Source organism: Mus musculus, chromosome X, assembly GCF_000001635.26.
Source record: "Mus musculus strain C57BL/6J chromosome X, GRCm38.p6 C57BL/6J".
NCBI classification, from domain to species: Eukaryota; Metazoa; Chordata; class Mammalia; order Rodentia; family Muridae; genus Mus; species Mus musculus.
The window spans coordinates 47,273,222-47,345,310 of record NC_000086.7 but is presented as its reverse complement, the minus strand read 5'-3'; positions in this window follow the sequence as shown (position 1 = coordinate 47,345,310).

Below are 72,089 nucleotides of genomic sequence, written 5' to 3'. Positions count from 1 at the left end.
TTGAGGACCCTGGCTGCTTTCTGTGGGATTCTGAAACTCATGAAAGGCCTTTTGATTTTGTAGTCTGAGTCTTTCCAGTCCATCTTCTGACTCTATCACTCTCTGACTTCTGCTCAACACTAGCTCTATGTAAGGTGTGTACCACTCAAATAAAGCTCTTCATTTGCTAATTGTGCACTATGCTCAAACATAAGAATTTCAGATAAAGCCAAATTGAAGATCACCAAAACCTTTGAGCCATTATACCAGTTCTTTGCTAGTGAGGCTAATCAAAACTTTGGTGTCTTCTTCGAGTGTACTGGTCCTCAAATGTCACTCTGTGTTCAGTTCCTAAATTTACTGGGCTAGCTTGGAGATTTGTAAGGCTAATTTGTCTGCCATGTCTTTCCTTTTTGCCTCTAGCCAATTGAGATATGTAATTCTTCACTGCCTCCGGAGGACTGATTACATCTCTAGTGGTTTAGGACCGTCCTTTCTATGCTGTCTCTGCTCTACCCCAGTTTCAATCTTTACCTGATCTGGCTCTGAGTAAGAGGAATTTTTTGTTTTAACAGGCAGGCAAGTCTGGACCTCAAGAATCATGTGAGAAAAGAGCTACTCCTAAATGAAAAGCACCACAAAATCCTCATGGTATGGCTAACTACACTTTCCTGTGACAACCCCATAAGGCACAGGCTTGACTGTATCTAGCTAAGATACAGAAATATCCTGTCTTGGTCCATTTCTGTGATGCTTTAACAGGATGCCCCCAATCTAGCAACTGATAAAGTTTTTTTTTTCTTCATAGTTCTAGAGGTTGAATGTCCAATATTGCATTGTTGATACCCTCTGAGGGCTTCTTTGCTCTGTCATATCATGAAGGGAGGCAAAGGGCAAGGTAGCATATATGCATGGGAGGAAGCAGAGGAAAGGGTGAAGATTAGACCCATTCTTAATCAACTCATGGTAGCAGAGCCAACTTACTCCTTAAAGGTTCCAACTTAGGAATGTTGTGGGACTGGACTTTAAGTTTCAAACTCATGGACTTTGGAGGGTCACATTCAAACTGTAGCAGGCCACTGGCATAGCAGCTATCTTAGAAGCAATCATGAGAATTAACATGTGCTTTGTGAGATATCAGAATAACAGAAACTTTTGGTGTCTGAAAGGGAATTTGGAAGTAGCTCAGTTGGAGATCTGGGATTGTTCCCACTTCTCTAACTTGTTTTAAAGGACAAAAATTATGTGCGGTGGCTTTGAGTCCTTAGAAAGATGGTCTCTAGTACAGTGTGGCATTTCCCAGGATCCACACGAATTCCTTATGCATCTCTACAATTTCACTTTCCCATATTCTATCCACAAAACTGCCTTTTAGTTGTTCAAAGTGTCCACTTCTATTTGTACTATGATTTCTCTTTCATGACATATTTTGAAAGATAAAAAAAAAATACTAAGTGGGAAACACTCTCTTTCACACACATTAGAAAATCATTCCAAGAATGAAGCACTACAAGTTCTTAAGTCTAGATTTATGTAAATATGGTCATTAAAAAAATAATTTTCGGGCTGGCGAGATGGCTCAGTGGTTAAGAGCACCGACTGCTCTTCCGAAGGTCCTGAGTTCAAGTCCCAGCAACCACATGGTGGCTCACAACCATCTGTAACGAAATCTGATGTCCTCTTCTGGAGTATCTGAGGACAGCTACAGTGTACTTACATATAATAAATAAATAAATCTTTAAAAAAATAATAATAATTTTCCAGAGATTTCTAAGTAGTTCACCTTCTTCTCTTTACCTTGAAATGATAAGTGTCCTGGTTGTTGAATAAGTTGACTTCGCCAGCATGTATTTATAACTTCACTTCTTCTGTGAACTGGGCTATTGGGACCCAGTCCGTAGAGGCTGGAGAAATTGAAACAACCCAGGTTCATAAAGTAGAGTTCCAGGCCTTGGATTGCAAGACCACACTGAGGTGCAGACACATGTAGCAGGCCTAGCTGCAAAACAAGCTTCTGGCCCCCCTCAAGGCTGAATTAACTGCAAGATCACTCAAGTGTTTCCACTTTGTTTTCAAGCTGCTTAAAAAATGGCAAACAACTCCAGTGGCCCAGCCAGTTAGCCAGGTGGAGAGCAGTATGGCATGTGGCGGTGATTAAAATGAGGTGGCACTTTCAAAACCCGGAGCCAATTGACCTTAACTGTGTTTCTTCCTGCTTTTATATGTCATTTTTGAAGCCGCAGGTAAGTGATTTGCTGGCCTTGGCTCTGGAGAGATTTTATATATTGTTCCTGTGGTCATAATTCTCACCATTTTCCTTTCATGCTTCTCGGGTAGGGGAATAATTACTGCTTAGGGCTCTTGCTTTTGGAGGTATGATTATGTGATTCACTGAAAAGCCTGGTTTGTCTGTCTTTTCTACTTCCTTCCTCCCTTTCTCCTTTTAACGTCTCTTTGTTTAGAAGAAAAATCAATTTTTGAATTGATTTCAAATTGCATTTGAATTTGGAAAATTAAAACAGATGAACAGCAAAATACCATTATTTTTAGAGCTCATAAGACAAAGCCTGGCTGACTTAGGGTTTTGACTATTGGTTTGTATAACAAATGGCTCCTTTAAGATGGCACCAAAGTCAATACTAATGGTTATTATGATTAAGTACAGCTCCCTTGGCGTCTGTTTCCTGCTCTTTGGCTTCCCTCCCCTCTCCAATGCACACACATGGTTTCTGTAAAGTCAAGTGTCCCTGAGATACAAACAGGCCAAGGAGAGAAAGTTTCTAGCTGTAATTCCTTTCTCCTTTTCCCTATTTTCTCAGTATCTAAGAACACAATACTCTGGCTTCATTGTGGCCCCTCTGAACATAGTTTGTGTTCACTCTGAAAATGTCTTTCTAGCTTAACAATACTACTTCCATTATTTCTTTCTCAACCACCACCTGACCTGGGCACACCACTCTACTAGGTTACAGCTATCTCTGGTCATTGACAAAAAAATCAAATGCCCACGCAAAAGGGTTACATTTGTTTCAATGAATTATATATCCTGTATATGATATTCTTGGAGTAGAATAAAGATAGGGCTTGGGAGTACTTAGGTTATTATCCCAGAGAAAGCGCATTGGTGCTATTTGGGGATGTCTCAAGTCATTAATCTATACCTCATAGTTGCACAGGATTCTTGACATTCATTACTTACTCATTGCTAAGACAAACCACTTGACAAGAGCAACTTAAGGGAGAAAAGGTTTGAGAAACAGTTCATCATGGTCAGAATGCTAGCGGTGGGAGCATGAGATGGCTGGTCATATTTCATCTTTTGTCAGAATGCAGAGCGATGAGTGATGTTGCTCCACCCTTTTCTCCAAGTTTTCTTTTTTTATTCAGTCTGAGTCCCCAGCTCAAAGGGCTCCCACCCACACTCAGGGCAAGTTTTTCCTCTGCAGTTAAACCTCTTTGTGTATACCATTATACACACAACCAGAGGTTGTGACATATACCTCACCCTGGGTAATTCCAGTACAGTCAAGTTGTCAGTGAGGATTACCATTGCAACTGTTTATATTGCCATGTAATTTTGCATCTAACATTTTACATTTTTCTTGGAACCAAATGGCATTACAAGTTAGGGAATACAAATTAATATGAGCAAATGAAGTAGCTTAGGCCAAGAAATGTTAACAGTTTGTCTGGCATCACATAGCTAGTAAATGACTTATCTGACTGACTTGAAATTCTCTGCGTTTTCTGTTAGGGTAATGTAACATAATTAGTCATCTGTCAAATTATTGGAGTAGCACATGCGCCAGGACCTGTGGTGAATACAGCAATGGATGAAATAAATGGATCTCTATTTTTTACTGGAGATTGTTACACACTGAAGTGTGGCAAAATGAGTGGACACCTATGTTAGCAATTACAGATTATGGGAAATTCTATGACAGTAAGATGAAATTCTATGACAGCACCTTCTTGTAGGTGCTGATGTTTAGACTCAGGTAGAGAAACTGAGAAGGAAACCAGAAGGCTTGTGATGAGGAGACCAGATCATCTAGCGATTTGCAAAATCCTTTTGATACACATTCACAGAACACACATAGTGGTCTGGCCCTTTCCAAACTATGTCCTTGGAATCCAGTTTCTGTTTGCACAGATAATTTTAGGACTCGGTGAAAACCTCAACAGTAATTGCTACAGTATCATGAAAGCCATGTATGCAGACTCCCTTACATGATGAGAAGATTTTCTGATTATAATAAGGCCCTTAGAAGGTCAACTGATTCTTCAGGAGAACTCATAAAGTTTCACTGTTGAAGGAGGATTTCACTGTCACCAAGCTATGCTTTCAGATTCATTGGTTATTTTCACAAATATGGTGTCTCACATAGAAGTCTATGTATGCTGAAGCAAACACATTCCTATTTCTGGACACACCATTCGTAGGGGACATACACAGGGCATCAGGTTGTGATCAAAGGGAACTTTTAATGTGAAGATTACTATAATGAACAGCTTTGGTTAACTTGCTTTCATCACAGTAAGATGAGGAGACTTTGACTTTAATAAATGCTTAAACAATGTCATGATAATGAAAAAAAAACATTAGGATAAACTGTATACCTCACTCACTATTAATCTTCCTTTCTTGATCTTTATAAATCACATACTTATTTACTTGACCCCTTAGCTGTGTGCTCCTTGTGGTAAAACAGAAGGACTTCTACCATAGTCCTGCTCTCTGTGGAGGTTGTAATCTTCATGAGCAGTATGTCTCAGAATTGGAGAAGAAATAATATCTGGGATTTCTTCAGATGTGTCAATGGTGATATGGAGAAGGGTCATAAGCTATAAGCATTCAGGCAAAGGGCATTTTTACATGGTCAGATTGGGCAAAGGGCTAGAAAGGTGGGAGGATTTGTAGCTAACGAGAATGAACATAAGAGAACATTTCATGAGGGTAGCATTGTAGTGGCCCAGATACAGTTTATTGGCCTTTCCTGTGTAGGCTCTATGTTGCTGCATCTGCAGACAAACTCACAGATTCCAGTGGTTGGAGAGACTGGTACACAGCTGCAGCAGCTTTTGTGCTGATAATGCCCTGAGGCAAGGAGTGGGAAATGCTCTTGCTTCCTTTTTCACTGAGTCTCTTAAGGCTGTCTGCTGCATTTTTAGATTTGTATTTTCCATTACAAGGATGCTCTTAAAATCCAGTTGCAGTTATATTCACTTACATTCAATACCTGGTGATGGTGCAGATGGTGGTGGGGCAAAATTGGAAGAATGATATGGTTGGTGTCAAGCAGATCACTTTCATTATTATGAACATTTCTTAAGAATGACACAAACTTTCAATAATAGATTTTGTATGAGCAGAAGAGAGGAGTTGGAATTTAGGTATGAGGAGGGGAGTTTGAGATGACATGGTGACTACAAGTGAAGCAATTTAAAGACTATAACTACAAACAGTACACAGTAGGTTTAGGGCTGCCCATCAAAGCTATGGAGGTATATTAGAAGCAGAAGACATGTGTATGCCCTTATAAACCACTTGGCACAGTTACAAAGGCATAGCACACAATGCAAATGTTATCACAGGAAATCTCAGAATGTCCTGTGATACAGTGTCTGGATCCTTTGTGTCTTGAGCATATATTATAGTGAAGTGAGGGTTCTTATTGCAGGTCCTTAGCCTTATTGATGAAAGAATTTTGAAACAGACTCCAAAGGGAGCTCAACAACCATTTTATTAGTGTTTGAGAAAAAAATACACAGGGAAGGCAAGCTGTAAATCATGGCAACTTCTGGGAGAGGACACAGAAAGACAGTGCTTTTTGAATGAGATCAATAATGGGTCTCTGAAAAGAGGTGTAGACGCTGTGGTGGTCTTCCACAGAAACAGGAAGAACATCCAGAACGTCCAATCAAGCATGCTTAGAATGTTGACTTGGAAAAGAGATAGAAAGTAGAAAAGGGAAAGTTATGCTTCTGAGTCAGAACTAAGAAAAGCTGACATGCTTAATAGTGAAGATCTATAAGCAGTTGCCTAGAAGGACTCATGGGATGTATAAATGCATTTATCCCATTAAGGGAAAAATTATTCCTCCCATCTCCTTAACATGCCTTCTGGTGGATTAGTTTCCCTGAGAGGTGTTCTTTTGGACAAATGGTTAATTCTTAAGAGAGGGGAAATTATATTTAAGGTTCTAATATTTGGGGCAGATTAGCATTCCATGTCTCTATCCAAGGGGAGAATAGAATGCATATTCTATTTCTATGACCAAGAGGAGGTATTCCTTAATGTATCTCAATAAAGTCCTGACATGTCCAGCTTTTTATGGCTAATGGAAGTTGAGGTTCAGAGCTGATATTGAGGGAGATCTCCATCTTCAGTTGTCTCCAAAGCAGCAGGCAGCAGGGTTAGGACACCTGCAGAAACTATTAGAAGGCTTCAGGAATTAGGTAAAAGGATGGGCTTTTCACCATTAGAGCAGTTCAGGAGCAGATTCAGGGACTGTATTATGAGGCACTGAGCTTCTTTCTAGTAGAAATGTTTCAAAGTAGAATGCCTTCCCATTTGGGGTGCCACCACAGATACAGAGTAGGCTTTGCATGCCCTGATCTCTCTCTTCTAGAGTCTAGGAGTTTGCAGCTTCAGGCTTTCTAACTGATTTTACACTTTGACAGACATGTAACCCACCCAAGGTCCCAGCACATGCTTGAATAGCACATTGGAAGTGCTTACCAGACTAAGGACCCCCACAGTTAGGCATGTAGAAAGATCTGTGCCTAGCTAAGAGAGACTGCTAAAGACTTCACAGACATAACTGCTTGAGGGCTGCTCTGGGTAAGTGATTTCAGACATCTTTCTTCATAGACAGGTGTCAGCCAAATGTGTGGCAAGTCACTGCACCCTGGGAGGTGCTTTTATGCATAAATCTCAGGGAAAAGTAGAACTAAAACATTGCCTGAGGGAGTGTGCATGAGGTTTGCCTCTGCAAACCTTCCCATTCAGCTAATGAGGAAGGTCTGATTGAAAGCGGCAGAGGAAAATTAAAAAAATAATGTTAAAGAAGGAAGCAGCTTTAACCATTGCAAGCTTCCATGCACTTCATTAAGGCAACAGCCTGGCCCCAACCCTCTAGTGGGGAATATGAAGCTCAAAGAACCTCTGTGACACTTGCCTCAGGGCTTCTAAATTGAATTTGGGGACCCTTCTCTGGTACCAGCACTGAGTTCCTGGGCTTGGAAAGATTCTTCTTAATGGTCTCAGAGGACTAGAGCTCTACTGAAAGCAAAATTCACTTCCAAGCCCTTCACAAATCAGGAATGAAATTCATGGAACTAGACTGAGCTCCATTAGAAGATGATAAGCTATTACTTAAAGTTCACAGAGGTCTCAGGGGCCATGATGAAGAGGGCAGAGAAGCCAAAGAGCTCTGCTTCCTGATGATATAGTTCATGGCCTAGGTCTAGCTCTCAGTAGATATAAAGGAATTATCACAATGATTCATATTCATGGCAGATCCAATTTAGCTTTCCATTGCAAAATTGCCAACAGGAACCTCCGGGGACTCACTTGGTGGCTAAAATAGGGAATTAGACTCTGAAATCAAGGTCCAAGCTAGGCATGTGACATTTATCAAGAGCCTGACATCCATCTAATTTAAGGATTAGGTATAACCTGGCTCATCCCAATAGCAATTTGTACCTTTATGGCTCTACCCTTATTTGTACATTTGGTTTTCTTCATGTCCCTCCTCTTTGGAAGATGGAATTTACTATGTGGCTAACTTTATGAGATATGGTAGTCTTTTGTTTGCCTTTGAAAATTTATTTCCATCAATAATGTCCTTCGTGGTCCTCAGCTCAGGGCTTGAACCAGCAATGAAATCTGCTTTGACCCCAGTTTCCCCTGACAGGGGATCTTAACAAATTTTTCATGGGTTTGTTCTACACCAATGATACCTTCTGGCTTCAGTTTCATTAACCTTTTAGTTTACTCCAAAATAAAGGCACTTGACATGGTAACTGCTTAGAACTTAGGTGTGGCTTGCATGGCTCTCTTAGCAGATTATTTCAAGGTTTCCTATGCTTGGGAGAAAAACTTGAGTGTAGCGGTGATTTTGTTACCTTTTCCTAGGAGTTCAAAATCAGAGGCTCCTATGGCCCTAAAATGTGCTCCCACCCCCAGAATACTCCCCGTTTTCTCTTCTCTTTTCTCCCTGTTGAAATATGTTTCTAATCTTCCAGGCTTCTCAAAGGCATCGGTGTTTCCTGCTTCAGTGGTCCCAGTGGAGTCACTCATTCTGTATTTAATGTATTCCCCACTTTAAATGGGCCTGTTAATTACTCCCTCCTCACACTGAATTTACTAATTTATTGATCAAATTTCTTTTTGTGCATGTGGATTTTATTTTGTATGTGCAAAGAATTTATTTGGATCAATTTTATTGACCCCCCACTCCTACCCCCGCCTCCTGGGATACTTTTCCAAACTTTAATTAAGTCTCTGGGAAGTCTCTTTGCTTAAAGAGAAGCAAGCCTTTAGCTTCCTTCTTTTGGGAGCATTGATAGCGTATGAGTACTCTGGTCCAAGGTGAGTCTAAGTACTTTCACGGAGAACAGGCCATTTTGCAGGGTTATTTGAGTGGAGAATTGGAGAAGGGGCTGTCAGAAGTGTGCTTCAGGATTGAAGATGTAGCTCAGTTAGTAAACTGTTTAAAGAGATCTCAGAATGACAAAGATGCTGAGGGGCAAGGGTATGTATCAGAGCTGTTGGAGCCTTCTATTCCTTTACTATATCAAGAAAAGACTGCCCTTCATCTGCATACCTGAATGATCTATTGTCTCTACTTCTTAGACAGCACTACTAAGAAAGTAAATGGAGGATGCGGATTTAGGGAAGTTCTGCGCAAATGGCAATGTCACCATCAACACTGGTACATGATCCACTGAGCCTGCTGGATGTTCTAAGATACCCTAGCACCACTTAGATACACAGGAGACCATATATCCAAAGAAGAAAACTGTGTTCTCAAAATCAGTGGCTTCAGCATCCCCTAGGACCTTGTTAGGAAAAGAAAATCTTAAATCTGCCCAGTTCTACTGTATCAGGAAGTCTGAAGTGGGACCCAAAACTCTGCATTTTGCCAAACCCTCAAGGGGATTTTAATGCTTACTCAAGTGTGAGAACCACAGCTCCATTTTCAGAGCTAGACTAAATTTGTGCTCTGGTAGGAGCCACACTGTGTTTTGTATGGCATGTAATAGTTTACTAGCCTCTACTGACTGGATGCCAAAGGCACCTTCTGAGATGGAGCAGCCAAAATTATCTCCAGACATTGTCAGATGTCTTAAGGAGGGATAAAATCATCCCTAATGAAGCATTATGGCACTACAACTCCCACTTTTAGAATCACATTCTTGTTTCCCTTGGAGACTGTACATGTTAAATAAATATAAGACTTAGCACCATGGTTTCTTTCTTTCTTTTACTTTTTTATTGGATATTTTCTTTATTTACATTTCAAATGTTATCATTATCCCATTTCCCGCCCCCCTGCTTCTATGAGGGTGTTGCCCTGATCACATGCCCACTCCCACTTTCCTGCCCTCTAATTCCCCTACACTGGGGTATTGAGCCTTCACAGGACCAAGACCACTCCTCCTATTGATGCAGGACAAGACCATTCTCTGCTACACATGCAGCTGGAGCCATGGGTCCCTCCATGTGTACTCTTTGGTTAGTGGTTTAGTCCCTGGGAGCTCTGGGGGTGCTGGTTAGTTCATATTGTTCTTTCTATGGGTTTGCAAACACCTTCAGCTACTTCAGTCCTTTCTCTAACTCCTTCATTTGTTACCCTGTGCTCAGTCTATGGTTGGCAGCAAGCATCCACCTCTTTATTTGTCAGGTTCTGGCAGATCCTCTCAGGAGACAGCTATATCAGGCTCCTGTCAGCAAGAACTTGTTGGCATCCACAATAGTGTCTGTGTTTGGTGTCTGTATATGGGATGGATCCCCAGGTGGGGCAGTCTCTGGATGGCCTTTCCTTCAGTCTATGCTCCACACTTTCTCTCCATATTTGCTTTGGTGAGTATTTTGATCCCCCTTCTAAGAAGGATTGAAGCATCCACTCTGTGGTCTTCCTCTTTCTTGAGCTTCATGTGGTCTGTGAATTGTATTTTAGCCCCATGGTTTCTAACATGTGGCTTTGTGCCATTTCATGCTAATGTATTTCTTATCTCCACACAGTCTGTTTCGGCTAGGCAGATACTAAGCCCCAAGCCTGATTTGCTTCAGCACCCCATTTTATGCCCAAGAATGTATGTCTCATTTCTTAATCGAGATATAAAACTAACTTTTTCCATGGGATTAGGATGTCCATACCTCTCAGGGAACTTGAAGTCATACCCAGGCAAAGGAAGAAGTGGGTGAAAATATTTGGAAGTTATCATGAAAGAAGAAAAGGAGAAACAGACGTCTTTCGCTCATTTCCCTGTGTTTGTTGCAAACAACCAAATGCCACAGTCAAAATGGACAAGGGAAAGTTACTCTCAGTGCCTGGAATCAATGAGTGAGGGTGAATGACTTTGCCTTTGGACACACATTCTATTGACTCACCGGCTTCATGGCTTCATTTATGCATATCTATTGCCTTCTGCTCCTTGACTGTTTGAGAGAAAGACTGTATACCTGATTGCCCATCTCTACTTCTCAAAAAGTAGGTCTGGGTAAATAAAGGCTGGATGCACATTTAGGAAGGCCCTGGCCATATAGCAATGACACCATCAACTCTAGTACCTGATCCACTGAGAAAAGCTGTCATGGAAATCCCCCTTCCCTCTGCCAGAAAATTTCCTGGTATTCATCATGCCAATCTGAAAGATGAAGTGTCTGCCCCGGAGAAGTAGTGTCCTTAAACCCACAGGACTTACGCCCCTCACCCAGGCCAGGTAGCCAATTAAGAGGCCGCCAGCTGGAGGGCTTTCCGTGGAGCAATTCTAGATAGGCCCCAAAGCATTATTGAAATAAACTAGCAGTACAGTGCCAGTTTATTCAGGTTTCTGTACAGACTTCACAGAACTGGTGACATGTAAATTGGTTCTGCTCCTTCCCAAGTTGATGACATCCTCTAGTGCAAATTAAAAATACAAACCAAACAAACACTACCACCACCAATTTTACAGTCGTAGTCAGCTGACTTTCTAACGCCCAGTAATGCATGGCACAGTGCTGATAATGGCAACAAAAGATTTCTGAACAGCACCTTAAAACCTTTTAATATGACTCTCCAGAAACGGCAATGCAGAAATGCGCAAAAGCACAATGGTGAGCAAGAATGAAGAAAAGTGGGCACTGTGTGGCTGAAATAGCTTCAGTGGGTAGAAGTGAATTTATAAACTGACTGTGCTGTTACTAATAGAAAATCAGCTTGCTGTTTAAATTACTGTTAAACAAATACCTGAAAAACATGCCCAAAGCATCCCTGAGTCTTAGGCCTTTCCTGCACCAGCCTGCAAGAGGGGATATTGGAAAAAAAAAACTGTGTTTATTGGCTTAGGGAATTAGAAATGTCAGGTCCCACCTATCCTCTCCCCGCCTGCACCACAGTTTGCTAGGTGAGCATCTGTGTTTCCAAATATGCTGTTTTCTGCCTAGTTTCTCCTCTCTCACTATGCTTTCTTTAGACTTTAGTCTGGTTCCCATAGAAGCTGCCAGTAGGAATTTCTCCATGCTTCCATCTTTAGAAATGCTATCCATGTGCACCTGCAGCAGCAATGAATCTCAGTCCCCAAATCAGGTGTGCATAAAATGTAGCTTTCTTAATTTTCTTTCAGTGGTTGTGAAGAAAAAAAAAAGAGCATGCCGACTTAGAATTTTTAATTAAGCCTTAGCTATGTATAAGAAGCATATTACAGGAAGGAGGCAGAGGAGTACTAGGCAAAAACGAGAACCCACTGGCTCATTACAGCCTGGATACATACACTGAAATTACAGGCCCCTTCTTATACATACATACAACCTAACATGTCTTTGCCATAATTGTCTTGTGATGCCAGGAAATAAGCATCCGTATGACCTTTAGGTAGAAAATGTAAGACTTCATGACACCTACCAGGATGCAACTAGTAGACCTATGTTAGCAAATTTCTTAAAGGCTATTTAAAATAGGTGCTGGCATTTTCCATTTGAAATGGAGGTCATTTTGTTTAGTGAAACATTAGGGTTCCCCTTATTTTAATAGCAATGCTTTTTAAAAATTTTGATGTTTTATATATATATATATATATATATTCTTTAAGATATGTTTTCTTGTGTGTGTGTGTGTGTGTGTGTGTGTGTGTGTGTGTGTGTGTGTACGTGCACGTGCACATGCATGCTTGGGCCAAAATAGGGTCAGATTTCCTGGAGTTAGACATGATTGTGAGCCACCTGATATGGACACTGAAATCTGAACACAGGTCTTCTGCAAGAGTGCCAAGTGCTATTGACCGCTGTGCTCTCTTTCCAGCCACTGGTATGTATTTTTAGTGGGGGATCTAATTTTCTCTTAATAGCTTATCCTTTGTGATTCTCTGATATTTACTTGGAGCCATACATTATTTACTTTTACATGTACTTGGCTATAAACGTGCTTTACTAAGGTTTATCCTTGTCCAACCTCATTGTAAGAGACTCATGAAGGAGGTAGGCAGGAAGGAAAGGCCTCCCTATCAGATAATGTAAATTGCAATGACAAGCAAGGAGGTGGGCATGGTTAATAAGGCTTAGTTGGTATCAGCTCAGTTGTTTTAATAGTTCAAATAGTCTTACAGTTAATTGCCCATGTGTTTCATTATAGTTGTTACCAATGAGTCATAGGTAGAAAAAAAAAAAAACTAACTTCTCTTTGACACTAAAGATGACACAGGGCTTTGGGCTTCCATACTGCTCAAGCTGGGCTCAAGCTCATGGCAATCCTCCTGCCTCAGTCTCAGTATATTGCCCAGCATAGACTATGCGATCTTAAGTTGTATCTATATTTCACAGAGGAATTAAGTTTGTTGTGTTTAGTCTTTTAATCATTAGCACCCTGGATTATACTTGGCTGCCACTTTGCAGTTAGGTGTTTCTTTCGTATATTCTAGATTCCACATAATTTATGTGTGGGGGCCTAGGGGTCATCATAGGCTATATTCCCATCTTTTCTGTGTGACTTTGAGATGGTTTGACTTTTGTAATACATTTGTCTGGCCAAAGTGCCCTAGTATACTAGCATGGATGTCTTGGTGTGGGATGCAGTACTGGAGTACAGGCGGGATAAATCCTGAAAGGGACTGTAGATAATAATCCTTGACTCCAAGACTACAGTGATTCTTCCCATTTTAGAGTAACTGCTGGAGTATAGCTGGAGGACAATTTCATGTATTCTGAGTACCAGACACCAGTGAATTGTAACTCACAGCTTCATTCATAATTTGAAGGGCACTAGGCCACTTAAGGACTGTTTCATGGCAGAATGCCCTTAGTCCTTGCTTCATGTTGTGTATTTTACTTTGGTTCCCACATTGCCAGGCAGTGGAGGGTGGTAAAGAATATGTATTTGAAATTTGTATTTTTTTTTTTTTACAGCTTTAGGTGCATGTTGAAAAATGTTTCCCATAAAGTAAAAGCATGGTCTGATTTCATGGTAAGAGGAATTCCCCCAGGGAAGACTGTGTTCCAGGAGCATTTGTTAAAAGCAACAGCAATAGCATTGTCCTGACAGCAGAGGAATGCCTTGGGCCATGCTGAAAAAAAAGGCACATTCCCACAAAGAGAGAGAGATAGGTGGTTCCCACTACCAGGAAACAGTTAATAAGATCAATTTGCCGGTGGGTGATGGGCAATCAATTCCAGTCATGTCCAATATCACATTTGGAGCAGCTTGCCTGCTTTATAAGCAGGACAAAGCAAGTAGCTTATATACAATGAGAAAACACTCTCATGGAAATTTCCAGTGTAAATTAGGCCTTTTGATTTATTTCACCACCTCTCCCATTTACCTATGTTTACTTTAGATTCATCACATTAGCTAAAAGAGGGTGTGAGTCCTCAGAGTCTATAGGATTCCTGTTAAGGTCTGGGACACAGAACAGAGGAAGCATACTGTTGGTGTGTGAGCAGTCTTTCTATTGAGGCTCTATGGTGTGCATATAGCAGCTGGGGCTTAGTGAAAGAAGAGCAGACTATCATATATAAGGCAACAATCTGGATGCCTATATGAGGAACAGCGTGAGCAGTGTGTGTCACTTTGAGCATGTCCCTCTGAAGAGCTTTAGTAATCTGACAAAGATATCTATCTGCTTGAGAATGAAAGATTTCTTAAAAATCAAATGAATGTATAAAAATGATAAATCTAAAGGTCTTACTTTCTCTGTATTGAAAATAAGTTCATAAAATTTCACATGAATTTATAACTCCAAATTAATTACACATATTCAATCATACTTATAAGGGTGCCACTAACAGGATGAATTCTGTCACCAATCACACAGATTTATGAATATCAAACACACAGCTTCCTTCTTTTGTCCTTTTTCATTTATTATTGAGATTATAATCCACAATTCTCCCTACCCTAATCTCTCTTCAAACCATCTCATATACCCCTTCCCCTCTCTCCTTCAAACCCAAGGCCTCTTTTTTTCACTAATTGTTATTCCATGCATATATGGATGCGAATACACAAACAATATAAACTTTTCACGCTATGTAATGTTACTTGTATGTAGCTCTTTAGGGCTAACTCTTTGACACTAAACAACCAATTGGTGTGACCTTCCTTGTCTAAATACAGTGTGTTAGTTCTTTTAAACTTCTCTATATCTAATTGAAAAATTGCTTCTGTGTAAGGAAAAATTATGCCAACTTAAGAATGACTTTTACCACCAAGCTATTTAGGCTTGTAGGGCTGCTGGATTCACATGACAACTCTGAAAAGGAATCTTGGGCCCTATTTATACTTTTACCAGTCCATAATCTCAAGACGTGAGTGATCAGTGGTATATGGCCCTTCCTCGGTTACACTTACATACATCATGGATTAGCTATGCCGTTTCCATTCCAGTTGATAAAATCTTATAATACATTAACATTTTTCTTACCCTAAAGAATTTGGAAGCAGATGGGATCCTGAGATATGCTGAGACATTTTACATTCATTCATGTTCTTGAAACTGCACATATCTTAAAGATACTTAATTTTGTGCAGAACTGAATTCTAGGCAGTTTATTTGGTTTTTATCTGATTTCAAATCTCAGTTTCAGGGGGACTACTATGAATGACTACCCTCCAAGCCAAGCAGCCACCACTTGGCAGAGTTTGGCTGTACTAGCCTGAACAAAGAATCACTCCTACTGGACTTACTGACTGTTTACACTGGTTTGTGGAGAGGGAGAACTGGTTACAAGACATTACCTGAGTGTCCTTCTACTTACTACCACCTGTCATATAAATCTCTGCCTCAATTGCACATGGCCTCAGGGAGGGACTAAAGTGAAAAGGCCAGGGTAGCCTGGGAGGGGGAGGGCTCCATCTATGTCTTATGTGGGGAGCCCTCATGCCTGTTAGGTAACAGCTTTGCAGGTGTTGCTTGTTGTGGGCCAGGAGCATCCACATCCTTGTAAATAGTCCAGAACCCAAGTTCTGTAAGGAAGCCCATTTGTAGAGAACTCATTTGTTCCCCAGAGTGAACTTTGGCAGAATTGCACCTCTGTTTGTTGTTGGGAACCTTAGAAGAAGCAATAGATGTTGTTTATTTCTCCTCCTGGGAAGAACATTAACAACAGTGACATTTTCAGAATTTTGCCTGTTTTCCCAAATGCCCTTCAATTCCTGTATGTACGATTTTAGTTCTTCTATTCTCCATTGAGAGAAAAGATTAATCAATAATGTCTCATGAGTGAGATGCAAGGCTCTATAGAAATGCATTGTATTCTGTTCACCTTATTTTAGAATCATGTGTTACTATTTCTCTTTGTAGTGTCATGGAGGCATAGCGTCTTGGGGAGTTACTGTACTTCCCTCAATTCTAAGCATTGCTGTTTCTGTGATGTGCAAATTAGAATAACTTTGGCCAATGGAAGTCCTTCCTAATTTTATTAATGCAAACTTCTAGTAGAATCTGTTAACAGAAATTTTGTTTCTATTTGGCACTAGTCTTTCTAGATTCACCTTGTACCTTTCTGCCCAGGGCATAGAATCTCTCATTTTCTCAAGGAACCATGATTCCTTTATAGTGGAAAAAATAGTTTCAGAAATCAGAATCTGGACACTAGAGGGCACTGTGGGGAGGAATATTACTCCTGGATAATTTCAGCAAACAGGTGATTTTTTTTTCTTTCTTGTATCTATTGCTATTTTCACTTCACTTCTCATGGAACAAAATTCTTCTCTAAATTTTTTATATCTAACATAGTAAATATAAAAGTCCTTGCTTATTTGGTTTAGAAAAAAGTATGGAATAAAGCTCAAGATTTTCTACAAAGTTTTTTTTTTTTCTTTAGCTGTACTCCACTAACAACGTGCAATGATTTATTCTCAAACCATTCAAAACTGCTTCCTCTGTATGGTTAAATAGGTATTTGTGTGATGGATAGCTTCATTCAACTACTTGTTTTCTATTTGAAAGCCTTGTCTGTTAGCAACAGTCTTTTTTATAATTTTTAGACCTCTAAGACTTCATTGTAACACTCTTCCTGGTAGAGATAGGAACATAAAGGAGATAAGAGGGTCCACTTATCAGAATCAATTTAAACATTCAGATGTTTAATCATCAATGCTCTGTTTCATATATGATGGCCAAAGATTAATGCATATTATTTTTTCCTGAATAGTCCATGTCCGATTTCTATATTTTGTTTCCAGAAATATTAGACTATCATTTCTATACAGGCAGTTATTTTCAACTCTACTTATTTCTATGTTTAAGCTACTAATTTTTTTGCTCTTATCTTTTTCATTACATTGCAACATTCATTCCTAATCCATACTTTTGACTTAAGTTTATAGTTAATGGAATTATATTCTAATTTATATTGTTTGAATGCAATGACATGCACAGTCTTTAATTATTTGTTTGGGATATATAGAATATTAGAATTCTTTATGATTTTGAGGAGCAATGCCTGCATCATTTTGAGGGATTTGCTCCAAAGCTTTTGATCTGTAGATCATGAAACAGATTTTCCTTTATATGTGTTCACCCAAAACTTTATTGGAATCACATATATTTCTATTGTAGAATTTCACCTTCGTGGGGCCTTTGAATAAATGGATTGATTCTATATGAACTCAGGCTTCTAAAAACCAATTAAAAACATTGGGAAATATAACCCAATTATTTAAATAATAAAGCATAGCAATTACTGGAAGCATATGGCTTTAAAAATTACCCGGAGGCTTCATGTTGATTTTTTTTCTATAAATTTGAAACATTTCCAGATGATTTTTCTTCCAGAATTTATAGGAAAATGCTTTTAAAATTATAACAATTTCCACTGAGATCCCATTATCGAGGTTTCATTTACATAAAGCTCTAAGTATTTTCATTTCAGTGCAGAAATCCAAATCCTTGTGCAGGTATAAACATGTCAGACCTTGTTTTTAATTCTGTTTCCTATTGGTGCTGCATACAGTTGTGTTCTTTAAGACGGAGGTGCATTTGAAGCATTGCCTATTTCCTTATACAATGTATTTTTCCAACACATGCTAAATTTAAAGGCACTCAGTCCTAAATTTCACCACAAATGACACATTTTAGAAATTAGTATTTTCTACAAAATAAAAGATTTGAAGTGTACTGAATCATTGCCTGTGAACAGATTTCCCCTGTATGCTGTAGTGCATGGCTGTCTTTTCTGGCACTTCCCGTCTCAGGAAACTGGGTCAATATGTCTTGACCCATCCAGACTGAAGAAAACCCACAGGAAGCCCATCTAATCAAGACACCAAAGAATTCTTGCAAATTCTGAAGTTATACTGGCAGACCATATTCCCACTAGAATTTGCAAAAATTGTTCTAAACAGAAATAAAACAAAACCATAGGTGCACAAGTGCCCCAGGTAGGAGGTGCTGTTGAGAAGGGAAAAGCTCTAATAGTGTCTTTTTAGGCTTCATTGTCTTTCACTGTACTCAGTGCTGCCTTTTATCCTGTTGGGGATTACTATTTTCTTGATTTAGAGCTGGAAAGTAAAGAGTTCTGGACAGTGTTTTGGCGAAGACTCCAGGGCTCTAGCATCTCGTGGCTGCCTTGAAGAGAAGATTGGAAAGTGTCTAAGGCATTGTCTCTTTTATTTCCATGAGTAATTGAGAAAAAAAAAAAAGGCTTGTTCTCTTTATAATTTGAGCTAAGCCACGCTGTCTTTACAGGAGACTAACTTCCTCCCTTCTAAGGGCTTCTGCAAGCTTTCAGGACTTAAGGGGAGAATAATTTACCAGCTAGATCTGCTCTCTCCTCTGATACATCCACTGTCGTGTCAATCAACAGAGTTGCTTGATTATACAAAGGAAGAGGAGCACCTTACTAAGATAAGTCCCTCAACCAATAGAGTTTTTGTTTGTTTGTTTTTGGACTACTATTATAGCCAAAGCCTAAAACCCTCAGAGAGTGAAGGCTGTAGAAAGGATCATATCTGAGGGTAGCTGATAACTAACTAAGGTGCTTACTGGCTCTACTCTCAAGGTGTGTGTGTGTGTGTGTGTGTGTGTGTGTGTGTGTGTGTAGACAATTTATGGAATTTGATTTTCTTCTTCTATCATGTGGGTTCCCAGCATTTAACTCAGATTGTCAGGTTTGGTGGCAAGTCTCTGTACTCTTTGGCTGAGCCATTTTTCTGGCCCTAATTGCCCTCCCCCCCCCCCCCCGCCCCAGAGGAGGTGACAGAAAAGAAAAGGAAGGTTTTTTTTTGTTGTTGTTGTTTTTGTTTTTGTTTTTTTGGTTTTTTTAATCTATTGACAATTTTTTAAAGAAAATAAATTAGGTGTCTTTGTTAGGGTTTCTATTTCTGTGAAAAAACACCAGGACCCTGGCAACTTTTATAAGGTAAACAGTAAATTGAAGCTGGCTTATGAGTCTCAGAGTTCATTGTCATAGCAGCATGTAGGCTAACATGATGCTAGAGACGGCACAGAGAGTTCTACATCCTGATATGCAGGGAGCAGAAGGGTGCCACATCGGGTATAGCTTGAGCATATGAGACCTCAAAGCCTGCCTCCACAGTGGCACACTTCCTCCAACAAGGCCACACCTATTCCAATAAGGCCACAGAACCAAATAGTGTGGGCCAAGCATTGAAACACATGAGTCTATGAGAGCCATACCTACTCAAACAACCTCATCAGGTTTTCCATTTCACTTACTCAGTGAAGGAAAGATCAGCCTTGAGAGATTTTTGACTTATAGGGAATATCTCTTCTTCTCTCTCCCCTTTAGCCTCTCTTTTCCTCTCTTCTCCTTTGTCCCCTCTCAGCTTCCTTATTGCCAGATTACAATTATAGAGACAAGATAAAAAGATGATAATTCATGATACCATGAAAGGTACAAAGGATAGACAATAAAAAGAAATTGAGGATTTTGTTTTACTTCAAGTTTTAAAAAAATAATACTGGGGATGTACAGGGTCTTATAAATATCAGTCTGCTACATCCTCAGAACTTTTGTTTTGTGATCATACTTTGGGAGAACAGGAGACTTTAGACCCACAGTGAAGGGAAGTAGGTACCTGAAGACAAGTCATCTGGAGCAAGATGAGAAGGGCATACAGTGCTGAGTGATGTGCAGAAAGTCCCATGAGGATTTTGTGAAATTATGGACAGATATTTGGCAGCAGTCCTCAATGTGTACATAGTAAATCACTTATCACTTGAAAGATATTTCTGAATATCAGATAATATCACATTGTAGAATATCAATAATATGCTGAACCTTAATGGCATGCAAACAAACAAACAATCAAACAAAAAACTCAATGTATCCAACCACGAGTCAGTGAGGCTGTACCTGCACATCCAAAAATATCTAGGTAGTGAAAGATTCAAGAACATTTAGACAAGCAAAGTTGTTGACTAAATTATAATTATCTTAGTCAAGGTTTCTATTGCTATGATAAAATGTCATGGCCCAAAAGAACTTGGGGAGGAAAGAGTTTATCTTACACTTCCAGGTAATAATGGTGCATCACTCTTGCTCTCTCCTGGCTTGCTCAGCCTGCTTTCATATAGTACCCAGCACCTCCAGCCTAGGAATGGCATGACCCACAGTGAATGCCACCTCCCACTACAGCTTACATCCTAATTTATTTATTTATTTATTTTAAAATAAATGCTCTGCAGGCTTCCCTACAGGCCAATCTTATGGAGGCGTTTTTCTCAATTGAGAATCCCACTTCCCTAATGACTCTAGCTTGTGTCAATTTGACATAAAGTAGTCAGCACAAACTTCTCAAAAACCCTCAGAAGACTATTCATATCAGTAAGTCTATAGTTTATTCTTTATGCCAAAAGATGAATACAGACAATTTTTACTAAATATATTTTTTAAAATGACAGAGCACTTTTGAAGTCTATAGTATCCTTTTGAACATATTATTTGTTCTAAAAATATAAAAGACAAAGAAAGGGATAAAGCCAGTATCATTGGGTTGGTGTAACAGAAAATTTCAGAAAGCTCCTTTAGAAACTCTTGGCCCACCATGTGGAGAGTGGCATTCAGATAGGCTTAATAGTCCAAAATTCTATTAAAGTCACAAGCACGCACCCTGTGTTTAGTAATTATGGAGTACACTTATGCTAATGAGCCCAGATTTACAGATTAGCAATGCATTTTAACGATTTAATTATAACCCTAAAGTGATATATACAGTGTAAAATTGTACACTGGAATGTTGTTACTAAATAGAACTGCTTTGTTTTCTTATTATTTCTAAAGGTGTGCATTCGTGGATGGGGAAATGGGAGATTTATATGAGTTCCAGGAATGCTTATGTAATAGATCCCTGGTCTGTAATAAACCAACTAGAGCAGAAAAACTGCAGTCCTGTACAGTCAGCAGATGGGGTTTCCAAGAAGTGCTCAGTCTCTGAAAAGATAAACTGAGCAATAGGCCACCTACCTGCAAATGTCACCCCCCACTAACAGACCAGCAAGGAAGGATTTCATTGAAATTAGTATTTAACCAGTTAACACATAGTAAGCTGCTTGGAGTCAAAGACATTCACATATACCACTTGCTTAGTTAGCACCCACTGTCATTTAGTTGAGAGCAGAATCTCCAGAGGAGACTAAAAGAAAACTTGACAGGTGTTTAGCGGCAAGGAAAAGATAAAGAGTTGGCAATAGGAAGCTATGTTTAAGTCTTCCTTGGACTTGGAAATCACAGCAGAAGGGCATCTGGGCCAGCAGAGTGAGAAAGAGAAAGAGAGAGAGAGAGAGAGAGAGGATTACAGACAAACTCTACCACCTTCTTTCCAAATTTAGCCCTAGTTAGTCTATCATTACTCCACCAGGAAACCTGGAGCTAGAGAGATAAGCCACTACATTTTTATAACACTTTCTAGCTTTGTAATGGGCTCTGCTCATTATCACTTTGGATTTTCACAAGACCCTGTGAAGTTAGCATAGTCAGGTTTTATTCTATCCACTTGGCAAATAGCCTCCTGCCGTTTTTATCCTCTTCTTTTTTGTGGCAGATCACTCTTAAGCAGGGAAAGGGATCAAAGAACTAGGTAAGTACTTAGAGAAATAAGCTGCAGACTTGAAACAAAAAGAATATTTACTGTTCTATCTTGATTATGCTTAAAAATTTCCCAATTAAGGTATAACAGGCATCCACAATATAATCACACATACTGAACATGTCTTCTTTGGTAACTTTTCACACACACACGCACACACACACACACACACGTGCCCACATCTGTCTGTGTCCACACATACACTGTTGGACCTAACACTCCAAAAGTGCTTTTTCTACTCATTTCTCATCCCTCTTTATCTCTCTCTCATCCTGATTCTTCTGTTTTTCTTCCTAATTTGGGCAACATGTGATTCTTATAATTTCTTAAGGTAGAAATTAGGTCATTGATTTTAAATGTTGCAGCTTTTCCATGTAGTTAAAAATGGTATCACCCTTGTGAATTCATCCAGATCTATGGGTTACTCAGAAAAGAAGTGCGCTGTGTGATTTCCAGATTTTAGGTACTTTTTCCCTAGATAATTTTAGTTAATTTTTCACTGCAGTAGTCCTTCTTTATCCATGGGTTAGCTCTTTGAAACTTCACTTGACCCTGACAAAACACAGTTGGGAGATATTACACTAAAATCAAACAAATACATTTTAAGATTCACACAGTCTCTGTAATGAGATAAAATACCCACACAAGTCTACTTTGGATGTGAGTCATCCCTTCATTCATAAGGTTCTCCCTTTAAGTGGAAAGGTGAAAACCAATTATATATATATATAAAATTGTGTATGTTTATATATGGTTTTGGTGTCGTTCAAAGTTTCAAGCATCAAATATGTGTCATGGAATATACACCCTGTTGGAAATAGGGTTCTAGCATACTGGTTTATCATTTAATTGCGTTGTAGAGACAGATGATACTTTCTATTACTTGGCTCCATTGAAATATATTAGAACTTGTAAATGACCCACAATATGGTCTTTCTTGGTAAGTTTTCTGTATGCACCCAAAATAATGTGTTTTTGCCATTGACTGCTGTGCAGTATAAATATCAGTTAGGTCATATTAGTCAGTAGTTGTGATGCTTAGTGTTCAACTTGACAGGGAATTACCTAGGAGAAAAGCCTCCAGGCACACTCATGAAAGAATATCTTAGGAAGATCTATCCTAAAAGAAGGCATGCATAAAAAGGTGAATGGGAGATAGGCACTGATTATAGACACAACATGACCAGCTGCCTCTCCTGTCACCATGAAATCTCTGCCATGATGGACTGTATCTTCAAGCTGTGAGTCAAATTAAATTCTTCAGTCAAGTTGTTTTTGCAAAATATTTTGTCACAGTACTAGAAAAAGTGACTAAGACAGTAGTGTTATTAAAATATAGCTTAGTTTTCTGTATAATGCTACTATAAGTTACAGAAAGAAAGGTGGCAAGAACTTGAATTATGGCTTTGCTCATTTTCCCCTGGTATGCTCTCAAGTTTTCTTTATGAATATTGAAGTTCTAATACTAATTCATATGGGTTTCTGTCTCTTATATCATCTTGGTAATATAACTCCTTTGTAATTATTCATGGTAATATAAAATCTGATCTTCTGATGTTAACGTGACTGTTAACATGATAATATACATTTTCTATTTTTATAATTTTAATTTTTTTTGTTTTTTGTTTTTTTGTTTTTTGTTTTTCGAGACAGGGTTTCTCTGTATAGCCCTGGCTGTCCCGGAACTCACTTTGTAGCCCAGGATGGCCTTGAACTCGTGATCCTCCTGCCTCTGCCTCCTTCAGCAAATCCTACCAGCATGCTCCACCACTACTGGCTTAATATTTTTAAATTGAATCTTTTCCCTTTTTCTTTTCCTTTTTCTGGTTTTAAAGATTTCTTTTATGTATTATATGTAAGTATACTGTAGCTGTCTTCAGACACACCAGAAGAGGGCATCAGATCTCATTACAGATGGTTGTGAGCCACCATGTGGTTGCTGGGATTTGATCTCAGGACCTTTGGAAGAGCAGTCAGTGCTCTTAACTGCTGAGCCATCTCTCCAGCCCCACTTATAATATTTTTATTTTGATATGTGAAATACATCTCTTATAGATAGCATGGACTTAGACCTTTTCTATTTGATCTAAAATCTTTGCCATTAAACTCGTATATTTACATAATTTACCTGTAATACAAGTTTTAGTATACTTAGGTTTAATTCTATCATCTGAAATTCACTTTCGATTTTTGTCCTGCCCCCTTTTTTTCAGTCCCCATTTCTTGTTTTTCTGCAGTCACTTAAATTAGCTGAGTATTCTTATGATTGATTTTTCTTTCCTTTGGTGGCCTATTTGTTGACTCTTTGTTTTATCATGGTAATCACATTAGTGCTTCTAGTAGTCTTTAACTTTTGAGTTACAATGTAAAGAAATTTTATAATAATTTATTTTCATTTCTCTTATCCCAAACTTTGTCTATTCATTTTCTCATGCATATAAACCACTGATTACATTTTAGGTTTTGTTTCAGCAGTCCATTATCTTTTAATGTAATATTAAAATTAAGACAAATGTCTCACATATTTCCATCCATAGCTACTGTGATGCTTACTCATTTGTGTGAGTCCAGATTTCCACCTGTCATCCTTTCCCTTTTTCCTCATGATAGCATCTGTCAGCCCCAAATGAAGCCTCCTGAGAAGGGGAGGAAGTGCTCACTATTGCACACCTAAAACAATGAGGTTTGTTTTCAGGGATCACTGGCTTATAGAGCTCTGGCCCTATCTTTACCCAAGAAGAGTAAAAGTGTCTAACATGGCTTTAGGAGCTCTGAATATAATCCCCATTGTGGTACACAGTAAATAGCCTTGGATACTTATGAGGAAAGCAATAACAAATGGGTACATCATGACGAGGTACAAGTTTACCTTCTACTCTAAGAGTTGGTCTGGAAGAGGTCATCATACAACGATGATATGCTTGGGGGCTGTTCGTCAGCTTCCCACGTAGAAAAGTATTCCTGTGGAATAAATGGGAAAATCTGTATTAGTTTACCCACTGTGGCAAGTATGTCTTGGGTATATGGTATTGTATAGGAAAGGATAGGGAAAATGTAAGACTCCATTAACATCCTAAGGCTACCAGAGTAGTCTGAATTAGCTAATGAGGTTTGAGTATGTCAGTGACTATGAATAATATGGACATTTATTATGATGAAGATAAGATTAACATGACTTAGAGACTAACTAAATCTTTTATAACAACAATAATCTCTAGAAAAGAACAGGCTTTATTCCACTGTGTTTATTTACATTCATTAGATTTAAACCACATCTTTGGCTTTCTATACAAACATAGTTATTCCCAATTTCAGTTATGCCATCTTCCATAGTAAAAGTATTACCAGTTTCCTGTTCAACTTACCCTCATCAACAAAGAGAACTGCTTTATTGTTAGATGTAGTCATAAAAGGCAAATTGAGTGACACTTTCTGAGATCCTTTGTGAAAAGAAAATTGGCATATCTTTTTCATTCCTTTTCTTTTCCCTCTCATCCTTATTTAATTGTGGGTGAATGTAAGGGCATTGAGCACTTGGTAAAGAAGAACCAAATCTAAGTTTCATATTTCTCACTTCTAGACTATATGTAATAAAGAACTCAGCTACTTTGTTTAAAATGCAAATATTTTGGCATCTACCTTATAACTTAACAGCTTTAACTAATTTACCTATTTAGCTGTATATTAAGAGTAGTCAATAGAACCTCTTATCATGTGAAACTCAAAACATTGCCCTGAAAAAACAAAATGCCATCCCCCACACTGTGTTACCCTTATAAACAGTGTTCCTCTATAAATATAGACCACAACTTCATAAAATCTTGCAAAGAAGATTCTTTTCCTGTTTAATATAAAAGTGTTTGTCTTAGTGTTACCATTGCTGTAAGGAGACCATGAAAAAAACAACTCTTATAAGGAAAGCATTTAACTGGAACTGGCTTATAGGTTCATAGGTTCAATTCAGTCCATTATCATCAAGGAGGGAGCATGGCAGCTTCCAGGCAGGCATAGTACAGGAGGAGCTGAGAGTTCTACATCATCATCTGAAGGCTGCTAGAAGACGGACTGTCTTCCAGGGTGCTATGAGGAAGGTCTCAAAGCCTGCTCCAACAGTGGCACACTTCCTCCAACAAGGCCACACCTATTTCAACAAGGCTTCACCTCCTATTTGTGCACTCCCTGGGCCAAGTATATCCAAACAACCACAGTGCTCTTTGAACTCCTCTAAGTTGAACTTATAGAAAGTATTAAATGGTTTGTTGAAGTAATATACTAACATGAGTAGAAAGCAGGAGCTTTGGCAAGGATTTATTTGGTTGCTTGTACAATTTTTATAACCCTAATATTTGATGTAATAGGATGAATAACATTTTTTAAAAAACTATTCCCTATACACTTGATAATTGTACTAGTTTTCTTTTGAAGTATGGGGTAGGTAGCACAATGTTCCCTATGCCTGCTTACTAATCTCCAAGTACCTTATGAACTTGCTATATGACAAAGAGGGCTTTGGTGATTTGAGGGAGCTAAAAATCTTGAGATCGGAAGATGATCTGGATTATTTGGCTAGATCTCATATAGTTAATTACAGGAGTCTTGATAAGGTGGAATTGGGAACATCAGAGTAAGTGTATGAAAAAGGAATCTGACATTATTAATTATTACAGAGATAAAGCCTTAACCACTTTCTTTGTTTTAAATTTTGCTTCTGGCATTGAATAAGAATGCAGAAAAATGGGCTAAAAAGTCAAAGAGATAATGCAGGTGGCCTCGAGAAGCTGGAAGAAGCAAGAACAGATACCTGCCTAAAGCCTCCAGAAGAAGTAGAATCCATCCAGTACATTAATTTTAGGACTAACAAATCTCCAAATTATGTGATAAGTTTCAAATCATGGTGATAGTTAAAGGAGCAAAAAGAAATTAAATATCCTATGTAAAAAATGATCCCAAGATTAGTGACAAACAGTATACATTTATTATAGATTTTGCAAACCAAAAATGTGGTTGTGGTTTAAATAGGTCCTTAACAAATTTCTGTTAGGAGGTCTTGGGTGGCCATGTGAAGAGTAGCATTCAGATAGACTTAATAGACTAAAAGGCTATTAAAGTCACAACGATTCAACCCCGGTTTAGTAATTATGGAGTATCCCTATGCTAATCATCCAAGATTTACAGATAAGCAATGTATTTTAATGATCTAATTATAGTCTCAAGGTAACATGTGAAGTATAAAATTATATGTTGCAATGTTGTTGCCTATCAGAGCTCACAAAGCTGCAGCAAAGATGTCAGCCACTTGCAGGAAGTAGTAATACACACCTGTAATTTTAGTACTCAGAAGGTAACACAGTAGGAAGATGACTTGTTCAAGGCCAGCCTCCACTAGCTTAGACCCTCCCTGGAATTGAAACAAACAAAAAACAACAAAAACTAAGGCAACTACTTATGTTCTTTGGAGTCTTAATTAACTTGGGTCTATTCACAAGGCGGTTCACATTGCCAGTTGACGTTATCTCCTGCACACAAGCTCAATGTTTCTTCCTGGTTATAGACCAGATGCTATTTTCAGTAGCTATAGGCTGCCACAATCATTGTCGTATAATCTTCTCCTTAGGTCGTTTTCAGTATGTGTGCATTTTCATGGTAGTGACGTCTTTTCAGTAATGCTACATATAGGCATAATGTACCCTACTGACAAGCTTGACAGCCAACAGCTCTGTCCCTCCTTGATTTAGATACAAATTAGAGGTCACCCCATATTCAAGAAGAATGGAATTTTCAGGATTTAACATGGAAGCTACCCTATGTTCTGTTCAACATCCTTGGTATTTAAAAAGCACAGTAATTAATTAGTCCTGTCAGCTGTTGTCTAGTGAGATTTGGAATCAGGCAGAGCTTTGAGCTTGGCAGAGATTGAAAAATAAAGTCCATGAGAATATACATATGTTCTTCAAAATACATGTGTTAGAATGTTTGAAGTAATCCTACTTATGACAACTAATAATAGAGAATTGTATGAATTTATTCTCAATAGGAGACTGGCTAAGTGAATTATTCTTCTTTGATTGAATGTAAAATAAGAAGTAAGTAGAAACATAGTAAAATTGTGTTTAACTATGTTTAACATCTAAAATACAATACTGAGCATAAGAAATCAGAGTGCATAGTACTTGTCTTAGTTAGGGCTTTATTGCTGTGAAGAGACACCATGACCACAGCAACTCTTACAAAAACAAAACAAAACAAAACAAAACAAAACAAAACAAAACAAAACGAAACAAAACATTTTACTGGGGCTAACTTACAGTTTCAGAGGTTTAGTTGATTATCACCATGGCAGAAAGCATGGCAGTGCCCAGGCAGACATGGTGCTGGAGAAGGAGCTTAGAAGTTTTGTTTGTTTGTTTGTTTTTGTTTTTCTTTTCTTTGTTTGGATAAGCAGGCAGTAGGAAAAGAGTGAGTCTGACTTGAGCATTTGAAACCCCAAAGCACACCCCCAGTGACACACTTGCTCCACGAAGGCCACACCCACTCCAACAAGCCCATACCTCCTAATAGTGCCACTCCATCTGAGCCTACTGGGCTATTTTCATTCAAACCACTACAGTACTTGGATTTATGAAAAGGAAAAAAGAAGAGATAAAAGTCAGTCAGCGCTGGTATAAATCAACACAGTAATAAATCAACACAGTAATAGCCTTTGGGTGATAGAGGTTGGATAAGAGCTGGCAAAATTTGGGGAGGTGCTAGTAATATTTTACTTTTAATCTGAGAATCAGCTATATGGATATGTTTGGGAAAATGCACTGTGAAGATCTTTATAATTTGTGCATTATCTGCTCTCAATGTATTATGTTATAATTGAAAGCTTTTAAGTCCAGGCATCCCCCCAAATAAAACAAAACAAAATAAAGGTTTTGGCTGGCTTAGTAGGATCCATTGAGAGGTACAATGTTGGCCTAAAGGCACCGAGCACTGTAGTAAAGTGGTTCTGGTGGATAATCCATTCAAGGAAGGGACCTGGAATTATGTCCAAAAGCTGCCTGGGGTCAGCACTTGGCACATTGTCAGGATATACACAGTACTTCCCCAGCCCTTATATTTAGCACCCAGTGGACGTGGCCTTGGAAGAGGTAGGGTTTATGCTTTCTCCCTTTTTACCCAAGGATACTTCTGAAAAAGTAAACCACCCATGGATGAGAAAAATGGATTGCCTTTTTACTCCTAGGGACATAATAAACAATTAGTAGGGAATCAAGGAGCCTTGTTTGCCTATGTGAAACCCATCTTGCCTAGGTTCCTGAGGGGCTTGTTTTTTGTGGGCTGGCCATAATCTGTCAGCTGATGTTAGGGGTAAACAGCAGGCCCGAAAATGGAAGAAAAACCCACAAACACTCTCAGAGTCAATTAGGTGCCCCAGTGGAGCGTTCTGGTGTGTGGCTTCAAGTCACAGACTTCATTTTGGCCTTTGTGGACCTTTTCTTTACTTTTAGGATAGCACTTCCCACTGGAGTCCAGAGGAACCAGCAAGCAAATGGCACAAAGCCAGAGTCCTCCACTAGTGAGCTCTTTATCTTCCTTCTACAGAAGCTCAGTGCAGAAGCAGCAACTCAGGCTGTCCCTTAAACAGCTTCATTGTCAAAGGCTCAATAGAATTCTCCTCCCGAACAAAGGAAGATACATTTCTTTATCTTGCTAATTAATGCTTAGACTTTTAAAAAAAATGTGTTCAGTCTGCAGCCTGGAGGATGAGCTATCTGGAAAAAAAAAGAAAAAGAGAAAGAGCGTTTTTCCTTTAGAAGGAAAAAAAAGTTGCTGTCGTCTCTGCTGTATGGATTTTCACATCAGCCAGGGAGCTTGATAAATAGAGATTCAGAGAAATAACATTCGTGGGGGGGGGTGTTGTATTCTCCTCCAGCCCAGACATTCAGGCTCCATTTCCCATTATATAGCAGTCCAGTAGGTTGAAATGGAGCAAATGCAGATCTTTGTGAGCTACACTAAATGTGGGTTGCACCAACCACTGTTTAATATGTGCAATGCTTTCTGCCTTCACGGCTATGTACTTTCCAGTCCTCTGCCAAAAGACCAATCATCGAAATGTACTGTGCTGGTGGGGAGCAGAAATAAGTACAGAATGCACTCAAACTTTCTGTCTCTCAGATCAATTCTAAATTGACCCTGCTGGCTTAAAGAACTGGGTACATGGATCTGCCAAAACTTACCTTCCTGAATAAATCTCCCTTCCCTACCTCCCACCACATTCTATCCCCACTAGTTTTGCTGTTGCTGGGTTCTGTGCCAGGCTCTTTCCACTGCTTTCTGACTGACCAGGCCATGGGATTGTTCCTGACAAATCTCAACTTATGATCATTTGAATATCTCACAATAGCCACGAAACAGGAAAGGATCATACTACAGCACAATGAGAGACATAGTGGCATTCAATAGGCTAGCAAAAAGGCACGGAATCTCTGTAGCATGCACTTGTAAAGAATATAGAGAGCACTAGGTCTCAACCTTCCTAACACTGCCGCCCTTTAATATACTTCCTCATGCTGAGGTGACCTCTAGCCAGGAAATTATTTTGTTGCTATTCCATAACTGTATTTTTGCTGCTGTTATGAATAGTAATGTAAATATCAGATATGCAGGTTTAGAAGCACTGGTCTAGAGGATGAAGGAGATATGGGCTTATATTCTGTATCTAGTATACAGAAGAACTTTTGAGAGAGATTGTGAGGGGATAAACAGAAGATAAGAAGCCAGATAGCAGAGCAAATTGTTCTCTGCTGTCCCCTTGGAAAATAGATATTATTCTATTTGAAGTCCTCTATTCTGTAGACTCTTTGCTTCTGAGACCTAAGATGGTCCCTAGAGTCAACAAATCCAGGCAATATCTACAGGCATTATGCCTTGCTAAGGATTCCAGGCCTACTTCTGTTCTTTAGGTTCGAATTTCTTTGCACCAGATTGTCTTATCAGACTTATCCCTTCTGACCCATTGTTGGTTAGATATTAACAGATTCCCCATGTGCACAGCTTCGGCTTGAGTTTTTCTGTTGGTTGCCTTCATGAAGGTTTGAGGCATGAAGCTTTATGATCAAGCACAGAAGCTATGCCTAACTCCAAAGAGGAAAGTTGAAAGGAAGTTGAGAGAGGAAAGAGGCACTCTGAAGGAGCCAAGCTCTAGCTTATGAGCCATGGAAACACCTCGGAGCTGAAACACTCATACCACAGAGGTGCTGTGCTGAGTGCACTGCTTCAGGTCAGCTTTCCCTCTCTCGTTACTCATGAAAAGGTTTGGTGGCTCCATAAGAGTCTTATTCAAAATGCATCCATACCATTATAACAAAATATCACAGGCCTGATATTGCTACCTGTTGTGGAGTCTGGGAAGTTAAAGATCAAAGCACCAGGAGCTACAGTGTCTATAGAGGGCCTAATTTCTGGTTCATATACTAAAATCAGACTGTGTTCTCACACAGTATGAACAGAGTAAAATAGAGGGAAAAGGAGGACAGAGGAGAGAAGGGGAATAATTAAGAGGCAATAGGGAAGATTGTTTCTCCCTTCTGGTCAGGAAATTAAACTTCTGGCTTTTCAATTCTGACTAAATCTTGAAATGATCACCCTTGAAGTCTCAGAATCCTCTCTTCTATACTTACATGCATGCAAATCTCACTTTGATTCCTGTTTGTTATATAATGCCATTTTTGAAAATTCCATTCTCAATTCCAGTGTCTGACAAGCATCCAGGGGAGGAGGGCACATCTCACTGGCCTTTTAGGCAGCTGGTGCCACTCTCACTTCTGTCAAACATATTCCAGCAACTCCCACTCAGCTTTCTCTCCTCCACAGGCCCAGTCTCCTACAGGAAGGCTTCTTTTCATGTTCTTTTAAAAATAGTTTTTTAAATAAATGAAATTACAAACAACCATTCTGCATCTGATTCGTCAACATTATTTCTCTCTTGTCTATACTCATCCTTTCTCTCTGGAGTATACAGTCATGCTCACTTGTAATCAGAATTGAAAAGGACATTACAGAGCTTGCCGTATTCTAGCATCATGCAAGCATCAGCTCATTTAAGTTACCCAGTGTCTCCATGATGCAGTACTATGAATTCCATTGCGCAGGTAAGGAAACGTGTCCAGAAAGGTGAAGTAACCTAGCCAAGTTTTAAGTGGCAGGGCCAAACATGAGAGCTAATGTGATCTGACTCTAGGTCTTCTTAGCTTCTTAACTAGCTCCTGTCAAGGCTATTTGGTAGAATCTGACCTGAGGAGGTCCATCTTTTCCCCCCATTCCTTGAGTGAGCCTCTCAAGTTCTGACCAAGTAAAACGGCATTGTCAGATTTCTCCAGGGATTTTTGTTTGTTTCTTTTTTCTTTTTTCTCTTCTCTTCTTTTCTTTTCTTTTCTTTTCTTTTCTTTTCTTTTCTTTTCTTTTCTCTTCTTTTCTTTTCTCTTTTCTTTTCCTCTTTCTTTCTTTCTTTCTTTCTTTCTTTCTTTCTTTCTTCTTTCTCTTCTTTTTTTTCCCTATAGATTTTTTTTTCATGCCTCCTCTGGAGGAATATAAGAGCTTGACAAAGGTATCAGAAAAAGAAATTTCTGAATGGGCTTCTTTAGAATATATGATTTCCAGGTCAGAGATGGCTTCTGTTCTTAAGAGGGTTTTTTTTTCCCCCTGAAAATAATAAGGCAGAGAGAGCAGAGCCTAGTCCAGTCATGTGACAACTGAGTTTGAATCATTTTAAAGCCTTCCATTTTGGAGGAGGAATTCACGAAGTGGCACAGGAAGACTGTATTGCTGCTTCCTCTTATGCTTCTTAGCACTCTGCCTCTTAGTAATGCTCAAAATTCCCAGGGGTAGACTTCTGAGCTTTCCCATGAGATCTCTAGCCTGTCAAATCTTTTATTTCCTGGTGGTTCTACTAGAATGCCTATCACATTCCCTTGTGAATCCAAGTATTGTCAGTTTCTCACTTGCTTTCTCAATTTCTCTTAAAATCCAAGGACAACATCTGTTATGCAGTCTAGCATGGTACCTCAATTTAATTAGATGTCCCATACATTTTTGTTAAATTGAAACAATGTTAAATAGATGAATGCTCTTTGAAATTTCAGATTTTTCTGACACAGGTTACAAGGAGTACGTATTTCACTCATGGTAGGCTCTAGTTACACACAAAAATAATATCGATTCTTCTCTCTGTGTTAGACATCCCTGATCCCTTGATTTTTCTCACTCCAGACTTGAGCATCCTGATATGAGGTACAGAGTAGGCTAGAAAAGATAAAGAAATCCTAATGTGAAACTTTGGCATGGAAGCAATGTGCTCTGAATTGTCTCTATACATTAATAACAGGATCCAGTGAAAGGGCATTCTTCAGATTGAAAGGAAAGTCCTGAGATTAATAGCTCTTGGGTTCTTGATGGATACTACTTTCTCTATTTTGGCCTTGGAAAACAAACACTCTCTGGATCTGACTGTGATCACTAGTCTGCAGTGATTACATCACAAGAAAAAAAAAAGCACTAAGAGAAGCTGCCTATACCCAAGTAGCTGGGACTCCAAAAGATTAGGGGTAGTAGTTAGAGGCATGCTGAGGACTGTTAAATCTGAAGATTAAACGTCTGTCAACTTCATGCTTGTCTCCAGGAATTGAGGGATAATAGGCAGCATAGGTGAGACTGAGCCTTGGTTTTGTTTATATCTACAAGTTGAAAGCCTAGCAGGGAAACACCTACTAGAAGAATTGCTGCTAGGGCCTGAGTATCCATATTTGAAAGTTTAAATGTAGTGACAGTGAGAATGGTCACTGGAATCTGCCTGTTGACATTATGTACTCTTTAATTGGATAGATAAACGTGGCTTTGGCCACTCTAAAGATGCAAGAGGGGATTTCCAGTTGGCATTTGCTTTAGAGGTTGAATGGGACAACGTAGCTCACAGGATGCTTGATGAAATGCACAGAACTCAGAGTGCCTCTTTATTGCCTTTATGCGACATACTGGGCCTAATTTGATGAACAATAGAAAAATTCATTCAATGTTATTTTTTTTTATTTCCTATAATATCCACTATTCTTGCTATTGCTGAATTAGAAGATAAAAGCCTAGGCAAAATTTCTCTAAAGATATGTAATATATCATATTAATGGTTACTCTTATTATTTATGCTATTATTGTGAGTAATAGTCAGACTACTAATCAGGGAAAACTCTAGGGAGTTGGGAATAGCTCATGCAAAAGTGTTTACTCTGAAAGTAGAAACACCTGAGTTTGATACCCAGAACCTTGGTAAAGAAAATATAGGCATGGTGGCACCTACCTGGCTCCTACTACTCCTGGGAAGGAAGAAATATGCAGATACATGAAGCTTGCCAACCTACCAGACTAGCCTAATTAAGCAGGCCAATGGGAGACCATGTTCCAGGCAAAAAGTGATCCTCTCCTGAAGAATTGTGCCTGACTCCACACATGTATGCAGACACACATTTATCCCTTCTGACATGCAAATCCACATGAACTTTCACCCTCACACATACACACATATTCCTACTCCACAAAAACTCTACTGTTAGGAAGAAATGGTGCTCCATCCCTATAATTGCAGTACTTGGAAGTTCGACCCAGGAGTATAGGAGGTTGCATTTACAAAGAGAAATAGTCTAATATGCATATAGAATTAACAATAATCTAGGAAAAGGTACAAATACCTTAGCAAGCAACTACTCCCTGAGTTCATAAACATTGTTTCCATTCCAAGTCTCTACCAAGATCCTAATTATTAGGAAGTCTTGGGTAAAGAACCATCCATCTATGACTGCCATTTGTTCTTCTTCTCCCTGTCGAATTGAGCAAAACCCCTATATGCCATATGCCCATAGCTTGGATTCCACTGTGTCTTTCGACAAATTAGATAGGTGGGGAAATTCTATTTGTATTTCTCTAGCTTGGCACATTAAAGATCTAGAATTTAGGATTGTTAATATTTGGTACAAATGAAGAGTACTGTCATGTCTCTTTTGAAAATCAGAAGATGAAGCAAGAATCACCCCTCCAAAGGGTATCAGAGACTGTAATGGGAAAAATAGACACATGCATATCTGCATATGTATGTGGAATCAAGAGGTTAGTCTCAAGCAATATTCCTTAGGATAGGTCCACTTTGTGCCTCTGTAGGACATGGCAGCAAGATTACTTATACTAGCTATAGTGGCCTTCTCTTTCCTACACCACTTGGTCATAAGCTTGTTGTTGTACCTAGGAGGGGTGACATTTAATCCAAGGGTACTAGGAAAGTGAGGATTATGAAAGCTTTGGAAAAGCATCTTGCCTGAAATGGGTTTGAAGTATGGGGGATGACATTTATAATGAGAACTTTGCCACATGTCTGCATTATTTTTATAGATGTTTCTAGGTCAGTCTTTTCTCTCTAGTTCTACTTTCACTTAATACCCCAGGATCTTATATGCCATGAATAGGAAGGTAATGAGTTCTGTTAGCTATAATAAAATTAAATGTTTCTGCATCTTCACCCTTTTCTCATTATTGATTGACTTAGTTTTGATCAAATTAAGCCAAGAGTGGAATGGAGATGCTTGAAATATCTGTGCCCTAGTTTGTAATGCCCTAGGTTTTTTCTTCCATATAGTTAAGCTTTACAACATCATAACTTTCATGTCCACATGCTTAGAGTGACTACTAACATATCCCACATGTCATATGATAACATGTGTATGTGTTAAATGTGAATGTATCCAAAATCTACTCCTAGGAAATGTCTACTATACAGTACTTTATCAACTGTCATCTTTACAGTGCATGTTGGATCTCTAAACTTGTCCTTCAAAACTGGAATATTTGGCCCTTGAATTACATTTACTTATTTATCTCCACCCACCTGTCTCTGATAACCAGTACCCTTAACTCTGTTTCTGAGGGTTTTTTTTCTTTCCTAAAGGGGCCATTGATAACTTTATCTTAAGGGTGAGATATCTTTTGTCTGAAAAGAGAATGTTACTTCTTCAATATTGGTCCCTGTGTGTTTATATGTTGCTTATTTATTCATATTGTGTTAGTATTCATCAGTTTATCAATTGATAAATGAGATTTAGGACATTTCTTCACTCCCTAGAGTGGAAGATTAATTAGATGTCTAATTACCTGCTGTACACGTAATCTGCCATGGTAATACGTATTTTTCTACCACTAGTGTTAGAGCTATCTGCACATAGATATTGCTTTGGATCTTTTAACTTACTGATTTATCAATTGGGGATTTTATAAGGCAACCAGTTTATCCACAACAGATGGTTTATTAAGTAAAAATCAAATTTAAAACAAACATGTCACAATGATTTTATTCTGTAGAGCAGAATTCCTACTGTTGATGAACTCCTAATTGGAATTGGTTTCTGGCAAAGAGTGAAAAACAAAGACATACTGTGAGGACAGAATGCCAAAAATAGCACACTGATCAATACAAAGGACCAGAGCCTTCCCATCTTCTGATTCCTTTAGGACACTTTTTTTTCCCCCATGTGGAAGAGACTATTTGGCCTTAGTACAATCACATCTTGGGGATTAATAATTGGAAACACATGGGTCTGCTCAAAGTCACCACTGTTTAAAGATTCAGGATTTATGAGTTGTATCCTGGGTGTGCTGGAATTGAGAAGATCCAAAGCTTGATTGCGTTTATTGCTTGCCTTCTACACCTAACCAAGGACCCAGAACTACTACCGCTATCCTGTTTTTAGAATATCCCCACTGAAATGGGATGAGTGCTGGAGAGGAGTGGTGTCAGTGACAATGTTAAAAGGCTAAATGGGCTCGAAGTTTAACAATAGACATACATTGTCTCAGTGAACACTGGAGAAAACCTGTGAATCTGGCTAAACTCCTGATTTGAAGATGAGAGAATGGAAGTGCACAGTGGTTAAATGGCTTATTCAAGTTAGGCGGTAGTAAGTGGTAGACCTGACATGAGAACCCCATTCTATTTGATTGTTAGGGCAATGCTACTGACCTCACATATGTGTATGTTTATTCACTATTTATTACTATATCAGACTAATCTTAATTAGAAGATTAGCAGTCACTGTGTATATGACTTGATATCATTTAGGACAGATGAGCTTTAGAATAAAGCTAGGTGCATATGTGCATGTGTGCATGCGTGTGTGTATGTGAGGGGGCATTTATACATATAACAACAAAATATAAGTCTAGGGGAAGGTACCTTTAAGAGCATAATAAATCTAAAAAAATCTAAACATCTAAAACTGTTTAATTGAGGAATATATCAAGAGGAACATCATGAAAAATCTACAAATTGGGTTCTATTTCCAATTATGTATAATAAAGTAGTTTTAATGGTCCAAAGAAAGAAAGCAGTACATTCACTTGCTGTTAAATATATCCAGCGCCTGGTTGTTGTCTCAACTGTAACATGTCCTTAGAACAATCCATGGCGGCAGAAAACATCCACTGGCCCTCGCTGGGCGAAATGATGCAGTCTCCCATCCCAAGGGATGGCACAAGGAAAGAACCCCAGGTGGCTTGCAAAATTGTCAGCTGCTGAAAGGTAACCTTGTCTGTGAGCTGAGGGTGCCAGGTACTTCTGGCTTCTAATTAAACATATGGCATACGTTATTGGGCTGGGCTGCCTCTGCTCAGGCTCTGGTGTGCTGTACCACTTAATGCTGTGGAATTATTTCCTTTCTCAATTAAAATAAAATGTCCTGCTCCAAGTTCTCATCTGTTTCTCCTCACAAGAGCCCCTTCCAGTTACCTAGGTACCATGTGTATTTTCTGCTGTGCTCCTTGCTTTTCCATTTTCTTTTTTATTATAAATCTTTTCCCCACTCTGAGAATGGAACACTGTTGTACATTCTGGGCATCAATGCTCACAGAGCAGCTAACACTTGAGATCCAGCTGTACTTTTTTTGATGAATGCTTTTTGATTATTTCTGGTTTGCTATGCTTGTCAAGATTCTGTGTATATTCAAGCTTTTGGACTCAATAGAAGAACAAAAACCAAAATGGAGGTTTTTAAGAGCATCACTGACTTTATTTTGCAGCCCCTTGCTTTCTGCTTAGTTCTCCTAAGTTTCAAATCCCATCTAGTTTTGTTATACATGTTCTGTAAGTAGCTTTTAAAGTTTTTACTGCACCCCTACCCTATTCAGTAATGTCCAAGTCTGTAAGTTCTCCCAAGTCTGGAAAGATGCCCAGATCCCCAGCTTTCTTCTGTGTCTATTTCAGATCTTGACAGTCTAAGAATTCAATGATATATCTAGAAGACGCCAATGAGCTAACCAAGTGATTACTTGGATAAATTTTATATAGATTTATGAGCACTGATCTTTTCCAAGTTTACATTCGAATAATGTATATATTCCCAGATCTAATCCCTAAAGCTGGACAATTAAACTTGTATGGTGAGGCTCAAGAGTCTTCTTTTGAAAAAAATGCCTCTAACAATGTATACAAAAATTGAAAACTTTTATAAAATACTTGAGCAAAATAAGCATGATTACATTTGCTTTATGAGGTAATGATATGGGTGTTTTCTGTACCAAGACAAGACTTGTGGAAAACATAATTTAAAAGGTTGCTACAGAGGAAGCCAACTAACAGGCAGCCTATGGGAAACTAATAACAGGCTCAGTGTTTAGATGTTAGGGAAGAATTTAAAAGCCTTGAATGAATGGATGTAGTCTCTAAAGCTCCATCTTCAAGCCTCTCTGCATTTGTTCCATCCATAAATAACTTTAGGAAGTTATTTATTCCCTTTCCCATTACAGGGAAGAGCTCACATATAGTGATAGCCTAGTGGCATAATGATGCATGTGTGGGAAAGAGGGTTGTGCCACTTACTGATGCAGTCAATTCAAAGGGGTTCTCAAAATGTGTTCTTTTGTCAACCTGGATATGGATCAGCTGAAATGCTGGTTAAAGTGAAAATTTTTGGCATCCTCCTCAGACTTACTTTATTAAGATATCATCCTCCAATATGGTGGAGAGTATGCATCAGACAGGCAGGTATGATGCCTTAGCTGTAGTCGAGAATTTACATCATTATCTACAAGTGGAGGTAAAGAGCAAAATAGAATGTTGTGGGATTTTAACATCTCAAAGCACTTAGTGCCACGCCTCTTCCAACAAAGCCACACTGTTTAATATTCCTTGTTGCCAGATATCCAGGTGACACTGATAGGAATTTGAAGAGAAATGTTCTACAGTATTTGTACATGGAATTTATATCTTTATTCTTTCGAGGCAGACCTTTTCCTATATTTTTGCTTATGGAAATCTCATTTATTCCTAATATCCCCACATTCCCTGATGGAGTTGTCTCAGTCTCTATAAATGCAACCTCTTCTGATGTTCTGTGGATGAGAAAGACAGGAAGATGGCAGAAGTGCAGGTGAGAGTTTAGAGTGACTGAGATGTAGCTTGACAGGAATTGGTAGGAGTCACCCAAAGGATTTTCCTTGGAATTTGTGCACTTGAATTGAAATTGCCAAGTTAGAAAGCCCAGGAGAAGCTAACAGTACTCAGGGTAGTCACAGCTGTAGCTTTCAACTCCCATAGTAATTATGTTTAGGGAAAAGTGTTGGAGGTCATGTCTGAGCTGAGATCTAGCATGCAAAATGAAACAGAGTGGTAGCCTACTGTTAAAGACAGCTTTTCATGGCAGAAAGATACACTGACCTGATACTCCTTCCACATTTGTCTGTAAGAATTCAAAGTCTATTCTCACCATTTGTCTTAGATGATTTTCTATTGCTAGGAAAAACACAATGACAAAGGCAAGTTTTAAAAGAAAGTATTTCGGTTCCAGAAGGTAATAGAGTCCATGACCATCATGGCGGGGAGAATGGTCGCAGGCACTTAGGCAGTGCCACAGTAGTAGTTGAGAAGTTACAACCTTATCTGTAAGTAGGAGGTAGAGAGAGCTAACTGGAAATGATGTGGGCTTTTGAGACCTCAAAGCCCACCCCCAGTGACATACCTCTTCCAACAAAGCCACACTTCCTAATCATTTCTAAGCAGCACTAAGAGCTCTGGACCAAGCATTCAAATATGTAAGCCTAGGGGGGTCCTTTTCATTCAAGCCACCACACTGCCTTTTACCAGGATCTGCCAAAAGAGGCCTCGTTCACACCAAGGTTATGAAGCAGGCTATTTTATGCATCCAATGAAGGAGATTCAGAGAGGTCCTGGGAGAGACAGGACCTCCTATCAGTTGTAGGAGGTAGAGAGAATCAGGGGAGAGAATTACGTTCCTGAGGTCTCAGTCCTAGATCGGGAGATCACTGAGGTCGCTCCTGAATCAAAGGGAATGCTGAAGCTTTTGGACTTCGCCAATCTCCAACCTTTAGACCACTCAGCCTACAGTTAGGATAGATTTCAAAAACTTTCACAGAGCCATTTGAATCTGTTCTGCTTCGTAATACTTTCAATATATCTGGGGGCAGAGTTACTGACAAGATTTCTTAAGAAAGAAATAAACAAAAGGTTTATCAATAAGGTTTATTAACACAGATTTATTAACAGAGAAATAAACAACCAAGAAAACCACAGCAAAACAACAACAAAATGTCACACTATCCACAGTGCCCTGGCAAGGCTGTTTAGGCTACACCAACCTGAAAATGACAATCTGACAATTGTGAGCCTGGTGCTTTTTCCTGTCTCTTATTTGAAGAATATTATGTTGTACCTCCTTTGGCTCTTTTACTAAAATCTTGAAAGACATTGGCATAGAAAGTATCAGGGAACTTGGCTATATTCCTTATAGCCCCAAACAATACAGAGGGATTTCCAGGGACAGGTGAGGTTTAGGGCCACCTATATCAACATCTTGTTTAGCCTAAGTAAAATTGCCACAGATGAATAGGCTTCAGTCAAAGAAAGGTAAGATTCCAGTTCACCAGAACCATGGTAAATCATAGAACAGACGACAGTTCACTTTTCTGTCTCTTCCACTTCCTGATTGGTACAGGGTGATCAGTTTCCTTTGCCTTCTGGTGCTGCCATACCACAGGTCTTGAGGTGACATGGCAACCAACCATTGCCTGAAACCTCTAACATCAGGTGTGCTTAAAATAAACCTTTTCTATTTATAAGGGGTTCGTCCCAGACATTTTGTTAGTATAATAGAAATCTGACTCATGTGAGAGGCCACACCTCTAGAAAACTCCTAGAAAGTGCTTCTTTTGCTCCATGGACCACATTTTGAGTTCAAAGGTACTAAGGTCTCAGACCATATTTTTAACTTCAAATGGCTGTCTTTAATTCCTGGACAATGAATTCTAATGCCTTTACTTGGCCAGGCTACTAAGTAACTGTAAATGTGCAAAACAATCAGGAATGAAATGAACACAAGCCTGTTATAAACAGTCAAATGCACATTTTTAAATAAATACACTGTGCTGGCCAAGTGGCCTCCAAACTGCTTCTTCCATTTGAGGTTTCTCTCTTCTTTGATTATTTAACTTGACATTTTTCAGCATTTGTTTTTCTCCTCTGCCCACTTTATGTGTTTTCAAATTTGAAGCAGTTTGTTTTAGTCTTCCTTTCATCCCCTTAACTGGCACAACTTGGGTTTGCTTTCTATGCATCTGCAGGGGGTTTATTATTTAAGACTGTGTGTCCTTTGAAAGCAATTGTGAGACCAGTCTTCAAAGGCAGGGACTGGACCTTGTTTCTTTGTTTCCTCTCAGTAATGTTTAGTGCAGTGTTGAGCTCACAGTGGACACTTCGTCACTGATGACTAATTGACTCACTGTCAACACTAGGACAGTACTGCGGGAGAGAACTGAGTTCAGTGTGATAGCTGAGATTGGGAGATAAGGCCCACAGACTATGTGAGCAGCATACTGATCCTTCTGGTTTGAAGACAAGCCAGAGACTTTTTTCCCCTTTAAAGAAACATTGTTTTTTTTCCCTCAATAAGCAAGCCAGACTTGTTTCACTGCTATTGTTTTGAATTAAGCAAGATGTGTTGTGTTGCAGCTTCTGGACTTAGTTGATCTGCTATTTTTAGTGTTCTTCATTAAATGGATTGTTGATATGTAAATACACAAGTTGCTATGCAAAATTGCCCTATTTTTCTTGTGAACTTTCTTTCTGCAGCTCCTGGAAAGGCATTATGCTATTTCCTTCCATTCAAGTATATTTTAAGCACTTGGAACTAAATTGTGCTAAACCAATTGTCAAAACTTGAGAGTGTACCATAAAAGAAAATTGATAATGATAAGATCAACCCATTTGCATGCTCTATCATTTATTACCTTGTATGTAAATGTATCTCGATGTGGCATAGAAATGTGCACACATTATGTTATGGCTAAAGATTCAGCTGGAGGTAATGACCATACATAGGGAAGAACTATTAGCAAATTAATTAAGAACCTGCCTTTTTGCTATTGTAGAATTAACTCAGTTGTTAACTTAAAGAGAAACTCATTTTCTCACTAATAATTGTGATTTGTCAAATATTCACTGACCTCTGGGAGAAAAGGTATTTCTGTGCAAATCAATAAGATAGTGTAGATGACTAGTTAAGCAGGTGAGTGTAAACATGAACCGAATCGAATATCCTTTGATTATGCTTCCCGGCTTCTTCATTGATTCAACCAATATTGATTGATTAGAGAGCTTTCTATGTGCCAGACACAGTGATGATAAGCAGGAGCTTATATTAGCATCACAGACACTCTTGGTCTTTGCCTTCTTGAAACTTTCATTTCAAGTTTTATCATCACTAGTATTTGCATATTGTAGCAATTAGAACAGTCTTATATGTCATCTTAATAGACTCAAAGAATTATAACAGTAAATGATCCCTTGCAATGTTATCCCTTGAGCTTCTTTTTTCATCTGTGAAAGTTGTGTGCTATAGCAGACAGTTTGTGCTCTATGCATATGTTGTGGGTGCTCACCTTTGCTGTGCATAGTCACCTGATATTTTAACCATCAACGCTTGTGACTTATGGACTACATGCTTTTGTTGGTATCTGGAGTGCGTAGAGCCTATGCTGAGGAGTTAACATGAACCCCCCTCACATTATCTAAATAGCATTTAGCTAAGAATTTGTGCACAACCCTACACACAGCTCTATGCAATATTTTGTAGAATTCTCTAATGGGTTTGGCATGGGAGCTCACAAGTGAGTACAACCAACAATGATGACCTACTCAGTAATGTGCTTCTGTCTGCCCTTCTTCTCTCCCCTCTCACACAAGTTCCTCCTGAGACCATCTCAAACACATTGCATAAAATTCCACTATTATCTTATGGTCCTGTTCTGGAAAATCTAGTCTAAGGTCTAAGGCAGTCTTTGGCTATTTAAGAACACATGACAGGATTGTTCATTCAAGGAGAAGACAAGACAGATTTATTTTGAGATTTATAATATGAAGTATAATTCCGGATAAAATTTGATTGTGTGTTTTTGTAAAACACATAACTGTAAATGATTATTAAATCACATATATTTGGAGATTCCCTGATCTTTGAAAAAAGCTAAAATCCTGTTGCAATTAGGACCGTACAACTCACTTCTGGGTTTGGTAGTTTTATAGTTTTTTAATACTGAAAATTTAAGAGAGCCAGTTGTTGCCTTTTATTATCATGACAACTTATTTTAGGATTAGGCCACTTAATTATGATTTTTTTTAATCTTTCCTCACTCTTCCTTTCTGGTATAACCAAGATCCACCTGGAATATGTCAAAGTATTGGACTAGGTAGTAGCAACATAAAGCAGAACCTGGAACTCAGCTCCCCTTTAGTCAGTCTCATTTTGTTTTCTCCTGGGCACTAGTTTCTTACATCAGAGCCTATGTCTGTTTCTTTCAGTTTTGTACGGAAGTTTGTCCCTGATTTTATATGCCTGGTATCCACAATATCCCTTTGTAGCCTCATAAATCCTGTTCATATAGTTATCTCTTCCTTTTATTAGTGGTGAGTAAGTCATCTACTTTTTAAAAATCAGACTTACAGTAGTCTTGCCTATGAATACTGTACTATGAGAAATGAAAATAGACAAGCAACAAAATTGTTGAGGATCTGGCAGGACTTGAATGGGGAAATATAAAATAGGCACTACTTTATATACTCGGACATTTTATGTATGTGTGCCCGAGTTTACTTATCACTCTCCTTCTAACTTCCTTTTTCCATCCAGTTGCTTGTGCATGTTAAGATTATCTTAGGGCTAGAGACAGAGCTTCAGAAATACTTTCCTACTGCTCCGAAGAGACCACCACTAACAAAAAAACAAAAAACAAAAAACAAAAACTTATACAAGAAAGAGTTTATTGGAACTTAATAGTTCCAGCTGGTGAGTCCATGGCCATCATGGTGGGGAGTATGTGGGCAGGATGCTGAGGTAATAGCTGAGAATTTACATCTGGTACACAAACATGGGGCAGAGAAAGAGAAATAACTTTGAAAACCATGAGCTTTTTGAAACCTTAAAACCCACCCCCAGTGATACCCTTTAAGACCACACCTCCTAATCCTTCTCAAATGATTCCACCAACTAGGAACCAAGTTTTCTACTATATGAGCATATGAGGGTCAATTTTTTATTCAAATCACCATGGCAAGTTTTGGATAGATAGTTTAAAAATACTAACTACATTTCATGATTTCTGTTTTATGGATATTTGTACCTGAGCTCTTTACCTCTGACTGTGAACTTTGCTCTAATCATAGGCCTCTGTGTAATGTCACAAGGCTGGCAAGATCTTCTCTCTACTTGGAAATTTTCCTTTAGTCTGAGATATGGTTTGATTCTTGTGATTGTTGTTCCTTATTTTGCTAATGCTGACAGACTGATGCAGATGATATAACCAGTATATTCATGGTAAAGGGATCAAGTTAACATATATGAAATCCCTAATCCTGTTTACATTTTTTATTTTGAAGGAATATTATGTCTTTGCTTAAGTAAGACCCTATGTGCTGAATTGAGTGCAGATGTCAGAACAAGAAAGTGTTGACTAAGACTGGGTTCCTACTGTGAAGTGCAAGATGCGTGAAATTCTAGCATATGTGCAGAACTCCAAACCCATCATTTACTGACAGGCAATAATTACTTTAATGAAGTCAGGAGACTATTTCAAACAAGCTATTAGACTTAACAATAAAATGGTAAACAGAATCCTAATTAATGAATTTTCAAACTGTACTTCCTACACCAAATGGGGTGATTTTGCCCTTTTAAGTGATTATAGCAATATTATGTTCTTATAAAGGCCTACTTGATAATGAAGCCAATATGCTGTTGAATTTAAGTCAGAATCACTATAAAATTTACAGTACTATAAGTTTTCTTAAATTGGTAGTTCTGTTACTTTGAATGATTCTCACATTTTCCCAAACTTCACTTCATTTACCACAGAACAATTTCGCATTTCTTTTCCCATTTTTCCTAACTGGAAAACAGGGATCATCTTTCTAATACCCATCTAAAGACCAAACTAATCACTGATTACAGATAATTCATTCTCTGATTTAGTTTTTTCTTGTACCCTTTCCATTATACACTTACATTGAATCGCACCTGGGTTTTAGCAATGGCCTCTCAATTGCCACATTATCTTATTTGATAAAAAATTTGAATGCTTTCAAAATTTTTCAACATATTTTCAATATCTTAAGGAACAGAGCCATACTCCTCAACATGACACTCCAACTCCTGTTTAGTATGTTTGCTACTTTCCTTTATGAAATGTCTTTCAGTTTCACCAGACAACTTGAGTCTGGTGAAATCACTCAACTCTGTCTTGCGATTTTGATATGCTATTGCCAGCAGGCTTGTTTATGTTATTATTTATTGGAATTATATACTTTGTCTTCTTCAATTACCTAAATACTGCCCTTTATTTGAGGCTCAGCTCAATTCATATCTATTTTTTAAAAGTTTTTCTCAATAATGAGGTCATCTACATTCCAGTAGCATTTCACTATCGCCATGTAGTACTGCTAATTACTTCCCAGGAGTAGAATTGATAGTACCTTACTTAAGGTTATCATTATTATTATTGTTATTATTATTATTATTATTTATTTTATTTATTGACATTTCAAATGTTGTCTACCTTCCCAGTCCTCCCTGTCCTTTACCTCTAACAGGGTGATGCCCTACCTACCCATCCATTCCCACCTCACCCTTCTAGCATCCCTTTTCTCTGGGGCACCAAGCCTCTATAGGACCAAGTGTATCCCCTCCCACTGAGGCCAGACAAGGCAGTCCTGTGCTATATATGTAACAGCGGCCACTAAGCAGCTCATGTATGCTCTTTGGATGGTGGATTAGTCTCTGGGAACTCTGAGGTGTCCAGTTAGTTGATACTCTTGTTCTTCTTGTGGGTTTGCAATCTGCTTCAGCTCCTTCAATCCTTCCCCTAACTATTCCATAGGGGTCCCCTACCTCAGCTCAATGGTTACCTGTAAGTATCTATATCTGTCCCAGTCAGATGCTGGTATAGCCTCTCAGAGGATACTCATGCTAAGCTCCCGTTTGCAAGCACAACATGGTATCAGCAATAGGGTTGGGGTTTGGTGTCTGTGTCTGGGATGGATCTCAAGTTAGGGTGGTCTCTGGATGGCCTTTCCTTCAGTCTCTGTTCTATTTTTGTCCCTGCATTTCCTTTAGACAAGAACAATTCTGGGTCAAAAATTTTGAAATAGGTGGGTGGCCCCATCCCTCTACTGGGGGCCATGTCTATATATTAGAGTTGTTCTCTTCAGGTTCCATCTCCTTACTGTTGGGCATTTTAGGTAAGATCATTCCCATTGGCTCTTGGAAGCCTCTCACATCCCTGTTCTTGTGACTTTCTAGTGGATGCACTGTCCCCCACTCCCCATTACTGTATATTTCTATTCAGTTATAAGGACTCAGTAAAATATAGTTACTGAAATTTATTATTATTATTATTATTATTATTATTATTATTATTATTATTATTACTGCTCATGTGGCACTCAGCATTTTATATATATATATATATATATATATATATATATATATATATATATATATATATCAGAGTACTATGCTGAGTGCCACATATATATAAAATGTGCCACATATATATAAAATGTGCCACCTTGATGGTACTATTTAAAACTCTAAGGAGAGAAAAAATTTTCTCAATTACAAAGATGTCATGTAATGATAGCATCAATTCAAGAACTCATAAGTGGATGGACTTAACAAATATTTGTTGGTTAGTGACTTTTTGCCAAGTACTATGCTGATCATTAAGGGATGGGAGGGGATGAGGCATTTGTGCATGGCCAGGAAAATAAATATTGTCTTTGTGTTGTTTACATTCTTATGGGGGAAAGAGATAAATATGATCATAGACAAACTGAAAGCTACAGTTGACAAATGCTATAAAGAGTAATAAAAGAGACTAAGATAATGAAGAGATTGGCAACCAAAGTGTTTTGGAGCTATAGTTAACCTAAGTCCTCTACCACAAAGAAATATCCAAGGAAGAGCACTTGAAAAAAAACCTTGAGTTAGAAAGAGCTCAATGTTTCAGGTTAAGTGTAGAAATGTCAAGGACAGCCAGAACAACAGGAAGGTATATAGAAGAGGCAGTGGTAGGGTTCAAGATCAGAGTCCTGTACAATATAACAAGGGAATTTGTATTTTAGCTTTGTGTCCCTGTTTGTCCTTTAAAATTCTCCATTGGTTTGCTGGGTGGGATAGTAGTCTCTACATGGAAAAGTAGTGTATCAAAAGATATTATGAAGCTTTCATGTGGTATATTGTTGGGCTAAACTTTTTGTTGTTAGGGCTATTTTATGTCTCTGTTGGTGAAAGTTAATTTAGATATAGATATAGATTCATGACATAGACATAGATTCATGACATAGACATAGATTCATGATATAGCTATAGATTACATATATCTCCAATGATTATAGTTGTGGTCTTCTTAGATATTAACCCTGGGTTTTACATTTAACTTAACATTCATATTCTAAAATTACCTATAAATAATTAGTCTCTCAAATGGTTTTCTGACTCAATTGAAAATCTTTTCTAATTCTACTTTAATTAGTGAATGACTAAGATACTTAACATATGTCTATTATATTTTTCTATGAATGTCATGAATTTCCATTTTGGAATATTCAAGTTTACCAGGCAGAAGGGGATAGAACATTTCAACATTGACTGCAATAGCCAGGTGAGCTGTTGCCAAGATTTTAGACTAGTGTGATGTTAATAGACGTTAATGGAAAAGGTTGATTCCTTAGAATTTGGAGGCTGACTGGATTCTTCCTATTAGTTCTGATTGATGAGAAACTAAGGGACAGATAAGCAAAAATAAAAAAAAAAAAGACTTCTAAGTTGTTGGCCTCGGTGACTAGTAGTGAGTGCCATTCAAATTTGATGGGAAATCTGCAAGTAAAAAAGTTTGCCAGAGTAGGGAGGGACTGGAGAATTCCAAGTCCAGCTCTAGATATGTAAAATCAAAAGTATCAGTTAGTCATGTATGTGAAAATGCTAACTATGCTGTGGGATATCTGAGACTAACTCCAGTGGAAATTATTGACTTTATATTATTATAATTATCATAAGCATCAGTAGAATTTAGGAGGTAATCACCTTTTATGGAAATATAAGTTAGTGTAGTCACAATGGAAGTCAGAAGGAAGGCTCTTCAATCAACTGAAACTAGATCTGACTTACACTCTGGTTATCTTAGTTTTGACTCTAAGGAATTTAAATCAGCACAGCACAGAGTCAGTTTATACCTGCCCATCAATGTCTACTATAGCACTATCTTCAACAGCCATGGTATAGATTCATTCTAGGTGATAATGAACTCATAAACTGACAAAGAAAGAATCTATTGGTCCAGATATCCAATAGAGTTTTATTTTATAAAAAATGCAATAATGTCATTTTTAGCAGGGCAGATGGAACTAGAAATTATTATATTAAGTGAAATAAGCAAGATTCAGAAACACAATTATCACATGTCTTTTCTCACATGAATAATCTAGAAAAAATAAGCAGAAAATGAAAGCAGAAGGGAGACTTTTAGGGAGGAAGGGAGAACAGAGAAATAGGAGATGGACACATAATATAGGTTAAAGGAGGTTGAATGTGTTCTATGTCCATTGAATTCATCCATGAAAAGATCACTATAAAGTCTAGTATTTTGCACAGATAATATTTGCTAATACTAAATGATATTACAAGAGGAATGAGTATATTCAGATGGTATATTTAAATCTGAGTTCGGAGTCAAGATGGAGTCTTTAAGAGAGTTTTGATAAATAAAGGTTATTATTATGCCCTACTATGTATTCAGTGAATTTGCCTAGCAAATTGGCTTTTCTGCCACATTGATGATTTTGATTCTAAGAAATAGTGGCTTAAAGGAAGAATTGAAAAACTTTTGTTCCATAAAGTGACAGAGAGTAAATATTTTAGGCTTTTTGGGCCATGTAGTCTCTTTCAGCTTTGTTGCTATAGGAGAAAAGCAGTCACAGACAGAAATGGCTGAGTATGGCTGTGTTCCAATAAAGTTTTATTTATAGACCTGGAATTTGAATTTCATGTAATTATCACATGTCAAAAATATTTTTCTTGTGACTGTTTCCCAAGATTTTAAAATGTGAAGATCATTTTTAACTCATAGGCTGTACTAAACAGGCTGTGGGCCAGATTTGGTCCAAGAAGTCTAGTTTGCTTACATGTGACCTCTATCTGTCATCTTTCAAAAGATGTATAGGAATATAATATGAAATGATTTCTTAATTTAAAATTTTTCTTTATTCATACTACCATACCCCATTAAAATGTTTTACAATTATAGTTTCTGAAATACTCATGATGACACAAGTGTAGATATTTTCACATGCCACACACCGTTATGTAGCCCTTACACATATTACTAAACCCATCATTCTTAAGTCTAATAGGACTCTAATGCTGCTGTGTTATAGGTACAACTGAGATATAGAAAAGCTAAGTTAAGACCACCCAGTTGGTAACTAGCAAGATTTGATTTTAGTCAATGTGGTGTCCAAGTCTGTCTCTGCTGCTTTTTCATAGACTAGAGTAAGTTTGCTGTATGCCCCTCCCATCTCTCTCAAACACACACACACATGAACACACATGTACATACACACACACAGAGAAAGAGCGTTGGCTTAACTGATTATGGAGGCTAAGAAGTACAAAGATCTTCAGTTGGAATGCTAGAGACCCAGAGAACTGGGTGTACAAATTCAATTCTGAAAGTGGAAGCTTGAGATCTGGTGTTTCAGTTCACAATCTACTAGATATAGAAATACCCTCATAGATACACAATAATATTTCCACAAAATCTTGTTATGCAAGTTAAAACAATCATCATGAACACCATATTTGATCAATGAAAGATCTATTTTTTGTAGTTTGGGGAAATATCACTGCTTTGAAACTGATGCATAGTTATGACATTGAGATGGTGGTAGGCTTCCAGCTATTAAAGCTTTCAGGACCTGTTCACAGTGTACTTCAAGCTATGCTTAATTCTGGGGTGTAGACTATACTCTAGACTCTTTAGTGCTGTTGAATCTTTAGCTGTAGGAAATTATTATTTATTTTAACTGTAAAAAATATTTTTTCATACAATGTATTCTGATCACATTTTCCTCTCCCCCAGCTCCTCCCAGCTCCTTCCAAACCATCCAACTCAATGCTTTTTCTTTCTGTCTCTTTTAAAACAACAACAACAACAAACAAACAAAATAAAATACCTTAAACCAAGAAACACCTCCCAACCCACACATACACACAAAAAACGATAAAATGGATGCCCAAATCTACAAATGAAAGAGCAATAAAACAAAAACCAACCAACTAACCATCCAACCAAACAAACAACCAAACAACCAACCAACCAAAAAGCTCTAACAAAGGAAAATGAAACAGCCTGCAACAATACCATTGAGTTTGTTTTGTATTAGCCAGCTACTCCTGGGCGGCTTGTGGCCTACTCTAGAGTAAACCTATTCTTCCTTGGCAACTGGGTATTAATTGCTGTTAGCTTTTTTGTTATGGGTCGGAGCCTACATATTATTTTATACCAATCGACTCTGCTAATTAAACTCATCCTGGTCTTACAAAATAGAAACATTGTTGACAAATATAAACATTTTGAACCAGTTTTTCAATGCGACAGAGAAACTGGCTTTAAGAGGAAGGTATTTTAGACATTTGAATTTCCTCATTATTTTGCCTAAAGGGAGACATACCTTAAGCTGCTTCCTTGTTTGCCTTGATGAGTGAAGGTTTCTGCTGGCTAAATAAGTACAAAGTCTAATTGTATTTATTTTCTTATGTGCTGTGTTATCAAAACAGGGTGATTTAGGGAGTTAAAACAATTTTTAGGTATGCGTACTTTTAAGTGTTTTCTATAAATCCTTTTATTATCTCTTGTTCTAACCTAGTGTATTGTCTAGAAGCTATGCTGGTAGGAGGGAAGAAAATGGTTAGTAGACAAAAGTCAGTGTGGGAGTGGAGGGAGCTGGGTTCTTGATCAGTATTGCTCTCTTCCCTTGCTGCTGCTTTATAGGAAATGAGGTGAGGTGCCAGGGTGAAGTCAAAACCCCCAGAAATGTAAAATCAGCAGGAGGAGGCAGTACCAATACCAGAGAACATAATTAGTCTCAGCCTGAGATTTTTACACCTTTACAAGCCCCATCTCTTGGTGTACTGGTTACCAGTGTATATGAATGTCTGAGGATACAGGCAGAGGGGCCTCACACGATGCAGTGTGTTTGACACCAGCTGATCTAAAAGAGAGATCTGAGGAGGTTTCACTAAAGAAGTCAGAGAAGTGGAAAAGATGAGGTTTGTAGAATGGCAAGCAGTGGAACCCTGTCAGGGAACCTGAAATCAGAAGAAAGTGACACATCCTGTACTCTGAAATGCTCTTCTGTGTGTGTTGCATTTTACACACACACACACACACACACACACACAGAGGGAGAGAGAGAGAGAGAGAGAGAGAGAGAGAGAGAGAGAGAGAGAGACAGAGAGAGAGAGAGAGAGAGAGAGACAGAGACAGAGAGAGAGAGAGCGCTTTGCAAGGGCTTGTGCCTATCCATTGTTTCTACATCCCAAAGGGAACTGGGTTATAATGTACTCACTGAATGTTTTGTCACTAGAGGAGCTGAGGATAAAGTTCAAAGGTCTGCACCACAGATCATACTGCGTGCTATTTGAATAATAAAAAGAGAACCAGAAAACAGTAGAAGCCTAATAATAGGGAATGGGGCAGAAGGGAGGCACTGAGCATGGTGGAAGAGAAAGGCAGCAATTGGCATATAAGCAACTGTGGTTTTTCTAAAAGGGAGCTTTTGCTTCAGTTTTCATCTCTCACAAGGTGTCAACTTAAGAAAACCTCACAGCTCCTGTGGGCTGCTTGTTCTCAAAGGAAAATGAATTATTAAGAGTGTGATGAATAGTTCATCAAACCTCCCTCCAAACAGGGTTGCTGCTTAGGCCCAGAGTAATTGGCCAGGAGCAGAAGAGGGAGCTGGCCCTAGCCTCAGTGATTCTTTCTTCTCTCTGTGGAGGGGGACAGTAGTAGGAGGGTGAGGATGACTGCCTGGGGTGGATCTTTTATCTCCAGTGGGAAGGACAACAGCAGAAAGAAAAACAGAGGTCATTTCCAGGAGAAACCTGCAGGAGGAGCCAGTGTCCTTCAGTGGAGGAATTCCTGTTTCAAAGGGAGGGCTCTTGTCTGGGAGTGCTCCAAGGAGCCTGTGAATCCCAATCTCCTGTCCTGTAGAGAAGGCAGCAGGTGCTACCAGGCCATTTCAGCCTCTGCTTTCCTTAATGCAGGCCCTGGGGGCTTTTGGTGGCTATACAAGAAAAGGTTATCTAACAGAAGAGACATGTGATGCAGTATCCAACCACATACCTCTGCTTCCACAGCTGAGCTCTCTGAAAGCATTAACATTCTTGCCCCTCCCCATCTTCTCCCGCACTCTACTGCCATTTCTTAGAGCTACCAGTTCTTGCATGCTTGGTGGAAATGGTGAAAGGGGTAGGCCGAAACTTAGGAAGTCAGATTCCAGTATGAAAAGGCTGCTTCTTTTTAAGGAAAAACAAAACAAAACAAAGCATGTTTAGTTATGATCAGAGCTTAGAGTTCATAAAAATATTGTCATGATTGAGAAAATGGACAGGAATTACTTCAAGCCTTAATCTAATCAGTTGATAAGGTGAGCAGCAATAGAATGCAGTGTTTCTTAAATAGAAATTTAAACCAGGGTTCTGCTTCTAAGCTGTTCAATGTTGACTTCTTTGTGTAACCTCCTGAGACTCAATTTCCCCATTTGTCAATTGGAAATAATAGTACCTATCTCATGAAGAGGTTGTGAAAATTTAATAGATTACTTCAGTAAGGTATTGGCTTATAGTAACACTAAATGAATACTAGCTCTCATTGCTATTATGGTTGTAAACACCCTATAGATCATATGAAGAAATGACCAGAAGAGTTTGACTGTGGACAAATCTGCCCCATAGTGTTTAAGAGAAATATGCACGTGTCTATGACATACATCCAACTTTTCGTCCGGCAACAGGCAGTTTTCCCTCTTAAAGTGCTGTTGCTCTGCTGGCTGCCACCACTCTCTTTCTTTCACTGATTCTGATTCTGTTCTCACTCTCTTCCTCTTGATCCACCTGTGTGGAGTTACTTCTGTCCGATCCTTTGCCCCTTGATCAGTGTTCTTCCTTTTTCTGTCTTTGTTCTCTTCTGCCTCTTCTCAGAAATTGTTTTGAGATATGAAATGTCACCTTGTTAACAATAGGTTCTGTTTTTTAATAGCATTGTACTATATAGCCAAACCCAGTTGATTACAACTTCATCAACTCCCATTCCACACCTAGCCTTACTTCATACAAAGAAAAGTAATTTAGCAATACATATGCACAAATAACAGCAAGTGTCCCAGTTGATTTTGTTCTTCCAAAAGATTTAGAAAGTCATTTAGTAAATTATTTCTAATATGCTTCCCATCAGCTGTGTGCAAAAACAGCTGTAGTCATTTCACTCAAAGTAGTAGAATAGAGATGAGAAGTTTGACAGTGCCTTGTACAAAGTTAGCATTGAATTAATGTGACCCCCTCTGGGATTTGACATTGCTTTTTCAATGGGAGAATGGTCTGAGGCAGAGCACAATCTGCCTTTCAGTAAGTAACACAAGTTGTAATTTGGTGGCCACCAGGAGTCAAAAGCTCATAGGCTCAGAGAGATTCTTTTGACTATCATGGTTGGTCGTTCTCTGCTCTGTGCCACAGTGGGTTCAGTAGCTGAGGGGCAATAGGCTTGCTGTTAGGTAAAGAGTTCAATGGAAGTGCAAGATGCTGTATGGGAGTGAAGAAGAAAAGTATTTGTGGCCCCAAGGCTTCCAAATGCCCACTAACAGGTTACAGCAGTATGATCATCCACTCATTTGCTCGATGTTTATGCCTCACTTCCATGTAACTAGGCAATGAAACTACAGGAAGAATTAAACCATGGTCTCTGCTCTCAGGGAGCGAACAGTGTAGTTAGGAAACAGGCATATGAAATGATTCTAAATTAAGAGGCAAATACTGGATATGTCTGGCAAAGTACTGTAGTGGGTCCTCCATGCCATCTGTCTTTAATTATCTGACCAGCTTCATGTGGAAAAATGATTTGATTTCCTTACTATAGTTGCTCAGGACCTAACTAAGAACTAACAATAAAAATAATTATGCTCTGAATGCTGGACCCATGCCTGACACTTTATATATAGTGCCTTGCTTAATCCTTACAGTACCTATGTTAGTTGATGTAGGCTGGTTCAAGCTTAAGTGCAGCAGGAAATTCAATTTCTAGTGAGAGAACTCTTCCCAGCTTACAGTAGGTTGCTTTATAGCTGTGTGCTCACAAGGCCCTTCCTATTGTGGGAAGGGGTGGGGGGACAGATAACTTCTCATTCTTGTAGAACCACGACTTTTTAGGTTGGCTCCCATCCTTAAGCTCTGACCTAATTTTATTTGCCTCCAGGTGGAGGTGTACTTCAGGGGGTGGGTAGGGTTCTAATATTTGCAATTCTCTTCCTGACAACAACCCTATGTCTTAAATTATAGTTTAATCCTTGGTATAATTTATCTTTTTGTCTCTTGTTTCTAGGGCTGATCCCATCCTTCTGGGTGGTACATTTTAAATCAATACAAGAGAAAGCTTTGATGTCTGGATTAGAGTTAGTGTTGTTTAAACTAAGAACTTCTTACTTGAGCAGCAAGCACTCTTTCCCACGGAACCATCCTTCAAGCCTGCACCTTTAAAGAAGTAACATTTCAAGAAAATGTAGTTCCCCTCGATAAAAGTGTTAGGTGGTGATAAGTTCTATACATTCTTGGACTGGATAGAAAGTTGAGGTGGAACAATTATTTCCAAAGCTACATAAACAGAGGGCTTTAGGATACCCATATTCATGTCCTCTTTTAACCACAGCTACTCATAGCCTGTCTACTATAACCTAAGACAACATTTATTGAATATTTATCTAAGTAGGTTTAGAAGCTTACTGTGTATTCTTTTATTTTATTTTTTTAAACTACCACCATTTTACTGATGACAAGGAAGCAGATGCATGGAGGCGTCATGAAATTTGTCCAAAACTTATGCCTGCAGGGTGAGTAGAGGAGCTGGTATTTTAACTCAGTTGCTTGGAATGCCAGTCTGTTTCTAATAAGCAATATGCTTACCTTATTTTCAATTTGATTATACATACAAGGTTTATTGTTGTGAAGTTGCTTATTCCCAGACTGGTGCATTCTATCCTTTGGGGAAGCTCCTTAAGTCAGAAGGTAAACAACTCAAAATAGCTTCAGGAAGTCCCTGAAGCTGACCAGATTCCTTATACATTTCTCAATGCCAGGGTAAGCAATAAAGAAGTTGTAGAGTCCCTTTCGTGGGAGTCAAGCTTCAAAGAAGACTCTTAGACAAGCCAAGCTACAAAGAAGACTCAGACCAAACCAGCTGCTTGCAAGAAGCAGAAACCAGCTGAGCTGCATGGAAAAAAAAAAAAATAGAACAACTGAGTCACTTGGAAGGGGTACTCTTTAAATTGTTGAACTGTTTGCAGGATGTGTAATAATGCTCCAGGTTCCCAGATTTGTGAATTGTTGCCCATGTTGGAGTAGACTTTGATGATGCAGTTTTATTTAAATAATTTCTTCTCCTTTAAGTAACACCATGCCCATATTCCCCAGTGAAATTCATAGGTTCACAAAATTGGACTTTGGTGATATCTGTCCAATATCACTCGTGAGCTTCCTATCTGGGGTGAGTAGACCTGTGAGTTGCATCTTCGCAGAAAAAAAATCTTGTCATGCAACATTAACGGATGAGTGTGCTACCAATCAACAATTTGGCAAATTGTTATATGTTCTGGAACTTTTTTTGATTTAATAGTTGTCCTTCAGTAGGAGTTGGTCAGGAATATCCTGTGACAATTTCCATTCAGCTAAGATACAACAAGTAGTTTAGGAATACTTGGTTTGAACCAGGTGATTTATCTATCACATCAAATTTAATCTTCAGTATAAATGTGTATGGGATATTTGTCAGTCTATTTTAGGTCTGTCTAATATAGATACTTGTACAAGATCACATAACTAAGAGATGGCAGAGGTAAGATTTCAGACCTGTTTGGATGCAGGACACTGCTTCTTCTGTAACATCTTATTGTATCACACATTAATGGCGCTTCTAACTTCAACTGGTAAAGGAATTTGCATGTTTACTAACTGGTAATTAAAAGTCAGACTTTTATCTTACATGGATGGGGAAGAGAGTGGAGAGGACTGTTGGGTTAGATTGCCTTGAATGGAAAACATTTTATTTTTCTTAATAATTTTAAATTTTAGTTAAGATCCAATTACATCACTTTACTCCTTCCACTTGCACATTACTTACTTTCAAATTCAGGGCCTTTTTTCCCCTTGATTTTTATTGTTGAATATATATATAAATGTCTAAATATATACATACAGTCTGTTAAGTCTGTTTGGTGTTGCTTATATATACATGATTTCAGGACTGACCACTAAGAACGCTAATTTTAAAAACTTATTCTGAAAATCATAAGAATCCAGTAAAAATTCTTGGAAATAGCCATGCTCCAAATTAATAAGCATCTTGTAAAGACTAGACAATTTTGAAAGTTTTAGTTCTACTGTTTCATGCAATCTTTATAATACCGCATTGAATTGTTACTATTGCTGTCTTCTTCTTACATATGACAGGAAGAAAAACTGAAATAAAACACCAGAAGCTGAGAGAAATGAGAAGCTTTTTATACTGTCACAAAGGTGAGTAGAAGATGCAATTAGAGAAGTTGAACTCAGGGTGTGTGTGTGTGTGTGTGTGTGTGTGTGTGTGTGTGTGTGTGTTTGTGTTGGTTTGAATGTGCTTGTCCCAGGGAGTAGGTGTGGTCCGTTGGAGGAAGTGTGTCACTGTAGGGATGGGCTTTGAGACCCTCCTCCTGGCTACCTGGAAACAGTCTTCTGCTAGTGGCCTTCAAATGAAGATGTAGAATACTCAGCACCTCCTGATTCTGCCTGGATGATGTTATGCTCCTGCCTTGATGATCCTTTATAAGAGTTGCCTTAGTCTTGGTGTCTAATCACAGCAATGGAAACTCTAAGACAGTGTGTGTGTGTGTGTGTGTGTGTGTGTGTGTGTGTATTTTGGCATGAGAGTCTGTACTCCTTGAAGTATATGCCAACAAACCTCTGTCTGTTTTGCTGTAAGCAACAATGTGACTTTTAAAATGAATTTATATAAATACATTTCATTTACATGTTTTGTGTTAGCATATAGTCAGTGTACAAAATGGTAGCTTCATCATGATATCACCAAGTATATATATGACATTCTTTGCTCATATACTCTTTTTGTGTTTACTCTTTCAATGTTTACCTCCTTTACTGTTTTATGTTTCTTCTTTCAATTTTCATTGGGCCTTTTCTACTTTCTAAATAGGTGCCTCTCTGGTTCAGTTCTGTAAAATAAAAAGTGTTTGTTTTCATTGTCTGTATGAGTGGTTTGCCTGCATGTATGTCTGCGCACCCTGTGAAAGCAGTGCCTGCAGAGGCCAGACAAGGGCATCAGATTCCCTAGGACTGGAGATAGAACTGGCTGAGAGCCAACAGATGAAAGCTAAGAACCAAACCAGGGTCTTCCCAAAGAGCAGCCAGTGCTGTCAAACTACTGACGCATCTCTCCAGCCTGAGTTTTATTTTTGAAATTTTGGATTCCCCCATGTGAGAGAAAGCATGTGAAATTGTCTTTCTGAATTTAGCCTCTTGATTCTGAGTTTTCTCTCATAGTACTTACCTAGATTTCACAACACTTGTGCATACTGATTGTAGGTGATTTATTGATCTTACTTAGCTTGGATAGAAACTCAAATTAAAGTAAATTTAACACTGTTGGTAAAATGGTTGAAGATATAAACCGAGGAGGGCAGAGGTTCTTCCTCAGTAAACAAGGAGGAAGGTAGATGTAATCTGGCTTGACCAAGTAGGAAAGCTTCATTATCAAAGTGGTGATGGCAATCACTATGTAGTGCAGTTGACTATATCTGAGATTTGTCTCCTGGCCAACGACACCTGTCTCAGTACAATAGGGGTTAAAAGGAATAGACTTTAATGCAGCTAAAAGCACTGGCTCTTAAAGGTACCAAGGCACCAAGAGTGCTGTTTATGTATATCTCTGATAGTCAATACCAAATGACAAAGTTATTTAGTTAGTAATATGGATTGAACACCTAAACTGCCCAGAGGCCAGAGTTTGGCTTCCTACAGAGTAAGGAACATGGATTTTTATCAGAAAGGCGATAAAGAATAAGGCAAGGACATGCTTTTTATCTGGAAAGTGTCAAAAAAGAAGGGAGAATGCACCCTATTAAATAGAGATATTTATAGCCAGAATATATCTTCAAAACAAGACTAATATCACTTATCATGCAGTACTGTGGGGTAGCTTAAATAAGAAAAATTATATTAATGGATATAAAATGCTTATTCCAATCCCTAACTGTGGTGCTTTGAATGAGAATGGCCTCCATAGGCTTATGTATATATTTAAATATTTGATCCTATGTTGGTAGACTCTTTAGGAAGGATTTAGGTAGGATGAGGAATAGTGTGATTGGGGTTAGTCTTTCAAATTTCAAAGCTCTCCTCTCTCTCTCTCTCTCTCTCTCTCTCTCTCTCTCTCTCTCTCCTTCTCTCTCTCCATCTTGCTGATAAGACTAAGACTAAAACTCTCAGCTACTGCTTCAGTGCCATGCATGCCGTGTTGCCATGTTTACCCCCATGATAGACTAACCCTCTAAAATTTGAAGCAAGCTCCCAATTAAACAATTTTTTTTATAAGTCGCCTTGATCATGGTGGCTCTTCACAACAATAGAAAAGTAAGTAAGGCACTCTCACTTAATGTAACTGAAAAACAGATTGTTGTTAGTGAATAGTAGCAGTGGACATAATATCTCTGTTACTTTATAATCATTACTATCAACATTTATAAATACATTATTGCATGTAGCAATGTATATGACTAGGTACCATCTGATTGTGGTTATGTTTTGTTTGCCACTACCAGTTTCAGTAATTTATTCCATGCACTCTTCTTAATTTAGTTTTCAACTGGAATTCCTTTAGAGAAGTGATTTCTCTCTCATTAAATTATATATTTTACATCAAAGAGACCAGAGTGTCTCTGGTAGTGTCTGGTAGACCAGGTAGTTAGACCAGAGTGTTTGCCTATCATCCAAAATCCTGGTTCAAGCGTTTAGTTTTTTTAGTCTGTGATCTGGAACACAGACGGGAGTCATTTGCAAACAGTATTTCTGAGTTGGATGAGATCATTGTTTCCCTTCCTAATGAGGCTTAGTGACTTGGTGCTATAGTTTTCTTGAGTTTAAGAAAGAAGACAGGGATGAAACTAGAGTGGAGAAGGGTCCAGAAGCCCTATCATAGCTTATTTAGGTCAGATTCTCTGGAAGGCAAAACAAATAGTTTGTGCTTCAATACTTTGCAGCAAGCAAATATTCCCAGACTCCACACTAAAGATGTTTTTCCTTCTTTTATTTTATTTATTTTTTTATTTTTTAAGCCTGAGCACATTTTAGGACCTATTGAATCTATGCGCTTCCAATTGATTTACATTTAACACATCAAAATGTTATTTTGCAAAAGAGATTTGATATACTGGAGCCCACCGAGATGCTTTTCTGAATGTTTTAAAGCATTTTTCTTTGAAAGGATTGAAACGTGGGCAGTGCATTATGATGTTTGCTTTTGATGCTGCAGAAGGCCATAGGGTGCCAGAATACCTGGAGGTAACCTGGCTTGGCCTAGCTCATGGAGAGCGACTGGTAGTCTGGGGGAGGCCAGAGACAGAAGAGAATCACGGATGCAGTGTAGCTAGAACACTTTCTTTGTGCATGCTGTCTAGGAAGACATGTGATATTCCAAATAATTGCCCGTTAAAACCCAATTCAAGTCACAACATTCAACATTAATCTTTTTCCTGCCTTCAGTCTTTCTATTTCTCAGGCTCTTAACTTTTATTGTCACAATGCAGTTTTGGTCAGAGAGAAGTTGCTTGACTCGAAATGTTATTGTGGCCAGGGGATGTAGAGTAGCAGGTGTCTGTTGGAAGAATAACAGTGTAAAAGCCATAAAGGGCAACTAGGGTTGAATGAGTATTAGTCACAAGAAGCACAGAATTTGGCACTCCTAAGAAGAACTGCCTATGTGTAAAGTTGGGGAGTGAAAGACACTGGGGAGTGGTAAGCACTTTGAGGAAATAGAGCATATAGTTTTTATCTAAAATCATTAAAAAAAATTTTAAATACTGTGCCATTTAAAGGAATTCTATCAGCTGGACCAGTTTCTCACACACATCTCTAGTTTGCAAAACTTTGCCCAAATTCAACACTGTCAGTGAGGGCTGAGAACTACCAAATGACCTGTCAAAATGCACTGAGCCAGTAAATGGCAGAAAGAGACTTGAACTTGAGCTTTCTGACTGGAAAGACTTTAACTCCGGTGCTCTTTGTTGTTGTCACCGCACTATGCTGCTTCCTCATGCCCAATCTTATAAATCAGGAAAAATGAGAAGCAGACATGGGAAACTAGCGAAGGAAACACAGAAGAGCACTAAATCGACAGAAGAGAAAGTATGACAGAGTGGCCTGGGCATTAGAACTGAGGAAATGCACTCCTGGGGCAAGCTCATCCACAATTGGAAATGGTTCAGAGAGAGTGGGTTGTAGAATCATTTTTTGGACTAGAGATGACAAAGAAAACTAAAGAGCACATGTAGACAGACACCCATCCCTCTGAAGAGTGAAGTGAGGAAGTCTGAAATGAACAATTCATCTAAAAAAAAGTCACCTGCACGTTTGAGTTAGGATTTTAAAACTGTATCTAGAACTAGCTAGCTAAGCTAAGAAGCAAAAGAGAATGTCTGTATTCATCTGGGGGCTTCAGTTTTAATGTCAGCAATATCATGTATGCACACATGCATATGCATTGATGTGTGTATTTTCTGGTGTATGTAGAGCTGCAAATTAAATATTATCCAGTGTCTAAGATAAGAAGTTTGGAATACAGGAAAATAAATGGTGCTGCATGAAAATCTGTTGTCTCAAACACACACACACACACACACACACACACACACACACACACACACACATATATATATATATTTGACAGACAGCTTCTCCTGGGGAAATTGTTCCATCCACAGGAATCAGTCCTCATTTAATTGGTGTCTAATTTTTACCTGTATTTAGAAGTTGATATTATGCACACCTGTAAGGTGCCATTTCAGGCCTCTGCTTTCCTAGCTCTCTGTGTGATACTATTTTAGGGGGTAGATACTACTTAATAATATCCACAAAGAAGCACCTTTTATCTCAGTCAAAGGAATAAAAATGTTGATCTCCTTCAAGGATATTATCTTTTTCTATATTTTGGGGTGGTGGGTTCAAATCACATTTTTTTTGTGTGTGTGTGGTTTTAGAGCTTTATTGTAGAAAGGCAGGGAGGAAGAGAGAATGTAGAAAGAGAGAGAGGCTGGCCATGGAGAGGGGGGGAAGGGAGAGAGAGAGAGAGAGAGAGAGAGAGAGAGAGAGAGAGAGAGAGAGAGAGAGAGAGTAAGAAAGGTGAGAGCTAAAGAGCTCAAATCACATTCATTAATTGAAGCTTTTTTCTATTAACTTTGCTTTGAGTTCCTAAACCCCTATGGTAACAGGCTTAAGATCATTTCATACAGTGAGGCTTTTTTCCCTTGTTGTTGGAGTATACAGTTTTTCATAAGGCCACCTATTGGATCAATTGTATCTTTGACACCATTTCATGTGCCCATTTCAATTCTAATGCCTTAGTATAGTACCAAGCCTCATTTGGAAAATCACTCTGCTTCTTTGTAACCATTACCAGATACAGATATTTCTTTTCTTCTTCATTTCTCAACTTTTTTGACCAGGAGACAGGTTAAAAACATCTTCTTCCTGGGTTCTTATTATCTTTACATACTCAGATTTCCTCTTTTTTCCCTTCTCACCATGAGGATAGAAACAGTCTAAGGCAATGAAAAATACTTCATTTTTCTTTCTTTTTTTTCTATTATTTCTTTTTTTTCCATTTTTTATTAGGTATTTAGCTCATTTACATTTCCAATGCTATACCAAAAGTCCCCCATAGCCACACACCCCCACTCCCCTGCCCACCCACTCCCACTTCTTGGCCCTGGCATTCCCCTGTACTGGGGCATATAAAGTTTGCAAGTCCAATGGGCCTCTCTTTCCAGTGATGGCCGACTAGGCCATCTTTTGATACATATGCAGCTAGAGTCAAGAGCTCCCGGGTACTGGTTAGTTCATATTGTTGTTCCACCTATAGGGTTGCAGATCCCTTTAGCTCCTTGGGTACTTTCTCTAGCTCCTCCATTGGGAGCCCTGTGATCCATCCATTAGCTGACTGTGAGCATCCACTTCTGTGTTTGTTAGGCCCCGGCATAGTCTCACAAGAGACAGCTACATTTGGGTCCTTTCGATAAAATCTTGCTAGTATATGCAATGGTGTCAGCGTTTGGATGCTGATTATGGGGTGGATCCTTGGATATGGCAGTCTCTACATGGTCCATCCTTTCATCTCAGCTCCAAACTTTGTCTCTGTAACTCCTTCCATGGGTGTTTTGTTCCCAATTCTAAGGAGGGGCATAGTGTCCACACTTCAGTCTTCATTCTTCTTGAGTTTGTGTTTAGCAAATTGTATCTTATATCTTGGGTATCCTAGGTTTGGGGCTAATATCCACTTACCAGTGAGTACATATTGTGTGAGTTCCTTTGTGAATGTGTTACCTCACTCAGGATGATGCCCTCTAGGTCCATCCATTTGGCTAGGAATTTCATAAATTCATTCTTTTTAATAGCTGAGTAGTACTCCATTGTGTAGATGTACCACATTTTCTGTATCCATTCCTCTGTTGAGGGGCATCTGGGTAATACTTCATTTTTCAATAAACATGTCACTCAATATCTCTACTAAATACTATTATCAGAATGTAAACTTTCAACCTACAAACTCATTGACTTCATTTTTTACTTTGAGTCAAGCATGTTCCTCTCCAGGAAATGAACACAGAAGTATTTCATTGATGGAACTGGAAAGAAAGTGCTGGCCATTGTCATATCGGCTGGATTGCCAAAAGAACCAGTAACTTCCAATAGCATTGTCCTGACCTACAATCTGTATGGAGCTGGTAAGATGGCATAGCAGGTAAAAGTTCCTGACCCATCCCTAACTTCCTGAGTTCAATCCATTGACTTATGTGATACAAGGAGCACACAAACTCCTGAATGTTGTCTTCTTACCTCCATATGTGTAACTGAACACATGGTAGATAAATAAATAATCTGTGTGATATAAATTGTTGCTAGTCATCATCAGTGTCATCACTTGTATGTACTTTGGGTTCTTAAAGATCAAGAGTAAGTTTCTCTGGAGTTAGTCACATCACCCATGTTTCTAGAATGTACTAGGATTCTAGCTTGTAACAATATTAATAGATGCCTGGGAATCAGGCAAAAGTACTGGATGGCAGTTAGACTAAAACAAGTCTTCCTTTGTATTCCTTCCACATTTTATGTCCAGTTTAGGTTGCTCTGCATAAAGATGTCATTTAATGAACTCATTTTTTAAAAGATTCCGGGACTTAAATATTGATCTTTTCTAAAATTTGTGCTGAAACCTAATTACCATTGTGATAATGTTGGCATGTAGTATATTACTAGTGTTTAGATCATAAAAGTACCATGAATGACTGTCCTAAGAGTATCATGAAGGTTGGCTAGTCTATTCTTATGCATTCTTTCTGTCCCCCTTCTTTTCCTCTCTTCCATCTCTCTTCTTACTTCCTTCTCTCTCCCTCTTTCTCCCTTTCTCCAAATCTTTGTACCATATGCTTGCTCCTTCTATGTCACAATACATAAAGAAAACTTTTGGAGGATGCTAGTACATTGATCTTGGACATCTCAGCCTCCAAAACAGTTAAGTAATGAAAAAAAATATTCATTATAAATTACCATCCTGTACCATTCTGTTGTAGCAACATAAAATGAATGAAGGGATAAATAATCCTTTACTGCCGTGAAGAATCACTATGTTTACTTCCCGGCCTGCTTGACATTGGCATCTAGATATCATTGCAAGTATTTTCAAATCTGATTACCAACTGTGTGTGCACAAATAAATGTATTTACATAAGGAGGTGAGGTCCAGAAGGGACACAGACTGACAACAGAGAGAAAGAAAAATAATCACTTAGGGCATCCTAGTGTGTAGGGCAATAAACTACATTCAGTTTCAGAAAACAAATAATCACCCAAATTATGTATATAAGAAATGGGAAAAAAAATCACATTCCTAGAGGGTTAAAATAGAATGCTTGCTTTGTTTTCAATAAGAGAAAAAGGCTTTCGGGAGAAAATAAACTGCAAATGTTAATTTGCTCTTATAGTCCCTCTCTTGCTTTCTTCCCAACCCACCTCCTCATCCCATGGTGAGAAATAATGACCATGTTCTGCACTTGGAAGATTGGGTAATGAGAGTCATGGTGAGAGGAAATGACTTCCTCAGCTAATTGTCAGCAGAGGTTGAAGGACCCAAAGCAGTGGTTCCCAGGGTGCTCTCTTATACTTTTCCAAAGCAGACTCTGGCAGGTTAACTCAGCTAGCCAGAGCCCTGTGGTAAGAAGAGAAAGGCAGCAGTTCTAATTCGGGCCAGATAGCTTTACTTTGTTTCTGCATTATAGACTGAAAGCCAGGCATAGAGATCATTTCAATCAAAGATCTAACCTGGGGCCCATAAAAATCTCAAATCCTAGACACAGGGTCATAGGTAGGCACCCAGTGTTCCTTCCAGGCTGAGATCCTAATCCTGATCACAGATTGAACCTCTGTCATGCACAGAGCCCCTAAATCTTAGCTGTAAATTAAAGCCCTTACCATAAGCTACATTGTAATTGACTCCTTTAAATGTGTTATGTGTCATCAAAGGGACCAAGAAAGAAGGGGAAATGTGGTGTAGCTCCATTTACTTCTAAGGAAAACAAAAACAAAAACAAAAACAGGCCCTGGTAAATAAGACAGGGCTATTCTGTCATCACGTGATAACAAGTGAAACAAATGTGTTTATACTAAAAGTAGGGAGAATCTTTCTGGAGAGTTCTAAGAGATCTGTTGCTCCAAGCTTTCAGGTTAGAGGCTAGAATAGAAGTGGCAAGATCCCTTTGAAACTCTACCTACCATTCTTTTTGTTTGTTAAGCTGACAGCACTGGTATTTGTCTTGCTCCCACACTCTCTTGTATAAGATAACAAGGCTAATGGCCATAAGAGGCATTTTTGAAAAGGGCACACAGCACTAAAAACCTCTTTATCTTCTGAATCCTTTGCCCCACTTTTGCCAAAGCATCTGAAACCTCCAATAGTATACACATTCCTGTCAGCTTTGACACTTTCAATTCTGGTTTAATTGCAGATCTTACTTGTGAAATGTCACATATGTAGATGCTGAGAATGAAACTACGTTTAGGAAAGGGATCTCTGATAAGCTTTCTAGAATTCTCAAGTGTGTTTAAGTTTTCTGATTTCAGTGAATATAAAAATTTTAGTTACAAAGTGGAAAAATGTGACCTAAACTGAAACATAACTCACTTGATCGCTCAAAATCATTAATGATCAGTTCAGAAGATCACTTTCAACATTTGTATCATATAGGGTATAATCTGGTTGCTAAACTCAGATACCCAAGAGGCAGTCACATTCAAAGCATGGAACTATGGGATACTTTCCCTTCTTAAGCTGTGGTCAGGTCCTAGGAAATTACATTGAGGTTTATAGGAAGACTATTTCATATAACACTGCCCTGAGACAAACCTATAGCCTGCTCAAAAATTCTGGTTGGACGTTTGTCTGTCTTTGCAAATATTCTTTTTTTTATTTGCAAATATTCTTTAAACCAGCACTTCTGATTATAAGGTGACTGTTATCAATTAGGGAAGCAGAAAGCTTCGATTGCATGAAAGGTTGACAGGGATTATAGACAGGTGCCTTCTGTTGTTAAACCTCTTACCTTATTGGGTGTTACTCAACCTCATGTAAGTTGCCCCCTTAACACAAAAGAAAGCAAAACTTTCCTTTATAATCCCATCTTCTCTTCTGTACTTTGAAACTACCAAAGAATAGGCTGAGCTCACCATCTCTACTAGCTTACCTCTGGAGCCACAGTTTACCCTGTTTGTCTCTCAAAGGTTCATACATTAGAAGCTTGTTTGCCTTGAGTGTGGCAATGTTAAATGTATTTGGGACCTTTAAGGAGTGAGGCCTACTGGAAGGTCCAGAGATTTCTCTGGGAGTTCCATTCTCTGTAGAGATTAAAGGAGTTCTTGTGGTACTCTGTGAGTACTTAAAGATGAACAAGACTGGCCATTCTTTGATCTGTCTTCTGATGTACTGTGCATCTCTCCATCTGCCATTACACTATCTGCCATGAAGACCTTGGACCAAAATTTGGGAACTAAATGACCTTTTCGCTTTTGTGTGTGTAGAGTTTTCTGTTTTAAGTAATATTGTTGTATATAATACATTTATGTTACTCTTGTCCTGCTACTGAACCACCCAAGATCCAATAGCTTTCCATTATTTATGATTGATTTTTTTTTGTTCTCTTCTGTGTCCCACAGAGTTTAACCAGGGTCATCTAAGTGACCATGGAATTTGAACTAGCTATTAGAACCTAGTGTACCAGTGGGTACATAATTGGTTACTATGTCTCCCTCTCTCTAGAGATCTGTCAGTCTGCAATAAGTCAATAATGATTAGTAGGGCCCTTTAGGTCTCCTTGTCATCCACAGGTCACTGTTGCCGAGGCCTGACTTGCATAGGTCTTAGTAACAGTAGACCAACTGCTCTGGGTTCATGATTGCCAAGGTCACGTTGTACTAAGAAGGTAGCATTTCACAGCCCTTCTTATCTTCTACATTTTTAGACTCTCTTTCTTAATGTCCATTAATCCTTAAATAGTGTGTAAAATGTCATTTGGGTGTGCAGGGGAGGGTGAACCCTCTATTATCTTTTGTTTTCAGCATCTTATACAACCATGAGTGTCTGCATTCATCTCCATTCACTGCAAAAAGATGGTTCTCCAAGTAAGAGTTGTAGTAACCTTTGTCTGTAGGTAATATATCATAGATAGTTAGAAAGCATTTTGATGCCATTTCTACTTAGCCAAGTAGCTATGGTAGGTTCCCCTAGGGCCGAAGACCTCCTTAGTCCCAGGTTTTTTTTTTTTTTGTCTTTTTGTTTCATTTTTTTAAAATTTTTACTGGACACAGCTTCCTGTCATCAGGGAGTGTTGGTGGGTATTTTATTTCGTAGAGTCCACAGCTGGATACAACCTCTGCTTCTCTTTCACACTCCCCTCTAAGCCGTTTGTATAGCACTATCTGTCACAACAAAAGCTAAGCATCAGAAAGGATGCTTCTAGCGATATTCCAGCTTGATTGTGTTTCATATATATATATATATGGTGTATATATAGTATTTTCTGCAATAGGGTCTTATAAACTTGTTCTTTTGGACAACCAAGAGGAATGGCAAGAGCTTGAGTTATTTGAAAGACTTCCATAACCTCTCTTAACACTCCTATGTAGAGATGATATATTTGGGAAGATGATATATTTGGGACTGGAGGGTTTTTTGGTGTGTGTGTGTGTGTGTGTGTGTGTGTGTGTGCTGTCCTATTATTGCTAGAGCCAGCATTGTCTAGTATTGCAGGGAATCTACCTCCAAACTTTCTTTTTTGTATTTTAGTTGTCTTACCAAACAGTAGCTTTCTCTGTGGCTTTCTCATGTTTTCTTTGTTTTGATTAATCTCCCCCCTTGTCTATCTGCTAATCTCTCTTATCTCACCTCCCCATTTGAACACTGCGGGAAAGGTTCAAAATTTTCTTCTTTTTATCATTTACTCAGTCTCAGATATTGAAATCAGATTAATAGATATTCAGCTTTAATTTAAATTTTGTAGATGTGTGAATTATAGACTCTACAGCACACATTTAAAAGGTGTATGCTTAATGACTTTTAACACATTTATTCACCTGTGTAACCGCCACCAAATTATGATATAGAACATTTCTACTATCCAAAACTTAATTGTTCCTTCTTAGTTAAACTTCCATTTTTCAGCCCCAGGCAACCAGTTAACTGCTTTTTGTTTTGATGGATTAGTTTTTTTCCCCTGGTGCTTCATATTAATAGAATTAATTGAGTATAATGTGTCCTTTAATTATTTTATTTCCATATAATTTGTCCCCTCTCTTATTGAAGTATAATTGACAAATAAAAGTTGAATAAATTTAACTTGAACAGTGTGCTGACTTGATATGTGTATACATTGTGAAATGATTGTCATAATCAAGCTAATTGGCACCTCTGTCACCTCACATAATTACTGTTTTTTAAAATGTGTGGTAAGAATACTTAGGATTTATTTTCTAAGATTATTTTTAGAACACAACAGAATTAACTGTAGGCACCTTTCTTTATATTAGATCCTCAGTGTTTACTCATATTATACATAAAGGTTTGTGCCATTTGACTAATATCCTTGCTTTTCCCCCAGACCAATCTTTTCCCTTTCCCTACCCCCTGCTCTTTTCCCCCAGACCTAACCTTTGAAACCATTCTATTATTTTTGTTTAATTAAAGAATAATCCATTAAATTATGTATCTGTGAATACATATGGATGTCTATCTGTGCTCTTGGATATGCTTCTGCACATGCTCAGAAGCCAGAAGATATTATATGTCCTGTTTTACTCTTTACTTATTCCTTTGAGACAGAATCTCTCCCTCATCCTAAGCATGTGTGTGTGTGTGTGTGTGTGTGTGTGTGTGTGTGTTGTCTGTTAGGCTGGAAGCCAGTGAATCACAGAGATCTATCAGACTCCCAGCCTCAAACTCTGAGGTTACAGGCATACACAAGATGCCTGGCTTGATATGTGGATGGTGGGATCTAAACTCTGATTTTCATAATTGTACAGCAATTCTTAACCACAGAGATGTCTGCATAGCCTCGTGTTTTCATTTGTTTTAGCCTGAAGTAGTCTATGTCTATGTCTGGCCTCTTTCACTGAGAATGTCTTCCACATTCATCAAAAATATAAGCAAAATGCCACATTTTAGATACTCACCTATGTTTTATCTTTACTCATTTTTAACCACACAGTTTCTGTATATTATCTGCAGGAGGTAAAGTTGCACTGAACATGAAAATTTAGATATTCTGAGCTATTGACTTGAATTTACACAGTATTAGGATTACTGATTTGTGGTGATTCTATTTTTAATGTTTGGATGACAAACCCATATACTCTTTTCCATGTAGCTATGCTAATTTGTGTTTCTACCAACATATTTAGTGGGTCACTTTTCTTTACACTGTACTCATCACTTAAACTAGGTATATCATATCTGTTTGATATTATCAGTGTAACATGTTTGGTATGCTATTTCATCATGTTTTTCATTCACATTTCTTTGATATTAATAATGCTAATAATAACTATTATATAGTAATACTATATATTCTATTAAATTGTATGGGTCCACATATACTTTTATACTTAAGGCATTCAAGCATGGTACTTATTCAATTCTTTTGTGTTCTCCTGTGTCAGCAGATTGTCAGAGATAGAGTTTTCATTGATGCCCTTAATAGTGTTGAAGAACTCTCTCTGTATGACAACCTTGCTAAGAATTACTTTTAAAACTCAGGAATAGAGGTTAGATTTTTGTCAGATGTGTTTTCTGAATCTTTTACAATAACCATGTGTATGTTTCTTTTGAATCTCCTAGTATGGTGCATTATTTTGATTGATTTTCACATATTAACTCAACCCTGGAATAATGGGATAAATAAGCCTTGTTCATGATTCCTTTTATTTATTGTTGTTTGTCTTAAGTAAGAATGTGTCTGTTTCTGAGAAATATTGATCTGCAGTTTTCTTATAGTTCTTTGTGTTTTCATAATGACATTGCCGGCTTCATAGAATGAGTTGGAAATATTCCTTCTTTCTCGGCATTCTGAAAGAGTGTATATTGAGTCAGTATTGTTTATTTAACTGCTTGGTGGAATTTCTCATGATACCATATAGGCCTGGAAGTTTCTTCCTGGAAAGGCTTTTAACTATAATTCCAATTTATTTAATTGGTATAGGGCAATTGAGGTTGTCCATTTCTAAGCATTAATACTTGCTATTTGAACTACTTTGGTAATTTCTGTATTGCATAGAATTTTTCATTTTTTCTTTGGTTGTCACATTTATTACCAAAGCTTTTTATAGTATCTCTTAATATTCTTTTTAATATTTATAGAATCTATAGTGATGTCTTCATTCTCATTCTAGACTATGTTAACTTATTTCAAACACCTTTCCTATTCACCCTAGCTATAGGTTTATTTATTTTATTTATCTCCTTTAAAAACCATTGATTTTCATCCACTGTCTTCTATTTTCTGTTTTACAGATTCCCATGCTGATTTTCATTACTTTTCTATTGCTTATGATTTTGAGTGATATTTGCTCTTCTTTTCTTTTATAGGTGCTTATTATCTTTTCAAGCAGATATATTTAATGCATTAAAACAACCTAATTGCTATACTACGTTTATCTTGAATAGTATGCTGTCTTGAAACTTGTTCTAACAAACAAATTAGTCCATTACTCTTGGATTCAGCCTGTCTTGAATTCGTGGACATGGGTAAAACATAGCCATGTTCTTTGCTAGAATTTAACATGAATGGCCTCTAGCCTGGTTTCTGATTGGTTTCTTGTTTCCCCTCTGAAACCTCATAAACCATGTTCACTGTCTGTCTATCTATCAGTACTCTGATCTTTGCAATGTGTCAGAATGGCCCATTAATCTCTGCTTTAGGCATCTGTGTGTTTCTCTAGCCTATAGCTCCAAACTCTTCCAACTTCTTCTCACAAACCAGTTGGAAAAAACCCATGAACCACTTGGCCAGCTTTATCACAGCAATGGCCACATTTCTCAAAACCGGTTTCTTGTATTTTATGGTTTTCCTTGCTGTGATAAAACATTTGAAAGAAAAATAAATGATGGCAGATGGAACAGTTCTGGGGAAAGCATGGCAGTGCCTTGCAGTTGAGGCAGCAGGAGCATCCATGGGGGTTCCATTGCAGTGGCAGTGAGGGGAGCGTGAAGTTGAGTCATAACTGGTACCAGGTCACCATGTCAGTGTAGTTCTTCCATTTTGCGTGCCTACAAAAGACATACTAAATTTTTCAACCAGCACGAGATAAAAATTGCCCCCTCAGACCACAGCTACAGATAATCTGTGTACTTTTATGGATGTACTTTTAAACCTTTAATCTGTTTTTTTTTTTAAATCCCTGCTCCAGTAGGATGCCTTAGAGGCTCTGTGTTCTTGGATATTCTGTTTTTAGCCTGTTCATTTCAAATACATTTGCATTTTTATACATTACAACCCTTGTTGGGTGGAATTTTGCCCTCAAGGCACCATTCCTTTTGCCCGAATGCAGAGTGCATGGTTTCTTTTTAACTGTGTTCGTCTCTTTGTCTCTTTGACTGTTACCTCAGCACTGTGCACAGCAGCTTTTCCATAGCTTTAAATGTACCCCC